Below are 72,089 nucleotides of genomic sequence, written 5' to 3' on the forward strand. Positions count from 1 at the left end.
TAAATCCTCAACTCGGTGCCAAACAACCCAAAACTAGTCAAATGTTGTATAAATTCATCAATACATGTTCAAAAGTTCATAATCTAACTATTAGAGTGATTACCCAATCCCAATTGGAAGATTCCTAAAATTCACCCACGGGGCCACGTGTCCGAATTCCAGAAATATTTAAAGATAATTGTTACCCATAACCTTATGAACTCAAATATATAATTTCCATCCCATCCCATAATCATTTTCGTGGTTAAATTCCATTTTTCTCAAAACCTAGGTTTGTTCATCTAAACCCATAATTTTCACAATTTTACATGTTATAATCTACCCATAATCTATGTATTTAACTTAAATTTGATAGAAATTACTTACCTCCAATAGCTAGGTAAAAAACCCCTCTCTAAGAAGCTCCAAAATCTCCCAAGAAGTGACAGAAATGAGTCAAAAATGGCCTATGTCCCGTATTAAATTAACCTCCCTGCCTCCAGCACTTCTGATTTTGCAGCTCCATGGCCGCATATGCGGCTCTGCTTCTGCGGACAAAGCCTCGCAGATGCGGCCCTTCCCGCTTCTGTGGGCAAAGTCTCGCATCTGCGAGCCCACTTTTGCGGCACGAGCGCCGCACCTGCGCACCAACCCGTTTCTGCGATCCCTTCCTCATATTTGGCCTTCCCAGATGCGGCCCCTCTCCTCGCTTCTGCGACCACAGGGAAGCCTACACGTCCTTGCTGCTTCTGCGGTCATTAGCTCACTTCTGTAAGCTCGCACATGCGACTAGCCCTCTGCAGGTGCGATTGCACCAAAACTCTGATGCTTCAGCTATTCTTACCAAGTCCAAATGAGTTTCGTGCCTCGTCCGAATGGCATCCAGGGGACCTCGCCCAAACATACCAACAAGTTTAAAATTATAAAATGGACCTGCTCGACCTCACAAAACATAGAAACAACACCAAAACTAAGAATCACACTCCAAACCAAATCGAATCAACTTATGAACTTCAAGTTATTCCAATTTGCTCCGAACGCGCCGAATCATACTTCAACTACTTGGAATGACACCAAATTTTGCATGTAAGTCGTAAATCACCTTATAGAGCTATTCTCAGACTCAGAATTCCAATCGGACCTCGAGAATACCAAAACCTACTCCAACCCAAATTTAAAGAACTTTAAAACCTTCAATAGACCAACTTTCAACTCTACGTGCCGAAACACTCCTAGGTCATCTAAAAACCCGATCCGAATGTACGCTCAAGTCCAAAATCATCATACAAACCTATTGGGACCGTCAAATTCCGATTCCAAGATCATTTACTAGAAATGTTGACCCAAGTGAAACTTAGCCCTTTAAAGCCAATATTAAGGAACTGAGTGTTCCGATTCCAACCCGAACCCTTCCAAAACCCGAACTAACCATCCCCTCAAGTCATAAAATAGTAAAAGCACATACAGGGAGTCTTATTTAGGGGAACAAGGATCTAGAAAGAAAAATGACCGGTCGGGTCATTACATTCTCCACCTCTTAAACAAACGTTCATCCTCGAACGGGTCTAGGATCATACCTGGGGTGCTGAATAGGTGTGGATATCTGCTTCGCATGTCCTCTTCGGCCTCCCAAGTCACCTCCTCGACTGGTTGTCCCCTCCACTAAATGTTTACCGAAGAAATCTTCTTGGACCTCAGCTGGCGAACTTGTCTGTCTATAATGGCAGTTGGCTCATCCTCATAACCCAGGCTCTCATCTAGCTAAACCATGCTGAAGTTTAACACATGCGACCTATCGGCATGATACCTCCAAAGCATAGACACGTGGAAAATCGGATGAACTACTGATAGACTAGGAGGCAAAGCAAGCTCATAAGCAACCTCCACAACTCATCTCAACACCTCAAATGGACTATAAACCTTGGGCTAAACTTGCCCTTCTTTCCAAAACTCATGATTCCCTTCATTGGCGAGACCTTCAAGAGAACCTTCTCGCCTACCATAAATGATAAATCATGTGCCTTATGATCCGTGTAACTCTTTTGTCTGGACTGTGTTGTGCGAAGTCGCTCCTGAATCAACTTTACCTTTTCCCAGGCATCTTTCACTAAATCAGTACCATATAACTTAGCCTCGCCGGGCTCAAACCATCTAATGGGCGAACGACATCGCTGACCATATAAAGCCTCAAATGGAGCTATCTCAATGTTAGACTGATGACTGTTGTTGTAAGCAAACTCGGCCAAAGGCAAGAATCGATCCCACTGCCCTTCGATGTCAATCACACATGCTCTGAGCATATCCTCCAAGATCTGAACTGTCCGCTCCGACTGCCCGTCGGTCTGCAGATGAAAGGTTGTGCTGAGCTCTACCCGGGTCCCCAACTCACTTTGTACTGCCCTCTAGAAATGTGAAGTAAACTGAGGGCCTCTATCTAATATAATAGAGACAGGCACACCATGCAACCGAACAATCTCCTGAATGTAAATCTGGGCCAACCTCTCTAAAGAATACGTGGTCATAATCGGAATGAAGTGCACCGACTTGGTCAACCTATCGACAATGACCCAAACTGCATCAAACATCCACAAGGTCTGCGGCAACCCAACTACGAAATCCATAGTAATGCGCTCCCATTTCTACTCAGGTATAACCATCAGCTGAAGTAGGCCTCCTGGCCTATGATGCCCGTACATAACCTGTTGCCAATTAAGGCACCTCGCTACATACTCAACTATGTCCTTCTTCATCTGCTGCCACCAATAGTGTTGCCTCAGGTTGCGATACATCTTTGTAGCACTTAGATGAATAGAATACTGAGAACTGTATGCCTCCTCTAGAATTGTTTCCCTCAATCCATCAACATTAGGTACACATAGGCAACCCTGGAGTTGTAGAACACCATCCGAACTGATAGTGACCTCCTTGGTACCACCCTACAGTACCGTCTACCTAAGAACCAACAAGTGTGGATCATCAAACTGACGAGCCTTGATCTTCTCGAATAATGAAGACTGAGCGACGACGGATGCAAGAACTCGGCTAGGCTCTGAAATATCCAACCTCACAAGTATGTTAACCAAGGACTGAATGTCCAAAGATAATGGCCCCTCCTCTGCTGAAATGAATGCCAAACTACCCATACTCTACACCTTTTTGCTCAAGGCATCCACAAGTACATTCGCCTTGCCCGGATGATAAAGGATGGTAATATCATAATCCTTTAGTAACTCAAGCCACCTGCGCTGCCTCAAGTTGAGATCTCTCTGCTTGAACAAATGCTGCAAGCTGCGATGATCGGTGTAAACCTCCCAAGACACCCTATAAATATAATGTCTCTAGATCTTAAGAGTATGAACAATCGCGGCCAACTCCAAATCGTGTACAGGGTAATTCTTCTCTTGAGGATTCAGCTGTCATGAAGCATATGCAATAACTCGCCCCTCGTGCATCAATACACAACCCAAACCAACGCGTGAAGTGTCACAATACACAGTATACATCCCTGAACCGGAAGGCAACACTAACACCAGTGCTGAAGTCAATGCGGTCTTGAGCTTCTAAAAGCTCACCTCACAATCATCGGACCATCGGAGCTGAGCACCCTTCTGGGTCAATCTAGTCAAAGGTGATGCTATAGATGAGAAGCCCTCCACAAACCAATGGTAATAACCTGCTAACCCCAAGAAGCTCTTGAACTCGGTCGTTGGGGTAGGATGGGGCCAACTCTAAACTACCTCGATCTTTTTAGGATCTACCTTAATACCCTCGCATGATACAACATGTCCCAAGAATGCCACAGAATCTAACCAGAACTCACACTTGGAGAACTTAGCATATAGCTTATGTTCCCGCAAGGTCTGAAGCACCAATCTCAAATGTTGCTCGTGCTCCTCCATGCTACGCGAGTAGATAAAAATGCCATCAATGAAGACAATGACAAATGAATCAATATATGGCCTGAACACCCGATTCATCAAATCCATAAATGCCATCGGGGCGTTAGTCAAACCGAAGGACATCACTAGAAACTCATAATGGCCATATCTAGTCTAGAAAGCCATCTTCGGAACGTCCAAATCCCAAATCTTCAACTGATGGTACCCTGATCTCAAGTCGATCTTAGACAACACCATATCACCCTGCAACTGGTCAAATAAATCATCAATACGCGATAACGAGTACTTGTTCTTAATGGTAACTTTGTTCAACTGGCGGTAATCAATGCACATCTGCATAGTCCCATCTTTCTTCTTCACAAATAACATCGGTGCACCCCAAGGCGATATATTTGGTCTGACGAACCTCTTTTCTAGCAACTCCTTAAGTTGTTCCTTCAACTCCTTTAACTCTTTTGGCGCCATGCGGTACGGTGAAATAGAGATAGGTTGTGTACCTGGAGCCAAGTCGATATAGAAATCGATATCACAATGTGGTGGCATTCCTAGAAGATCAGAAGGAAACACATCAAAAAACTCTCGGACCATGGGCACTGAATCAATCATCGGTGTCTCTGTAGTAGTATCTCGAACATAAGCTAGATAAGCCAAGGAACCCTTCTCGACCATATGTCAAGCCTTCAGAAAAGAGATAACTCGGCTAGATGTAGTGACAGACAAACCTTTCCACTCCAATCTAGGAAGCTCTAGCATCGCCAAGGTAACAGTCTTGGCATGGCAATCAAGGATGGAGTGATATGGGGACAACCAATCCATGCCCAGGATGACCTCAAAGTCGGTCATATCAAGCAACAGAAGATCCGCTCTAGTCTCATAACCATAGAAAGTCATGATACAGGACCGATATACTCGATCCACATCAACAGAATCGCGCACTAGCGTGGACACATAAACAGGAGTACCCAGGGACTCACGAGGAACACCAAAGAAATGAGCAAACAGAGATGAAACATATGAATATGTGGACCCTAGATCAAATAGTACTGAAGCATCCCTACAGCGCACAAAAATAATACATGTGATCACGGTATCTGAGGCCACTACATCTGGTTTGGCCGGAAAAGCATAGAACCTAGCTGGAGTGCCACCTAACTGGCCACCACCTCTAGGATGGCCCCTGCCCGCTTGCCCTCCACCTCTGGGCGACCGGACAACTGGTGTGGCAGCTGGTGCTATAATCATAGGTTGTTGACCTTGTTGCAATGCCTTGCCCGGAAGCCTAGGGCAGAACCTCAGCACATAACTAAGATCCCCCTACTCGAAACAACCTCTCGGTACCGTGGACTACTGACCTCAAGTCTTACCTTGATGGCCTGAATACCCACTGGAGGAACCCTGAATAGCTGGTGGGTGGTAGGAACTCTCCGGCATGGCGCTGAAATAAGATTGCACTAGAGCACCCCAAGAAGGCGGTGGTGCTGGATAGGTGACCCCGCTAGATTGACCCCTCACGAACTAACCCCTGCCCCCAGCCGGGGCACCACTATACTCTCCAGAATATTGAAACTGCATATCCCTCCTTGCCTGCTCTCGTCTCCGTTGATGGACACCCTCGATCCTCTGAGCTATCTCCACAACTAGCCCATAAGAAGTCCTCATCTCAACCTCTCGGGCCATAGTGGTCTGAATACCAGAGTGCAAACCTGCAACAAACCTCCACACTCTCTCTGCATCAGTAGGAAGTATCATAAGTGCATGGCGAGAAAACTTAGAGAATCTTACCTCATAGTCAGTCACCGATATCTGATTCTGCAGGAGCTGCTCGAACTTAAACCATAACTCTTCTCTCTGAGAGGGTGGAATATATCTGTCCAAGAAGAGGCGTGTGAATTGATCCCAAGTCATGGGAGGAGAACCTGCTGGTCTGCCAAGAAGGTAGGACTGCCACCATCTACGGGCCCTGCCCTCCAGCTGAAAGGTGGTAAAGTCCACCCTGTGGGACTCCAATATCCTCATGTTGTGCAGTTTGTCCCTGCACCAATCATTAAAGTCCTGTGGGTCCTCATGTCGTTCACCCCCAAAGGCAGGAGGATGTATCATGGTCCATCTGTCTAATAGCTTCTGTTGATCGCCGGTCGTAGCTGGTCTAGGCTCAGGTACAGCTACTGTAACTGGCTGAGCTCCACCTACGGGTAGTGCGTACGGGGTCTGATATACGGCAGCTGCATGTACTAGAGCCTGAGCAGTTGGGGTCTGTGCTGCCCCTCCCGCCTGAGATGTGGTTGGGTCCACTGGAAATAAACCAGCCTAAGTCATAGAATCCATGAACCGCAACATACGGCCCATGACCTCCTGGAATCCCGGTGCGGACATGAAATCCACTGGGACTGGCTCTGTTGTAGGCAACTCTCCTTGCTCCTCAATAATATGATCCTCTACTGGATCCACCGGTGGCACAACTGGGGCAACTTTGGGATGTCATCGTCCTCTACCACGGGCTGGAGCCCTCCCTCGGTCTCTAGCAGCTGGGGGAGCAGCTCCTCCATGATCAGGTAACTCCGTCGCGCGCGTTCTTACCATCTGTTAGAGAATAAGAGAAAGATACTTAGAACAACATCAGTTGCACTATAGGAGATGAAGAAAGAGTAGTTTCCTAACACCATATAGCCTCTCGAAGATAAGCATGGACGTCTACGCACCGATCCACAAGACTCTATTAGGCATTCTCATAACTTGTGAGACCAACATGAACCTAGTGCTCTAATACCATGTTATCACGACCCAATTTCTCCTATAGGCCGTGATGGCGCCGAACATCGCCGCTAGGCAAGTCAACAGTGAACTAACCATGTGATTGCTCCTTTTAATAAGTTTTCGAGTAATTAAATTCCATTTATTAAAACAATTAAGGAGTAGAAAATTTAGTAAATAAAACAAAGGCAACTGAGTGGCAATCATAGTGATATAAATACTCCTAAACCACAAAGTCTACTAGTATGTGTGCCAAGACTTAGTGTCACAAGTGTATGAGCAACTTGTAGAATATGCAAAACTCTAACTACTGTCTGAAATAAAAATAGACAGAAATTAAGTGCAAAAGAGAGACTCTAGGTGTTGCAGGACGGCTCAGGAAGCAGCTCACAACTTGGCCTCAGGGTAACGGGGGTGCGTGCCTGTATGACTGCCAGATGCACTTGCCTCAGATCCTGCACGGGTAGTGCAGAAGTATAGCGTGAGTACATAAATAACATTTACCTAGTAAGTATCTAGTCTAACCTCGAAGAAGTAGTGACGAGAGGTCGACATCGATACTCACTATGGGATAATAATAAAATACAGAAATTCTAAATAAGCGTGATTATGTAAATAATGAATATAACTCAATAACAAGCAGTGAGCATTAATTCTTTCACTAATAATAAATTCCAAGTCAATTTCTATCATTAAATAATTATAACCGCTCAAGCCATAAAATAATATCAAATATAATTAAGCTCCGAGTATTATTCACGCACGATTATGCTGAGGTCATATGGCTCGATCCAGAATAATGTATGCACTGCCTAGGATTGAGCGGCACGAACCATAGATGCATCTATTCTACTGTCGATGCATTCGGCCCATTCCACAAGAAGAGAGGATACTTTATAAACATTCGATTTAAATCTATTACAAAGCTATACACTAAGAAGCACAATTTCTATTAACGGTCAAGTATCCCGCCAAAACTCAAGTAAGTGGGAGTCGGTCTTTTACAATTCTTCTATCAAGTTCCAATATAATTTAGGCACTTTAAATCGACAAATAGGGTGCAAACATTACAAGTATCTCATGATTCGGGTCCTAAGCTACCAGGACATAAAAATAATTAGTAGCTATGCACGAACTCTCGTCACCTCGTGCGTAGGTAGCCCCCACAATTAGGAGTAAATAGTAATCTAATCACCTATGGGGTAAATTCCCTCTTACAAGGTTAGACAAGAGACTTACCTTGTCTCAAAGCTCGCGTCCGATCCACAAATATGCTCTAAATCCTCAACTCGGTGCCAAACAACCCGAAACTAGTCAAATGTTGTATAATTTAATCAATACATGTTCAAAAGTTCATAATCTAACTATTAGAGTGATTACCCAACCCCAATTGGAAGATTCCTAAAATTTACCCCCTGGCCCACGTGCTTGGATTCCAGAAATATTCGAAGATAATTGTTATCCATAACCTTACGAACTAAAATATATAATTTTCATCCCATCCCATAATCATTTTCATGGTTAAATTCCATTTTTTCTCAAAACCTAGGTTTGTTCATCTACACCCATATTTTCACAATTTAGATGTTAAAATCTACCCATAATCTATGTATTTAACTTACATTGGATAGAAACTACTTACTTCCAATAGCTAGGTAAAAACCCCTCTCTAAGAAGCTCCAAAATCGCCCAAGAAGTGAAAGAAATGAGTCAAAAATGGCCTAAGTCTCATATTAAATTAACCTCCCTGCCTCCAACACTTCTGCTTCTGTGGCTCCATGGCTGCATTTGCGGCTCCACTTCTGCGGACAAAGCCTCGCAAATGAGGATCATGCCCAAGTTTGCCCTTCCCACTTCTGCGGGCAAAGTCTCGCTTCTACGAGCCTGCTTTTGCGGCACGAGCGTCTCACCTGCGCACCAGCCCGCTTCTGTGATCCCTTCCTTGCATCTGAGCCTTTGCAGATGCGACCTTCTCCTCGCTTCTGTGGTCATTGGCTTGCTTGTGCTAGCTTGCACCTGTGGCTAGCCATCCGCAGGTGTGATTTTAACAGAACTCTGATGCTTTAACTATTCTTTCCAAGTCCAAATGATTTTCGTACCTCGTCCGAATGGCATCTGGGGCCCTCGGGGCCCCGCCCAAACATACCAACAAGTTCGAAATAATAAAACATACCTGCTTGACCTCACGAAACATGAAAAATAACACCAAAACTAAGAATCATACTCCAAACCAAATCGAATCAACTTATGAACTTCAAGTTCTTCCAATTTGCTCCGAACGCGTCGAATCATACTTAAACTACTCGGAATGATACCAAATTTTGTGTGCAAGTCTTAAATCACCTTACGAAGCTATTCCCATACTCGTAATTCCAAACGGAATTCGATAACACCAAAACCTACTCCAACCAAAATTTAAAGAACTTTAAAACCTTCAATAGACCAACTTTCAACTCTAGGTGCCAAAACGCTCCCGGGTCATCCAAAAACCTGATCCCGACGTACGCCCAAGTCCAAAATCATCATACAAACCTATTGGGACCGTCAAATCTCAATTCCGATGTCATTTACTAGAAATGTTGACCCAAGTCAAACTTAGCCCTTTAAAGCCAATATTAAGGAACTCAGTGTTCCGATTCCAACCCGAATCCTTCCAAAACCCGAACAAACCATCTCCAAAAGTCATAAAAAATTAAAATAACATACTGGAGTCTTATTTAGGGGAACAAGGAGTCTTATTTAGGGGAACGGGGATCTATATAGCAAAACGACCGGTCGGGTCATTACATTATCAATGGGAGAAAATAGGGGTTGATAGGATTGATGCAACATAATTGTTTGGGATCTAACTCTAGATAATTTACTTCTAATGTTCAAGTGAGTCTCTCGAATTCACTCAATTATTAGTTCCAATGTTCATCAAAAACTTCTCTCTCAATTAAGTCTTAACCTCACAAGATGAACCAATATAAGAACATGAAGATATGCAAGAATGCATAGTGGATTGGTCTTTAGGAGAACTTCTCTCGATTATCCTCCTAATTAGGCTTAATCAATGATTCAACTAGCTTCTTTCGATTACTAAGAAGAATTAATGAACTCGACCAATAATATAATGCAAAGTTATGGCTCTCTCGATTACATGAACTAGTGAAGATAGATGCAACAATTAAATCATCCAAAAAATACTTTAATACATAAAACTAGAGTTATAATCCACAAACAATCATCAATACACCAAATCCATTAAACCCTAAAGAGAACACTCCATAGATATGGAGCAATTCATCACAAATATAATTAAAGTATAGGAAAACATAAATTCGATTCAAACTCGGGTCTTGAATGAGGAAGGAAATGAAATCCTTGTGCTTTTGCTCCTCCAACTCCTCCTTCGGTCGAATATGTGTCAAAAGTCCAGAAAATAATATTTTTTTCATTTATACCAAGTAGGATTGGGCCCAAATGAAATCACCCTTTCCTAGCCGAAATAGGAAAAGTTGCAAACTTAATGCTTTTCATGCGTCGCACTATGCTACGCCCAGTGCAGCGCATTATTGCAATTTTCTCGGTCGTAAACTCTATCAACTTAGCATGTCTGAAAGAATTTTGTACTGATGTTACGCACTATGCCTAGCATTAGTGTATTTTTCTATTAGACCCAAAAATTACAAGTCTCTGAACTTCTCAAATTTCTGACGCACATTTGCACTGATGCGTCGCACAGTGCTACGCATGGTGTGCCGCATTAGTGCATTTACTCAGAGTGTTGCTTCTTCCTTGATTTTTGACGTCGAGAAGTGATCCTTGATCCTCGAACATGATCACGACTTAATCCCTTGGGATTTTACTCAGACTTCAAAGCTCCAATTATTTGATTTAGCTCCACAACATCTACATAACTCGGAATCATTCCTACAAGGCATAAAACACACAATAAGTATAAAATGCTAGCAATTAAAGCTCAACACTGGTAAAGTGCAGTGAATTAGAGTGTAATAAGCGACTAAAACATGTAATTATAGCCTACCATCATGTAGTAGCCGTTAATCGAAGTTCGTAGAGTATCATCTCTTCCTGTGGATCGGGTCGAACGTCTCGGCAGTATAAATAGATGCATCTATGGTTCGCATTGGTTGACCCCCGACAGTGTACATACTATTCTGGATTGGGCCATACGACCACGGCATAAATTGTGCGTGATATTGCTCTGAGTCCGATTATACTTAATATTTCTTCCATCAGTTGAGAAATTACAATTACTTGATGGCTCTTATTTGTTGAAATTAGAATGTGATAGTTGGAGATTTTTAATTAATATTTAGTTAAAAACCACTTACTTATTGTTCACTATTTCGTTATTACTGATGTATTCCATGCCTATGTATAATTTTTGTACATTATTTATTGACCCTTAGTAAGTGTCAATGTCGACTCCTCGTCACTACTTCTTCGAGGTTAGACTAGATACGTACTGGGTACATGTTGTTTATGTACTCATGCAATACTTCTGCACTAATCATGCAGGATCTAAGGAATGGGCATTTGGCGGCCATACATGCGCGTACCCTTACTAGCCGGAGACTTAGTGGTGAGCTGTTCTCTATGCCCGTTCTGCAGCGCCCGGAGTCTCTTCTTGTTGCATTTAATTTTCTATCTACAGACAATAGTATAGGAGGTTTTGTATATTCTACTAGTTTGCTCGTGCACTTGTGACACCAGGTTTTGAGGAGATTGTAGTAGATATTTTATGGTTTTCATTATTAAATTCACTACTTCACCCTTTCGTTTATTTTATACTTTACATTACTACAATCACTTATCAATCGTTCTCTTATTAAATAAAATCAATGACTTTAAAAATATTAAAATGAACAATTATATAGATAGTTCACTGTTTGCTTTCCTAGCGACAATGTTGGGCGCTATTACGGCCTATAGTAGGAATTGGGTCGTGAAAACTTGGTATCAGAGCTCTAGGTTCACATTGACGAGCTCGAAAGACATACTTAAATTATGCTTGGTAGTCAAAGATATTATAGTATAATATTGTATCCACAGGGATTGGAGTTAAACAGTATTTTTGTAGTTTCTAGCTTGATTGCTATCCATGAGAATTAACAATTGAGAAATATATGATTAATAACTAAAATTAACTAAGAATCTAAAGCTATTGACTAATGACTATCGCAACAAAAGTAACCAAGGAAGCTATCAGTGGGAGAAAATAGGTGTTGATAGGATAGGTGCAAGATAATAGTTTGGGATCTAACTCTAGGTAATTCACTTCTAATGTTTAAGTGAGTCTCTCGAATTCACTCAATTATTAGTTCAAACGTTCATCAAAAACTCCTTTCTCGATTAAGTCTTAACCTCACAAGATGAACCAATTTAAGCACGTGAAGATATGCAAGAATGTGTAGTGATTGGTTTTTAGGAGAACCTCTCTCGATTATTCTCCTAACTAGGTTTAATCAATGATTCAAGTAGCCTCTTTCGATTACTAAGAAGAATAAATGAACTCAACCAACAATATAATGTAAAGATATCACAAGTTATGCCTCTCTCGATTACATGAACTAGTGAGTATAAATGCAACAATTAAATCATCCAAAAATGCTTCAATACAAAAGGCTAGAGTTATAATCCACAAACAATCATCAATACACCAAATCCATCAAACCCTAAAGAGAACTACTCCATAGATATGGAGCAATTCATCCCAAATATAATTAAAAGATAGGAAAACATAAATTCAATCCAAACTCGTGTCTTGAGTGAGGAAGGAATAATGAAATCCTTGTGCTCGTATTCTTCCAACTCCTCCTTAGCCTCCTTCGTTCGAATATGTGTCAAAAGTCCAAAAAATAATATTTTTCTATGTATTTATACCAAGTAGGGTCGGGTCTAGACGAAATCACCTTCTCCTAGCCGAATTAGAATTTTCACAGTGTAAATATTGCACAGGCACACCGCATGGGGCACCGTGCCACGCGGGGAATTAGTGGAAAAATCTAGAGAGTTGGTTCTGACAGGTAGCACGAAATTATAAAGTCGCGGCGCGCCACGCGCCACAGTAGTGGACTTTTCTAAGAGTACGGATTTTTCGTGCGTTTTGATGTCCAGGCTTGGTCCTCGACCCCTGAACATGATTCCAGCATAATCCCTTGGGCCTTTACTCAGACTTTAAAGCTCCAAAACACTTGAATTCATTCCATAATATCTACATCACTCGGAATCACTCATACAAGGCATAAAACACACAAAACGTGCAAAACACTATCAATTAAAGCTCAAATATGAATAAAGTACAGTAAATTAGAATGCAACAAGCGACTAAAATACGTAATTATAGCCTACCATCAAAACCCCACACTTAAACCATTGCTCGTCCTCGAGCAATTCAACTACACTTTACATAGAACATGACCTTTTTCAACAACTCTCATAACTCATAGCACCAACAGTTTTTAAAACAGATTAAGCATAATATTGTAACATCCTCGCCTCAAGATTTGACTCACAAGCACCACGCATTATTTATAACCCGCTCACTTACTCTTACACAGAGGTCAAGCATTACCTTTCCTTCATGAATTAAGTGCCCTCACACAACAATAGAGAGTAGTTCCACACACAATAAAATTTAAAAACAATAGGAACTCAAGATAAAAAGAATTCACTTACTCTCTGAAACAACATTCATATGCCACAAAAGTCATACCACAGGCTTGCCCGTAGTGCACTATTCTACTAATTGAGCTCATTCAGTCAAGGATCAAGTATTTCTTTAATGGGTTGTAATGTAAGCTACGGGACAGGCAGGATATATTTAGATATAAGAGTGACTACACCTCCCTAAGCACTTTAATACATATACATTTAACCGTTCAAAACCCCACACTTATGTCAAACCAAAACTCCACCTTCACATCAATATAAATTAACTCCCAACTTCATTAGGCACAAATACATCAAGAGTCACCACTATCAACGAATATTTTGCACAACAATACACTATTTCTTTTCTTTTCTTTTTCAATTCAAGTGGCTCTTACTTTTTCAATACAATGCACCTTTCTCCTTATTTCAATAGTTTCACTCAAAAGCCAAACCAACCACCCCACACTTTACCTTTTACAAAGTTCATAACAAATTTAAGTGCTCACGAGAGGTAAAAGTTCAAATAGATGGTCAATTCAAACAAATGGGTAAGGCTCATACTGTGGTTGCCAAAGAAACATGCTTACAGGCTCAGCGGGGTTAACTACAATACATAACAATTAGATGGGTAAAAGCATATAACTGGCTTAACAAAGAAATGCTTATATCACTTCCAAGACTGAATAAAACTACTATTTCGCTTTGTAAACACACAGGGCAAGTTCTAGACATCAAATACAATGCACAGAATACACAAAACCTCACACACACATGGCACATAACTCACTCAGGATCGGACTCATCAAGACACTATAGTCAAAGCAGTTAAGCAAAGTTAAAATTATACAGTTTAAGGTACTTATACAAGAGTCAAAACCTGAGCCTAAGCGACAAAACTAAAGCACTCACTATTCTCAAGATATAATAAAGTCAAGAGACATTGCTTTCAATTCAAATCATAGCACAAGGTTTCCTACTCCTAAAAAAATAAAAACTAACTACACCTTGTTCAAATAAAACCCTTAGAAAAGAACCGCGGCACAAAGAAAAACCAAGGGGGGTTATTACACTATCTACAAAAGAAAATCTTTTTGTCTTTTTCTTTCAAATTTACTCCCTCAAGAAACCCGTCGAATGATATCCACCGTCGGAAAAAATCGAATGTTTTTCAATTTTTATGATTTTTTCATTTTTCCAAATACAACAACTTACAAAACTAACACATATACATGTAACATACAATTATCCTCCACCACACACTTTATGTTATGGCATGTCCCCATAATACATAATTAAAACGCATAAGATAAAGGAAACTTCCCTGAATATCCAGTCGGGTCTGAGTCGAAGTCGGGCTCCATTCCTTGCCTTCGGACTAGTGTGCACATCCATGCCGACAGCTTCTTCTCAGCTTTTTTGGGGTACACCCCACACTTATCTTTCTCACTCGGTGCGACCTTCTCTTTTGAGCCCTTCACTTTCCACTTAACACTCGCAACTAGTTTTTCTTTTTGTGCCCCCTTTTCTACATTCATATCAAAAGTCACTATCTCCTCACCTACTCTAAGCATGAGTTTCCTCTCGTGTATATCCAATATTGCTCTACCCGTTGCTAAGAATGGTTTTCCTAGGATGAGGAGGATCTCCTTATTCTACTCCATATTCACCATTGTAAAGTTTACAGGAAATACGAACTTATCCACCCGAACTAACACATCTTTCACTATCCCCTTGGGTATTAAAGTCCTTTGGTCTGCCAGCTGCAAAGATATTAGTACCGACTTTATCTCTCCAATCTCCTTCTCCACTTTCCTGTAAATAGATAGAGGCATTAAATTAATTGAGGCACCAGAATCACATAATAATTTATTAAAATGAATAGTTCCTACAGAGCAAGTTATAGTAAAACTCCCTGGATCTCCATACTTTTGTGGGAGTTTGTTTTATAAGATCGCACTGCAATGCTCTGTGAGCTTGACCACTGAGGTCTCCTCGATTTTTCTTTTCTTTGTAAGGATCTCCTTCAAGAATTTGGCGTAAGTAGGTATTTGTGAGAGCACTTTTGTGAATGGTAAGTTCACATGAACTTGTTTCAGCACATCCAGAAATTTCTCAAACTGCTTCTCCAGCTTTTCTCTACATAGCTTTTGCGGGAAAGGTAGAACATGCATATGTTCTCTCTCATCAGGTTCTTCCCTTATTAATTTTTCTTTCTTCTTCTTCTTCTCAGTTTTCATCGGACCTTTCTTATTTTTATCAACATCATTCTCCAGTTGCTCCCCACTTTCTTTTTCAAGTATCACCTCTTTTTTGGATCGGAGTGGGATCTTTCAACACTTGCCCCTTCTCAGAGTTACAATATTCACTGTTTCTTTGGGATTCTTTTCTGTGTCAGCGGGGAGAGTGCCTGAAACCTCTCAGATAATATTGTTGTAGTCTTTCCCACTTGTATCTCCAGGTTTCGAATACCAGTGCCCAATTCTTTGATAGTTGCTCCATGAGCGTCCAGCCTCTCATCTGTCTTGACAATGAAAGCCTTCATTAGATCCTCTAGACCACGCCGAATGGGCTATTGAGGCAGAAATTGCTGCCTCTATTGATTTTGGTATGCTGGAGCTCCTTGTCCATGTGGTCTAGAGTTATTTTGCTGCCAAGCATTCGCAGTACCTCCAGGTGAACTCTTTGAAAAATCGGGGTGCCTCTGACCTATTGTATTGAAATTGTAGTTTCCTACAGTATTTACTTCCTCAATTGAGGCTTCACACGCATGAGTAAGGTGTCCTCTTCTACATATATCACAAGTTGCGTGAGGCTCACTTTGTATCAAGGCTAAAGTCAGCTTCCTTATCTCTTTGGCCATAGCATCAAGATGTACCTGTACAAATCTGTTAGCATCAACCTGGTGAATACCAGTGGATCTTCTTCTTTCCGCACTCTTAGAGGGCCATTGATTAGCATCTTCAGACAACTCATCAAGAATTGTAACTATCTCCTCTGGAGTCTTCTTCATCAACGGGCCTCCAACTACATTGCTCAATGTTCTACGTGAGGCCGGTGTCAATCCATCCCAAAAGTCCTGGAGTTGCATCCAGAGTTCAATTCCACTATGCTGGCACTTTCTAACAATCTCCTAAAACCTCTCCCATTCTTCAAAAATAGTTTCCGAATCTTTCTGGCAGAAGCTATGGATTTCTCTTCTAAAGTTTCCCATTTTAGCTAAGGAGAAATATTTATCAAGGAATTTTCTGGTCATCTCCCCCCACGTTCTAATTGATCCAATAGGAAAACTTAGAAGCCAATGTTTTGCATCATCTTTAAGATAAAGGGGGAATGCCCTTAAGTACACTTCATCTTATGACACACCATTATATTGAAAATGTTCATAATCTCCTCAAAGTCTATTAGATGTGTGTTTGGATCTTTGTTTGGATTCCCTCTGAAGACACATCAATTCTGAAGAGTTTGAAGCAACCCTTGCTTCAATTCGAAATTGTTAGATGCAATTGGAGATGGTCTCACACTTGATAATCCTTGATTGTAAACCGGTCTAAGCATAATAGCCAAGTGGTCTCCCAGACATGGGAGCTATATTTCTGAACTTGTCTGAACCCAAGGGTTGATTTTGAGCAATTCTCCGACCCCTATCTTCTTCGTAGATAATTTGTGCATCTCTGATAGCTGCTTCCTCAGCATCCCGTGCAGCTTGATCTCTTCGTTGGGCTACTTCTCTCGCAGCCAAATCTACATTATCATCACCGTTTCCAGCCATATCTTATTTGGTTGAGGATTGCCCAACCTTTTCTAATGTCTCAGTGAGATTTCTTTCCTTCCTCAGCTGTCGCAATTGTTTTTCAATTTCTGGCTCGTATGGTAGCACTTCTTTAGCAGAAGCTCGAGTCATGCACCAATCTTAACCTGTAACCTGCGCGCACTCAAAGAACACCAACCGTAAAAAGAGAAATTAAAATTAAATAAAGGAATTCCTGAATTAGCACTACAAACTATTTCAAACACTATTGATTGCCAATCCCCGACAACGACGCCAAAATTTGATGAGCTCGAAACACACACTTAAATTATGCTCGCTAGTCAAAGATAGTATAGTATAATATTGTATCTACATGGATTGGAGTTAAACAATATTTTTGTAGTTTCTAGCGTAATTGCTATCCAGGAGAATCAACAATTGAGATTTATATAATTAATAACTAAAATTAACTAAGAATATAAAGCAATTGACTAATGACTATCGCAACAAACGTAACCAAGGGAGCTATCAGTGGGAGAAAATAGGTGTTGATAGGATAGGTGCAAGATAATTGTTTGGGATCTAACTCTAGGTAATTCACTTTTGATGTTTAAGTGAGTCTCTCGAATTCACTCAATTATTAGTTCAAATGTTCATCAAAAACTTCTCTCTCAATTAAGTCTTAACCTCACAAGATGAACCAATTTAAGAACGTGAAGATATGCAAGAATACGTAGTGGATTGGTCTTTATGAGAACCTCTCTCGATTATTCTCCTAAGTAGGTTTGATCAATGATTCAACTAGCCTCTTTAGATTACTAAGAAGAATAAATGAACTCAACCAACAATATAATGTAAAGATATCACAAGTTATGCCTCTCTCGATTACATGAACTAGTGAATATAAATGCAACAATTAAATCATCCAAAAATGCTTCAATACAAAAGGCTAGAGTTATAATCCACAAACAATCATCAATACACCAAATCCATCAAACCCTAAAGAGAACTACTCCATAGATATGGAGCAATTTATTCCAAATATAATTAAAAGATAGGAAAACATAAATTCAATCGAAACTCGTGTCTTGAGTGAGGAAGGAATGATGAAATCCTTGTGCTCGTGTTCTTCCAACTCCTCCTTAGCCTCCTTCGGTCGAATATGTGTCAAAAGTCCAGAAAATAATGTTTTCCCGTGTATTTATACCAAGTAAGGTTGGACCCAGACAAAATCACCTTCTCCTAACCGAATTAGGATTTTCACTCTGTAAATATTGCACAGGCGCGCCGCGTGGGGCGACGCGCCATGCAAGGCATTAGTGAGGAAATCTAGAGTGTTGGTTCTGACAGGTAGCAGGAAATTGTACAGCCGCGGCGTGCCACGTGCCGCCCCATGCTCTACGGCAGTGGACTTTTCTCAGAGTACGGATTTTTCATGCGTTTTGACGTCCAGACTTGGTCCTCAACCCCCGAACACGATCCCGGCTTAATCCCTTGGGCCTTTCTTAGACTTCAAAGCTCCAAAACACTCGAATTCATTCCATAACATCTACATCACTCAAAATCACTCTTACAAGGCATAAAACACACAATAAGTGCAAAACACTATCAATTAAAGTTCGAACATGAATAAAGTACAGTAAATTAGAGTGCAAATACATAATTATAGCCTACCATCACACATATGTCTCACAAGTCATCATCGGTCCTAATAGAGTCTTGCGGATCAATGCGGAAACGTATGTGCTTATCTTCAAGAGGCTATAGAGTGCTAGAAAACTTCTCTTTCTTCATCTCCTATCATGCAGTTGATGTTGTTCTAAGTATCTTTCTCTTATTCTCTTATAGATGGTGAGAACGCACGTGGTAGATATACCCGGCGATGGAGGAGCTGCTCCCTCTATTGCTAGAGGCCGAGGAAGAGACCGAGGAAGGGCTCCAACCCCTACTAGAGGACGAGGACATCCTAAAGTTGCTCCTGTTGTGCCACCAGTGGATACAGTGAAGGATCTTGTTATTGAGGACCATGGCGAGGTACCTGCAGCTGAGACAGCCCCGGCAGATTTCATGTCGGCACAGGGATTTCAGGAGGTCATGGGCCATATGTTGCGGTTCACGAACTCTATGACGCAGGATGGTTTATTTCCAGTGGACCCAGCCATATCTCAGGCGGGTTGGGGGAGCACAGACCCCTACCGCTCAGGCTTCAGGGCATGTTGTTGCCATATATTAGACCCTGGGTGCCCTACCTGCGAGCGGGGCTCAGCCAGTTACAACAGCTATACCAGAGCCCAGACCAGCCGTGATCGGCGAGTCGCAGAAGCTATTGGATAGATGGACTAAGTTACATCCTCCTGACTTTGGTCTCACTGTTGCGGCGTGCAACCCGATCCACACATGATACCATTGCGGCATGCAACCTGATCCAAACACCATACCCGTGGCGGCATGCCACCTGATCGACACATAAAAATCAATAAGGAAATACCCGTCGAACCAAAATGCTCATACCTACGAAATGCTCGAATATCGACCAGAAGCACGTCAAGTGCATAAATATGACCCTGTGGAGACGGATAGCGCCACGCGCTACAAAAACCCAAGCACAACTAAGGTGCAATAACGACAAGCTACAAGGGACCACAACCAAAGGAATAGAGCACCTTTCAGTCATAACCTCCCCCGTTGGCGACATCACCAAAATCTCCATACCTGCTGTCAATCTCTAACAATCAAATGACTAACACATCACACTTATACGATCTTCCCGTGGGATATACTCCTACAACCTTCCGCACCAGGTAGTAAAATCTAAACATTAATGGCCATCGACCATGCTATTTCCATAGTGCTAGTCAAGCATCCGCATTTCAATACCCATCATTCTTCCACAAAACAGACCATACTCAGACTGCCCAAAAATAATGCCAGCGTACTCTGAACATCTTAAATCTTCCCCCGCTCCTCTGAGCTCATGACATTCTTATCAAAACCGAACCGCAGCCTTGATCCTCAACTTCCAATCTCCATACCGCTCACTGCACCCATCCATGCCGCTATGCGAGAGTCCAAGAATTTCATCAAAATCCCCTGAACCACAAGTAGAATAAACACTTCATCAGCTAGAACCCCCTTTCACTCCACTTATTTCAGAAGAACAACTGCAACACGCAACCAAATTCCCATAATCGCAGAAAATCAAACCTCAAGTTGTAGTCTAAACTGCCATAACTCTTCTAGAATCCATTTATACATAACAGAACCATCAGAATCAAATACCTCTAAATCAATCAAATCGCGAAGGTTGCCAATCCCGCACATACAACCACAAATCACCTGTATAGTCTTACCACACTGAAGAAACCGACCATTTCCTTAACCATGCCGATCCAAACCACCACTAGGCCGACTCACCTTCTTTCGGTTTCTCCTTGACTTGCCTTCAGAATAAATACCCCTATTCAATCATATAACGGATCCCAATCAACACTCATCCTGAGTGACACAAATCGTGAGACTTTGTTGTTTTCATACCCACAAGCCATTTCATACCCTCCATAGTATCTCCAACTGATGTACATGCGCTGATTAGATCTTCTGTGAATTTGAAGTTGTTTCTCCCACTTCTCTAACACTGCACCGCAGACCCGATGATAACATAGAATATTCCAAGTACCTTTCACACTCTGCTGCAAAACCCAGTCTTCAGCCACATAACGAACCCAAAAATCCTTAAGCACCACACCTTAAATCTTGAATCCACTAAGACCATTATTGAGAGTCGCCCACTCTAATCCAATCTCGATTATTTAACCAAATAACTAGTGCTCCGTTAGAACATGAGCACTCCCATGAAGCAACCGGATGAATCCTTTTCCTTGCCCATCACATCCACAGAAGCATAACTTCTGAGTCATCCCTAGTACTCGCACACGAATAAATAAGGCAAAATGTAACACATATACATCAAACATCCTTGTCCAAAATTCCTCGTCCTCTTGGTCATAAATAACTACCAATGCACCGATAACCAGAATTACACATGCACATGACCACATGACTCAATTGTAGATGGTGGGCTCCCCTACTTAGCTTTACGCTACAACCACGTAGATCCAGACCCTGCGACGACCTCTTCTTCCTGGTTACCATGCCCCCACACCGTTGCTCAACCAAACTTCTCATAAGTTCTTGTTGGACTAATCATAACACATTTTGAATTATCTGCCACAATCATACACTCGACCTCCTAATCGTCATACCACTTTCTTCAAGCGATACAAGCTCACCTCGCAGTATGTTCATCCCATGTTGGGCAGAAAGTAGAAGTCTATGTAGGGACTTCATCAAAACCACACAAGTGTTAACCTGCTCACAGGAGATAGCCCACCTGTGTAACTTCATATTGACCTCCTCCAACGTCATTGTTATAGTTACATCCATCATGAAATAAACTGACTTCCCTGGGTCCATACTGATTCGCCATCTGTAGAGAGGTAAGTGCATTAAAATAAATCATAGTTACGTACAATTTAATTGAAATAGTGAGTAAAAGTGTAACAATGTAAACAATCCATAAATAAATTCTGGAACACCCCCAAAACCCAGTGTCACAAGTGCATGAGCATATACTAGAAGGTACAATAATAATACAACATCTGTTTGGAATACAAGTTAGAAAGAAAAAATGTAAATAATTTTGATGGAGACTCTGTATGTTGCGGATCGTAATATGGGATGTAGCTCACCGTAAAGTCCCTGCAATAGCTGTGCCTTTGTGCCAAAAGACCACCAGGAATATATATGCCTGCACAATAAGTGCAGAAATGTAGCATGAGTACGTAAATCAATGCGTACCTAGAAAGTATCTAGCCTACCCTCGAAGAAGTAGTGATGAGGAGTCGACGTCGACACTTACTAGTGGTCCAATAAATCAGGTACAATAGAAAGTAAACAAGTATGAGACATGGTAAATAAAGAGTGTAAACAAGTATAGGTACGTGGTACGATCCTCCTCTGAACAGTAAACTCAAGCTCTCCATTTATCGGTTACCTCCTCAACCGGAGTATATATATAAAACAGTCCCCACCAGATAGGTCGTCACAATTCAAATTAGGAAAACTCATGGATACACTAGCTTCTTGTCAAATATTACGCACGATTCTGCCGAGACGAACAACCCGATCCCATAAGAGTGTTTCATGAAGTTGCCGAGGCGAACGACCCGATCCCATAAGAATATGATATTGTCAAGGCGAACGGCCCGATCCCATAAGAATATATACATAATACTACTGATGTGAATGACCCGATCCCATAAGAATATGACACTGCTGAGGCGAACGCCCCGATCCCATAAGAATATGATATTGCCGAGGCAAAGGACCCGATCCCATAAGAATGTGGTACATAATCCTGCCGAGGCGAACGGTCCGATCCCATTAGAATATGGTACATAATCCTGCCAAGGCGAACGGCCCGATCCTATTAGAATAAAGAAGCTTTAACGGGTCCTTGACCCCACTCACGAATATATGTGTGAGTTATGAAATTAAAAGAAGCTTTTTGATGAAAACGCACAACACGGGAGAACTTCGTAGGGGAAAGCACAATTATTCCGCAGCTAATCAAGTAGCTCGTCAAACCTCTATGAGTCCATCACTCTACGTAAGCCTAGTCTTAGGTCGTAACGCGAAATAAAGGAATTAAACAAGCAAGGATAACTCAAATAGTACAATTAAAGCATGGCGTGAACCTAAGCCTACCGGGACATAACTAGGAATTCTAGCATACACACGTACATTCGTCACCTCATACGTACGCAGCTCCCATAACATGTAGCATATAACAAGAATAACACCTACGGGGTAAATTCCCCCCTCACAAGGTTAGACATGAGACTTACCTCACTCTGAAGTTCTATAACCGACTCCAACGCCTCTCTAGCATCTCAAACCGATGCCCATCGATCCGAAACTGGTCAAACACCATGCAAACCAATAAAAATATACTATAATACTCATAATTAATCAATTTATAACAATTCGTAACTCCGTTTGAAAAGTCAACCCTCGGGCCCATGTGCCCGAATTCTGAAAAATTTCAAAGATAAACATCACCCATAACACCACGAACTCAAATATATAATTTATTCCTAATTCCATGTCAAATTTTGTGGTCAAAATAAAAAAAAATACGATTTCTAGGTTTTTCTTCAAAAATGCCACATTTTCTATGTTAAATCCTTATAGAATCCATGTAATTAACTTACAATATGTGGGAATTACTTACCTTGCAATAGATGATGAAAATCTTGCCTCCAAGAGCTCTAAAAATCGCCCAACCAAATGAAAATGTGAGAGGTATGGGCTAAGTCCCGAAATGAAGTCTTAATAACAGCCTCAGATATCGCATTTGCTACAAGAGGCTCGCAAATACGAAATTAGCATCGCAAATGCGAAGCCCGACCAACACTGTCTGCGTCGCAAATGTGACCAAAGTCTCGCAAATGCGAGTTCAGTGACTTCGCAAAAGTGATAATTTTTTCGCAAATGCGAACTCCCCTGCCCCAGCCCATCTTCTCAAAAGCGAGAATGATCTCGCAAATGCGAGAACAGTGCACTAGAACCAGCTGAACCTCTACCAACTCATCCGGAACGCAAAACTCATTCGAGCCCTCGGGGCTCCAAACCAAACATCCACACAAGTTTAAAAATATAACGCGAACTTGCTCGCACGATCAAAATACCAAAATAACCTCTAGAATCACGAATCGGACTTCAAAACGCATAAAAATTACGATGAACTTCAAGAACTTCTAGATTTGCAACCAATCATCTGAACCATATCAAATCAACTATGAATGACACCAAATTTTGCAGGTAAGTTCCAAATGACGAAACTAACCTATTCTAAGTCACTAACCCAAAATTTGAACTCGATAGCCTTAGAGTCAAACCATGGTCAAACTTAGGAAAAATTCCAAACTTTCAAACATTCAAACTTCGACGAACGTGTCCAATTCATACTTAAACATCCCGGAATGACGCCAAACTTTACACACAAGTCACAAATCACGATATGAAACTATTCCAAGGCTCGAAACCCCAAACGGATATTGATAACACCAAAGTCCATTTCAAACTAAACTTATGAAATTCTAAAACCTTCAAAATGCTAACTTTCCATATTAAGTGCTGAAATGCTCACGGACCACTCGATACTCAACCCGAATATATGCTCAAGTCTGAAATCATCATACGAACATATTGGAACCTTCAAATCTCGATTCTGAGGTCGTTTACTCAAAAGTCAAACCTTAGTCAACTCTTCCAACTTAAAGCTTCCGAATTGAGAATTTTCCTTCCGAAATAACTCTGAACTTTTCGAAATTTAATTTCGACCACACATACAATTCATAATGCATAAAGTGAGGCTACTCAAGGAATCAAACTGTCGGGTCATTACAGGAAACAGTAACAGTCTGATTGCTTTGGGTGTCACACCCGGCTGTCGTTGAGTGACACAAATTGATAGAAAATTCTTCAGATATTGATGTGGGTCTTCGGTGTAAGACCCGGAGAGCAACCCTTTGTTCTGCAGCAAGTGCAACATGTTATTTGTAATTTGAAAATTTTCTGCTTGTATCTGAGGGACTGCAATTGCAGTTGCCAGATTGTCAGCTATTGGTTACACCCAATCATATAGAGCAGCCTCCAGCACAAGGGGTGCAACCACTCTGATGTTTGGGTCAACTTGATTATTTCTATTGTTCCCGTTGATGTTCTCAACATCGCCCATTTTAATTTCGATTTCTTCGTTCTGTTTTAGCTGTTGCCCTTCTTGTTAGCCCGATTCAATGTCCTGAATACTTTCTTGGGATCTAAGAGACCTTCAAATAGTTCACCAGTTCTCAAGGAGCTTCTAGGCATGCACCTGAGGCACAGAAGAATTCAAACATGAGAATTTCAATAGAAATATTTTTAGCACCACGGAAAATTGATCTTAACTAAAAATCCTGGCAATTCTTTCAAGTTGTAATAAATAACACCATTAGTTCCCCAGCAACGATGCTAAAATTTGATCACGCCCAACTATACCTTATAAAAAGGACTAAGCGGTTGCTGCAAAAATAATCTGGTTCAAGAGTCCGAAGTCGAATCCCACATAGAACTAACCTATTTTCTACAACTTTTTAGTATTGCTAATAATAAGCTCAATCAATTTTCAGAGTTCAAGAATTAAGTTATGAATTAACTAAAACTACTTAACTAAGAAAAAAATGGCAATAAAAATTATCAACTAGCAAGAATGAGGTTAAATCAAGGATAAAAAGGTCTAGGGTGTATGATTTCCCCAATTGCCGAATTAATTCCTAACATGTTAGCTATAATCTCGTTATGCCACTCTCTAAAGGTGATGAGTTCTTGTTTATCGCAACTATCTTGCGATCAATTACGATAAATTTAGTAGAAGTATTCTCTCGAATTACTCTAGCTGATAATTTCTACAACTCATAAAGATCACACCAAAGCTTTGTTATCTCTAATCCCGCTTTTAAATCCAAGTAATTAATCTCTAAACTTACTCGAAAGTGGAATTGTTCAACAACAATCTAATCAAGTATTTTCTCTCAAGCAACACAATATAACTAGACACGATTAATCAAGGGCCCTTCAATTAACCACAACAAGCACGTAGTTGAAAAATTAAAGAGTAAAACAACTCAATTATACCAATAAGCAATCAAGAATTCATTCAACAATTGGTTCCATCAAACCCTAGATGACGAGTTTAGCTACTCATAATATTATGCAAGATTACAATATAAAAAGTCATAACCAACAATGGAAATATGAAGAAGAAAGTGAAAAACTCATAGACGAATTCTCCGCCTTACTATTTTTGTGTTCTTGCCTCCTTTTGTTCGAATCCCCTCAAAAAGTGAGTTTAGCGACTATTTATATGGGATAGGGTTAGCATAGGGAGAAATAATACAAGCCAACTTTGGAACAGACGTTTCAGGTTAGCTCGTTCACTCTCTCGTGCGCACGTGAGAGTAAACGAGCGAAGTACTTCTCTTTTTTCTTTTCTTCCCCATTCTCGTGTGCACTTCCACACCCTTTTAGCTTAGTTCACTCTTATTTTCAAGCTTTCCTCAACTAGCTCATTCACTCTCTCGTGTGCACGCGAGAGTGAACGAGCAAAGTTCTTTTGTTTTTTGGTCTCGAATCAACTTCTTTTGCTCACCTTTCGTCCAACTTGCTCATACGCATAAGAATGCACGTAATGAGCATAATTACTACAAAAAATCATGTAATCTCCTGCATTAACACAAGTTATAAGATAAAAGTACACCCAAAAATATGCGTTTTCCACCGTTTATCAGTTGTACTTAGAAATTTTCTAGGAAACTCAGTAGAGCTTATGACTTGTACTACCGATTTTGGGATATTGTATCATCTTGGAATTGTTGGCTTTATATAAAAATATATGGTTTATGTTTAATAGTTATTTTGATTAAATTCTGCCATTTAATTCAGTAAGTGTTAGGCTTACCTAGTCTTAGAGACTATGTACTATCACAACATTCTACGGAGGGAAATTGGGGTCGTGACATATGTATTTGAAACAAAATAGTCCTAAATATTTTAAAAAGAAAAAATGATTGTAAAAGTAGACATTCCAACATAAAAAGAAGAGCCAATACCCTAAAACCCACCTAAACTATACAACCCTTGTCAGTTGCCTATCTAAACTATCACATGTCCCCGAAACCTCCCTGAACTATATCACCCTTCATAATAAAACTCCCTCGTCGCATTCTTACTAGTGCATATAATACACTCTCCAAATTATTTTTAAAATCTGCCACGTGGCAATCTACGCGAATATTTGTTTATTTTAATCTAAAAAATAGACTTAATTAAAATTTTAATACTCTTTATTATATCATTGTAAAAAAATATATGGTAAAAATAAAAAGGGGGTCATGGTTAAAACTATTTGGTCAATTGTAAAAAACTTATTTTCTCTTTGTTCTCATCAGAGACTTTGCTCTCACCGGAGAATGGTTACACTAATCTCTCAGTAGCGATTTTCTCTATTAATCTTAGTTCTAACCTCGATTGCTTTGTCTATTATTGCTTCTGTTCAAATCGGGATAAAAAATAGGATTTCTGCTCCTAAATCGATATAGAAGATTATGATTTTGATAGACCTAAATTCTAAAAATTGTTGAAAGGAGATACCTAAATTATCAATGAAGATAGCTACACACAGGTCATATTTCTTTATTGCCTAATTTCTTGAAAGACATTAAACCTCAAGCTCAACAAATACTTGAAAATGTGTTCCTGCTTTTAAATAATTTTAGTTTAGAAATGAAGGACGGATAAAACGAGAAAGATAAGAAATAAAATCAAAAAATAACAAGAGAGAACTTCAGATGGATTCAAATGATGAAATGGAGAAGTAAGGTGAAAAATGGTGAAAGAGGTAAAAAAAAAATGAGGAATGGATATAGAGAAAAGAGAAGAAAATAAAAAGAAATATAAAATTTGAAAAAGAAGGGCTAATTAGGTGTTAGACACGCCATTTATTACACAAGTTATTGCCACGTAAGCACGAGCGATTTTATTATGAATATAGTACATGGTTTTAGTTTAGGCGTGTTTTAGGTTATTAATAAGTATTGAGTCGGAGAAATTGTGAAAGCAGACAGTGCAAAATAAATAGCAGTCGTTCACCTAAAACCCTAAACCCTCTCCTAAATCGCGAGTGCAGCAGAAATGGGGAAGAAGAAGAAGAGAGCCGAACGAGAAGCTGAATCGGAACCTCTAAATACAGAAAACATCAAAGAGCAAAATGATGCCCAGCTCGCGAATGGGGGTTCGCTGGAGGAGCAGAGGAAGAAAAAGAAGAAGAAATCGAAAGAAAGCGTGTTTAAGAAAGAAATAACCACAGTTTCCATAGCATTACCTGGCTCTATCATTGACAACACTCAATCACTCGAACTCGCCACACGGGTAACTTCCTAATCTTCATTATAATCTTCTCTTTCTCATCGAGTTTCTTTTACATAAGAAAATGAACGACTATGCCTCAATCTCAAACTAGTTATGCTCCGTTGTATAAATCATAATTATCCACTATACTACATTTGAACCGGTTTCATACCCAATTTAGTGTCAAGCGTGTGTTTATTAGAATATGTCTATGTGGATTTAACTTAATTAGCAGCTACTCCATTCCATATGGACCGGTTTCGGTTGTTGTGTTAGCAGGGGCGTAACTAGCCCTTTGGTATGAACCTAGTATTTTTGTACGTGGAGCAAAATATATATGTGAAACCCCACTTAAATTTAATTATTGTTAGATTTAAACCCATAATTTTGAAGATAAATGAGTTCAGTGCTAAGAATCTTAAAGGCCTAGCCTATCAAGTTAAAATCATTGCTTTGCCTCTTGTTGTGTGTGCCTAGAAAACGTCCCTACACATTGGTTATCAACTAATACTACTAGTTTTGGTACTGCATCCCACCTCCTTTATCAGGGTTTGGCACTGGCAATGCGAAGCTCGTAGGGATGGAGTTAGATGAAATAATGTTTGAGAGGAAACAAAAAGTTGGAAGTGATAAATGCATACAATACTTGATTTTTTATGCAACTTATGAAGTGTTTACGGTTTACCATCCAAGTGTTCTAGTAGTTTTTAATTCTGTTACTTATCTTCTAATTATTTGTTATTTTTCTATCTTATATGGGCAGTTGGCCGGCCAGATTGCTCGTGCTTCCACCATTTTTCGGATAGATGAGGTGCTCATATTTGGCAAGTTATTGATTTGATCATGTGTAGATTTTGTTGAGAGAATTGGTATCGCTTTCAGTATGTGGACGTCATGTCTATATGTTTGAACATATGCATACAATACAAAATCTCTAACAGGGTTACGTGTGGTTAAAAAGTGAAATAACTTGCAACTTTGAGTGCTGAAATGAGTTGTAAGGTTTTTTCTTGAACAGGTTGTTGTATTTGACAACAAAGGCAGTTCTGTGGACGGTTCAGATCCAACTATGGAGGACGAGTCACATGATGATGAAAGTGGTGCTGCATTTCTTCTAAGGATTTTGAAGTATATGGAGACACCTCAATATCTTCGGAAGAGTCTTTTCCCTATGCATAACAATCTAAGATTTGTGGTGAGGATCGCCTCTTGAAATTATAAGAAAAATGTTAAAAATAGTGTGGTTTGCTTGAATTATGAAAACTAGTTTTATTATTTAAATAAATTACTATTGTGTAATTGAATAAATATAATTCAGTACTAGATGGTGCTATTATTAGCTTTGAGAATTGATTTTGATATATTTACTTTTTGTATGGTGAGCGAACAAAAGTTGTGATTGACACTACTATTTTAATGATTTAAAAATAATACAATTTTGATGAGGTTTACTAATTAAGTGCAATGAAATGTCCAAACCAAACAGGCTTAAATTGAATCAATTTCGTGATTCTTAATCTTAAATTCACTATTTGTATTCAGGGTTCATTGCCGCCACTTGATGCCCCACACCATTTGCGGAAGCATGAATGGGCTCCCTATCGAGAAGGTAGCATCCTAAAGAATACTCCTATCATTTGCATGTTTGTTACGACTTGCACACTAGCAGAAGATCAAAGAACTAAAAGGACCTTGCGCTCAGTCACTTATTAATTGTTAATTTTCTTCCTTGCTAAACTCTCGTATAATGAATGTGTTTCAATATTATGCTTACAAGCACATTCTCAATTCCATATCTTGCAACAACTTCGAAATGTTGATTTTTAGAAGAGAATAGCAAAATAAATCTTATATGTAAATGTTGCTCTCCATATAAAAGCTCAGACTATCTTGATTTCCATTTCCCAGTATCCTCCATTGGGGAGGTCTGGCACACATAGTTTTGGCCCCTTGGATCAGCAAGGGTGTGATTGAGATGGTATTTGATATAAGTTTTTTTTTTTTTAATTTTTAAGTTGCTCTCCCCAATAGTACGATCATACATGAAAGTGATGAACAGTGTGATCATACACAAAAATGATGGCCTTTTCTTTGGCATATATGTAATTAATTACGTGTGCATGGCTGTGTGCATGCACTTGTCTCTGTCTATTGCATTGGCATTTGATGGGGTTATTGGTGGATAAGGATTCTGGCCGCTTGAACAGTCTATATGGTGTAGGTGTATAATTAAAAAATATCTATATCTCTATTTATAAATGATATATGGTGTGATGGTGCAAAGTTTGTTGCATATGATGGCTTACACTTGATCTCTGAACTTCAGGTAGGTCCTGTTGAAAAATTCACTTTACTGATGCTACAACTTTGCACCTATCTATTGTCTTTAGCTAATATATTTTGACCAAAAATAGTTATTCTGTTTGGCATTGAGGCACAATTTTTGTTGCGTATCGTTACCTAAGTACAAGAGTTGGAATATAAAAATTCTAGAAGACTATATAATGTAATGGTCTGTTTTGTTTTCAAACCAATCATGTTCCTGGTCAGTTTTCAAAGATATGATAAATGGATTATGGTGCAAAGTTTGGTGCATATGATGGCTTACACTTGATCGCTGAACTTCAGGTAGGTCCTGTTGCAAAGTCCACTTTACTGATGCTATAACTTTGCACCTATCTATTGTCTTTAGTTGATGTATTTTGACCAAAAAATAGTTATCTAGTTATGGATCTAGGCATAGCTATTGTGTATAGCTACCTAAAAACAAGATTTGAAATACAAAAATTCTAGAAGATTATCAAAATTTAAGGGCCTGTTTGGTTGTCAAAGCAAACATGTTTCTTCTTTGTTTTCAAATATATGGTAAATGGGATATGGTGCAAAGTTTGATGCATATGATGGCTTACACTTGATCGCTGAACTTCAGGTAAGTTCTGTTGAAAAATTCGGTTTACTGATGCTATAACTTTGCACCTATCTGTCTTGATTAAAGAAAAAAGACTTTTGTACCTATTTAATTGACATATAAAGTTCTAGATGGAAATATAGTAAATAGAAAAACTAAGGGGCCTATTTTGACTCAATACGAATCTTACATTAGATGTTTAAATTACCTAATTTTCCCTATCTATCAAGTAAATTTCTTTCTTCTCCTTGTAACATCTCTTCAGAATAATTTCTCAAGTACTTTTGTGATCTGGTTATCCCTTTTGTTTATCGTGTTGTGTTGTGATCTAAATATCATCTTGACACACTTGCTGGATAGGTAACACCCCGAGACATCTTTTTCTGTTTCTAGGTGTCACATTGAAGGATCGAAATTTAAAATCTGGAAGCACACTTGTTGACATCGGGCTTAGCAAGGTACTTCATGCTGCAATTTCGACGTGTTGTCTTACTTTGTGTACAGGCATGTGGTTGCTACTTTTTTCCTTGTAGTGTAGCTGTTGTCATCATGACTCATACCGTTTCTGTAGCTGATAGGCAGATTCACTTTGAATGTTAAGAAGCGTACGTATGCAAATGAAAGAAGAATCTACTCACTAGCAGAGTTTGTAACAGTAATACAATTGGAGCTACTCTCATATCTCATTTCTATTTCATATTCTTCAGATTGACTGTTACAGTTATCATTGTTTTGATGAAATATTGTTAAGATGGGCTTAGATATGAAGGAGAACAACTTAACCTGGAATGTGGTTTCAAGATATTGGTAAAATGGTATTAAATATGGGCTATGAGAAAAAAACCACATAGAAGCTGTATGTAAATTAGGCAATGTTGTTATTCTTTTTTGATTTATTGATCTTTATTTGCTTTCAAAAGCTAGAACTTTGCCATTTCCTAGGGTCCTTTTTTTCTTCAAAATATGAAGTTGGTCAGAAAGAATAGGATACATGGAGATGGAGTACCTATGTGGATTTGGTCACCAGTTTAATGTGAAGCTAAGTGTAGATTCTTTATCAGACTTTGAGGACTGTGAAGCTGAGTGTAGATTTTTTTCATTCTATGAGGATTATTTGGCTTGATGTTCAATCATGAGGTTGGAACGCTGAATGACCGAATCGGGGCCTTTGTATGCAGTGCTTTGCCATTGCTTCCTTTACCCCTTGTTTTCCAATGGTGTGGCTGCTTGAAAAGCAAAAGTTCTATTTGTCATTAATAGGATGTTTGGGATTTTATTTCCCCCCTTGTCTTCAAATAAATTACTATTGCTGCATCCCGGAACAAGAAATCACAGTGTTGGCATTTTTTATTAAATTTTTTGGTTTTTTTGTGTTGGCCATCAGTTTATATTGCTAGTTTTACGCAGCCTGTCGCAATTGATCAAGTCATTGACCCAGGAAAAAGGGTGACAGTGTCCATGGGAACAGAGAGAAACTTGAATGCAGGTCTGTACCAGAACTATACGACTTACATGGCTGTATATCTTGCTTTCCTTTCAATATTTGTTGTGCTTATTTGACCGTTACATTAATTTCCAATTTTAACACTGTTATGGCTACTCAGGAGGTGTTGATGAAGTAATCTGATTGAATAAAATTGTTGGAATCTTTTCATTGTTGGAATCTTTTCTGCAGACAAGTTTGCTGCCCCCCCCCCCCCCTCTTTTAATTTGGATATATTTCTCTCTTTTTCCAACATGTATGTGGTGGTTTTGAGAGGGCATCTTTGCAAACCTTGTTGATGTTTGTAGACTTCAATATAGTTTGTAGCTAACCCCGGCACAATGCGCTGTAACGTTAAAACATTCCTAATTTCTCAAACTTATCGAACTTGCTTACATGATGTTTTAGTAAAACAACCAAGGAAGCAAATGCTTCCAGAAAACTGTCTGCAAACCTGAAGTACTGCCACTGGAACTGCTCTATTCAATTAATATTGTTGTTGGCTACTTGAGTTCACAATTCCGAATTTCAATTCTCAGACATACCGCATCAGGTCGTCTCTTCTTCAACACCTAGGGAAGATGCAGGGATGTATTGGGGATATAAAGTACGATATGCTCCAAACATCAGTTCGGTATTTAAGAATTGCCCATACGAGGTATTTGTGGTTTAGTGTGCTCAACCCCTGCTTCAGAAGCAATGTATAGATGATAAATGTGTAACACCTCTTGTTTGATTAGGGAGGGTATGATCACTTGATTGGTACCTCAGAGCATGGTCTTGTTATGAAGTCCTCGGATCTTATTCTCCCATCATTCAGGTATATTGTCTACAGTTGGTGGCGAAATTTTTGTGTGTGGGTAGCCATCTTTCTTGTCTTGTAATACTTGTAGCTTAATATGTTCCTAGGCTGAATGATTTTGGAAAGCACTTCTTTTTCATCTTTATCGAGTAATGCTATATAAAATGCGTGCTGACCATGTGGAAAGCCATTTCACAGCAAAGGCTTCAAGGGAAAGAAAAGTGAGGACAAATAACATCTCCACCTTTGGGACTTGTTAGCAGAGAAAGCTTCTTATTTCTTTATGTCTTTTCATTTTTTGTTGGCTGAATTCCTTGCTATTGTGTTGTATTTGACTGAAGGACATCTACTACCCAAATATTTTCTGCTTATAAACCCTAACCTTTATCCTCTTCCATTTCTCTATTTATATGTTCCCCCTTTTTGGGCTACCAATTCACAACTTAAAAAGCTGGTGAGCTCTGTAACAGGTACCCGTTTCTTGAATCTTGGCTAATTGTCCATGTTGTCCATCGTTGTTTGAGGGTATGGGTTGTTGTCTTCTTATAGGGTCTTGTGCAATTCACCTCATGACCTAACTCTTAGGGTTGAGTTAGATCTAATTTCCATATTCTTAATTTGGTAACAGAGAGAGACATACCATCCTTGACCTTGGTTTACTCAATGTTATGCTCTCAAGTTATGTTGTCCACGCTCTAGATGTCTAGTCCTAAGCATACGGTATGGGTTGTTGTCTTCTTACAGGGTTTTGTGCAATTATCATCTCATGACCTAATTCTTAGGGTTCAGTTAGGTCTAATTTTCATATTCTTAATATGGTATCAGAGACAGATCATCCTAGATCTTGGTTTACCCAATGATGCGCTCTCATGTTATGTTATCTATGCTCCAGATATCCATTTCTGAGCATAGAAGAGGGGTGTGTGTTAAGAGTCCCATATTTTTTGAGTGTACGTGTTGTTGTCTCCTTGTATGGGCTTAGACAATCCTCACCTCATGAACTAGTCGGCCTAATGTTCAAACTGTTAATAGGTCATATTTGCTCTATCTTCATATCAAACATTAAATAGAAGTGCAGAAGTCTTTTCTTGCTTTCTTTTCTGAACGATTTTGCATTACGTTGAAAATTTTATTCTCGTATGACGGCTTTGGGCTACCTTTTCATGGAACTGGCTTATCCTTGAAGTGAGCATTGGGCTCAAAATATTGTGTATTTATCTGTTAATGCAGTTGGATTTTGTCTTGTTTTGTCTTAATCTTTAGGCACCTCCTAATTGCTTTTGGTGGACTTGCGGGGTTGGAAGAGTGTATAGAAGAAGACAAGAGCCTAAAGGTACTATTTATGGAAAGTTATTTAATTGAATATGCTAGGTCTCCAAAGTTAGAATCTTTATTTAATGAAATGAAGTATGTAGGTATTCCTTTATTCAAATATAGGTATTCTTAATGTTTGAATCTTTATTTTTAAATGATCACCTTTCACGTCTTGCCCATGAAATTAGAAGCAATTTTTCTGTGGCAAGTTGTAGTTTCTGTGACCATCTCCTAAGGCACACGTTCTCTTATTTAGTGTTTGATCAACTTTGAGCATATAGGGACAATATTTAATCATTCTGATGTTCCAGAACATTAACTGCTAGAGTTCTAATAGATTTACAAGTGTTTAGTGAGGGAAGAAGCAGATGAGCTGTCATTGAATTGATCTTTCACCATTCAGGGGAAAAGTGCAAAGGAGGTATTTGATTTATATTTGAATACATGTCCACATCAAGGAAGCAGGACAATTCGGACAGAGGTACTTCTTCAGGCCTTTTTTAATGTGTGTGTGTTTGTCTCAAGTTTCTAAGTCAGAGCAACTCTTTTGCCACCAGTGAGGTGTCCACTAATAGTACTTCCGACCTTTTCTGCAAACAGGAAGCCATCTTCATTTCTCTCCAGTACTTACAAGAGCCAGTCGACCGTGTTTTGCAGAAGATTTAGTACCTTGGAAATTACCGACCACCTCAAGAACCTAGAATAATATGTCAGAAGCTTCTGTATGAGACCTCTTCTAAGCTCAGATATTGAAAAATCTGTCAAGAGGAGGAAATCACGAGTTTATGGCAGTTGGTGGAGGTTCCTCCTGATTTGGGGATTCGAGATGGTTGGATTATGAGTGGGTTTTGATTGCTCAGAGAATTCACTTGGCTGTACTCTTCCGCTACTCTGCCGCTATAAGTTTTCTACCAATGGCAGCTGAATCAAAAATATATTCCTGCTCAAACTTCCAACTTCAAACCCCTGTTTGCGTACATCAAGTTGGGGAGCCCTCAAATTTTGTGACCATTGTTCGTATTCATTTGATAGTCTTCTTCTACTCTCTCTTTTTGTACTCTCTTTTTAACATAAAACTAACTAGGTGAAAGTGAGTTTAAAAGTTGACTTTAGAGTTTGGTAGACTGGGTGTCAATTGATCTTCAGGTTAAGTTGAGCTGATTGGTCAACTATTTTTATTGTGTACCTCTAGTTCTATAAACTTCATGGGAGCTTCCATTCTATAATTCTTGTAATTTATAAAATGATGGAGGCTTGATTCAACGCAAATTTTCAAGTGTCACATTGACAACACCAACAATTCTGTCTCAACCCCAAGGTAAAGTGGGTGGGTTGGCCATATGCATGTTGCTTTATTTAAGCTTTTCTTGTTCTAATATTATAAAAAACTAGTAGTTTTAAGCACTAGAAATTCTCTCAATTTTCTATTGGCATGTCTTTGTTCAGACCACGGACTCATTGACAAAATATTTGAAACAACTGAGTAGTAGGTTTCCTTACTTTTGCATATAGATCTTGTATGCGGCCTTTTACTTCATAATTCATAATCTAAACAAAAATGACAATAATGGCTTAGAACTTCAAATTAATGTGCAGATTTATAGCCTGTTTGGCCAAGCTTCTAATATCAGCTTATTTTGAATTTTTTTTTTTCAGAAGTGCTTTTCAAAAAATTCCTTTTGGTGAGAAGTAATTTGTGTTTGGTTAATTAATTTGAAAAATATTTTTGAGCAGCAATTAGTGTTTGACTAATTATTTAAAAAGTGCTTCTAAGTGTATTTTCTTAGAAGTGTTTTTTCTTTTCGGGCCAAATAAGTGAAAAAATTGGCTGGAACTTCATCAATTTAGCCAAATAAAAATATTATATCTAAAATAATGGAGTACCAAATATGTATTTTTTGTTATTTTTACTTTAAATATAATGGCTATTTATTTTAACTTTGCATTTTTATTTTTGAGTCAAATCAGTAAAAACAATTGGCTACAACTCCATAATTTTTTACCAAATAAAAAAGTATAGCCAAAATAATGAACTTGTAATTGTGTACTTCTTTATTATTTCTTCTTTAGATGCAACAATTATGTATCTTAACTGAATTTTTTTCGGGCAAAATATGTAAATAAAAGTACTTGCTTAGAGCTCCATAATTTTTAGCTAAATATATTTTTTAGCCTAAATAATAAAGTTGAAACTATGTTATAAAATTTAGATCTTTTTTTAGATGTTATAAAAAATTTATTTTTACGGTGTATTTTTACTTTTTAGGCTAAAATTTTAAAACAATTAGCTGAAACTTTATCATTTTTAGTCAAATAAAAGAATTAGCCAAAATGATGGAGTTATACCCTAGTTGTATTACAAATTTTATCCGGAAAAGATGATCTAATAACGGCAAAGGTCCAAATATACCCCTCTATTTTCAAAAATGGTATGAGAATACCCCTCGTTATACTATTGAGCTATCTATACCTCTATTGTCATACTTTGAGTTTAAATATACCTCTCATTTAAACGGAAGGACACGTGTCATCGTCATGTTGGCCAATTCTAAATATCTCCTAATTAATTAAAAAGACCCATTATTTGGTACCCAAAAAGTAATTTTCTAAAGCAATTTTTTTTACTAAAAACTGAAAAAAAATAAAAATATTTTTTTTCCAGTTTTTACAAAAAAAACTGCTTTAAAAAAACTGAAAAATATTTTTTAAAATAATATTTTTGTAAAAACTGAAAAAAATGAATGTTTTTTTACTAAAAAATCAAAAAATCAAAAATAGTTTTTTGTAGTAAAAACTGAAATAATCGAAAATATTTTTTTCCAGTTTTTAGAAAAATATTGCTTTAAAAAAAACTGAAAAATAATTTCTAAAGCAATTATTTTTCTAAAAACTAAAAAAAAAATTGAAAAGTTATTTTTTAAAGCAATGTTTTTTTAAAAACTAAAAAAACAATTTCTTTTTAAGTTTTTAGTTAAAAAAATTCAGTTTTTTCTAGTTTTTAATTGCTTTAGAAAATTATTTTTCAGTTTTTTTCCAGTTTTTATAAAAATATTGTTTTAGAAAATATTTTTCAGTTTTTTTGTAAAAACTTTAAAAAAAAATATTTTCGTTTTTTTCATTTTTTAATAAAAATAAATTCAGTTTTTTTAGTTTTTACAAAAAAAAAATTGCTTTAGAAAATTACTTTTCGGGTATCAAATAATGAGTCTTTTTACTTAATTAAGAGATATTTAGAATTGGCCAATAAGACGATAACACACGTCCCTCCGTTTAAATGAGGGGTATATTTGAACCCAAAGTATGACTGTAGGGGTATAGATAACCCAATAGTATAATGGAGGGTATTATTAGACCATTTTCGAAAGTACAAGGGTATACGTGGACCTTTGCCGATCTAAAAATCTAATACATTTGAAAAGGTAAAATATATATTTTATTATTAAAAAATATCACGTGGACAAAAAAACTACGTCGCAGGTGCGTACATGCCACTTTCCTGAGATGAGATTATTCAAGGAGGTAACAATTATAAATAGTTTAAGGACGTAACCAATAATCCGTACCAAATTTTAGAGGCGGTGGGTTTACGGTATTCTACCAAAATAAAAAAGCGACCGGGGAGAGAAAAGACATCATCATTCTCATTCCAAAATTGATTAAAATTGAGAGGTTTATCGTCTATATCAATTTTTTTGTTTTAATGAGCTTCTTCTTCGATAGTATATGATCTTTTGGTTCCCGGTGATGCCATTGCATAGTAACGAGAATTGATTCTAAGTAAAAAGTTGATTTATATAAGATTTTCTTTTAGAAACACTTGATGAAGTCATATTATGAAAGAGCTTATCCATTAACATTATTTTTTGAGCACCTGTAATTGTTAAATGTTTTATGTTATAATATTTGAATTCTGAAGTATAGAAAGGAAACAAGAGAGTAGAATATAACAGTTTTTATAAATAAATAAGGTTATGAAAACAGGCGAATAAGATAATTTACTGAGTGCAACTAAATCAAATCCGTAAAAAAATTACTCATATTTTATGGAGTGCAATTAAATCAAGTTTGTAAAAGATATTATATTATTTTCACGTAGATTCTCCACATCATTTCAATTTTACGGAATGTTCCCGTAAGGACATATTATTTTCACCTAAATAAATATTCAGATATCGGTAATTGGTGATTACAAAAATTTACCTTAAATTAATAAACTAAGTAATCAGCGCCGAATATATGATTTTCTTTTCAAGAAAAATGAAAATGAAATAATAATAATAATAATACAAACCAAAATTAAGAAGGGGGTAATATAGTCATTACGTAACAAAGGAGCTCACCGTCATTAAAAATTGGACAGGGGGTTTTCAGTAAATTTAGTACCTGATCGATTTACAAAACGAGAAGCCCAATCCGAGTCGAATAGAAAGGGTTTGGGAGAAAGAGAGATAAGGAGGAGAGAAAAGGCTCGTTTTAAGTTTTTCGTTTTATAGTTTTAAGAACTTTTAACAAAAATTCAAAATCTCAAAAAATTAAATACAAAAACAGTCCTCTTCGCGCGCAGTTGTTAAGCCTCACTGGAGCCAGCCATGGTGGCTCAGGTAGTAGAGACCACCGCCGCTGCCGCCGACGATGGCGGAGGAATTGGAGGAATTAGAGGTTCTCCAATCGCCGTTGATGAATCTCAGGAGGAGCAGTTAGAGAAAACGAAGACGTTGATTTGCGCTCTCAATTTCCTCTCACGCAATCTCCCGATACCTCCTGACGTCTTCGATGCCGTCTCTTCAATTTACCACGGCGGCGCTGATGATATAGATGTCGGTGACGATGATGCCTCCGCCGCTGCTGACGTGGACAGCCGCGACAGTGTGTCTATGCGAGTGAGTAGTTAGAAATTCTTATTGAGATTAATCTCTCTCTTCTTTTTTTTTTTTTGAATATTTCACATTATAGTAATTGTGCTAGAATACTGTTACATTTCGCTATACTTTTATGTGATAGATGTTGATACATATAGGCACTGAGTATATGATCTTCTCAGCTTTAGAGGGAAAAAAAGCAATACTAGGGCTTGATACGTTATTTGCTTTTCATTACATACATATGTGCATTAGAACCGCACATACTTATGTTATACACACATATATACATAATGTATATGTATTCTATACTTTTAGATGTACTACATATAGGCACAATGCACTATATGTTTAGATGCAGATCCTAAAGGCAGTGATGGAGCTAGGAATTTCAGCAAGGGGATTCAAAAAATGCGAACTTGCAATCTAAAACAATTTTTGAACTACCTTTGCCACTGCATAATAACTTCCTTTATGTCAAGGGGATTCAAAAGTTCTTATATATACGAAAAAAGTTTGTTTTTGCCCTATTTACACAGTAGAATTTTCTAACAAAGGGGATTAAATTGAATCCTCTTCATTGGCTAGGGTTCCGCCACTGCCTACATAGTATACTTTTCTCAAGGTTATAAAGAAGTTAAAACAAGACTAGGGCTTAATACGTTATTTGCTATTCAATTTACTTTTTTTCTTCGTATTAAAGTTAATCCTTTTTCCCAAGATTTTTCGCTTTTGTAAATACTCTATGCTGCTGTTGTTTTAGTAGAGGTTTCAGTAGATGCCATTTGGACAAATGTTAACAAATTGAGTTGTGAAGTATAGCAGTATGCAGTTTGTGTTGATTGGTATGTAGTTTTTGTATGTTTAAGCATGAAGAAATAGGTATCTTTTTTTAAGACACTTTTTTCCTAGAGGATGAGTTCTTAAAATTTGTGTAATTTGAAGTTGTTGATGAAGCATATCTGAGTAGTCAAGCTATCATTTGTTTATTTGCTTAATTTGGGATCTGAACCACGATTGAGTTGGATCAAGAAAGTAGTCATTTTCAAATATTATGCCTCTTAGTTTAGTCTTTAATGCTACCAATATGTTTTTCCTTATATGCAGAGTGGTTCAGGTATGGGAAGTTACGGAGACCTGATGGCAGATTTTGAGGATTCGTTGTTGAGGCAACGGTCAAGTTGTACATCAGGTTCTGGTTTGACAAAGTTAAAGGAAGATCGTTTTCAAAGCCATATCCAGCATCGCCTAACTGAACTTGAAGGTAAGTGTAGCTCAGAAATAATGGATATCCGTGGAATCGTTTGACATGGTTCTGCATATACTTAGGGCTGTTTTGAACATGATGTGGAGATTTTTACATAGCGTCATTAGTTTTTTTTGCGTTAATATGTTTTTAGAATGGTTTTTGCCTTTCACTTTTGAGGTTATAGAATTTGAGGTGCTAAATCCTCTTGCTAGTGACATAATTAGGTTTATTGAAATGCTTAGTAGGTATCCTCCCTAGCAGACATGTCGTTCGACGAATTTGATTTTGTCATAGTATTCATCAGAGTGAATCTATTTAGATTATGAGAAAAAGGCCTATATATATTGGCCAATTCATTAGTTCTTAGAAATGCTCTATTTGAACATGCCCAACCATGCAGCTCCTGATACCAAAGCCTCATTATCTTCATCATTATCTTTTGTCTTTTTCTTTTTGGGAGAGAACAGCATGCATCGTTATCTTTTCTGTTTGACAATGGATAATCAAGTTCGAGCATAATCTGTTGACGCATGTTATGCGTGTGCTGGGGCTTAATGTAGGTTTTGGTTGTTGCGAGTCTAGCTGTTTGCTGAATTTTGGCTTTCAATGTTACTATCATCTCTCTTTGTTCTTACTATATCATTGCACCTCTCTACTGGTTTTGTCAAGTTATAAGTAACCCCCCACCCAAGCCCAACCCAAAGTGTTCTGTTAGCACAGAACTTGGATAATAAGATTATCTTGTTCACTATAGAGGGTAATCACTCAACATGTTGCGATATATTTATATTCAGCAATGCTGTATGCCCTTTATGCCAGCCCTTCTTATACATGTGGCAAATAGCTTATACTTTCATCTATTACCAGACTTGCCAACCAGCAGAGGCGAGGACTTGCAATCGAAGTGCTTGCTGGAGCTTTATAAACTAAAGGTAAAGGAACATGTGGCATGTTGTTGTTTAATAAGACATATGACTGCTATTCATGATCTGTCCATTTCAAAGGTTTATCAGGGTTTTCTTTTGTGATATTCTTTTTCGTCTAAGTTGTATTCAACCACGCCAGTTATCTTGCAAATCAATTGTAAGATGTCCTCCCCGCTTTAAGGTACGGTGAAATAAACAGGAGTATTTCTGACCTTTCTGTGTTACATTTTTAAAAAAGCATAAAGGTATGCTTCTGACTATGACTTAGTGGAACTATGTCGACGGTGAAACAATAGTATTACAATTTTTTGTAGTAAAGCCCTTATCTTATGTAGCATGGGTACGGATACGAGTGTTATACTCTGCATGACCTATGAGTACAATATGAAGGTACAGAAATTTTGATTATGGGATATGATGCACCAATTTGGGGGCAATATTATGTCCACATTTTTTATATATTTCATCATGTTCTACAATCTTATGAATTTTTCCAGAAGCATTGATATCTATTCAAAATCAAAGAAAGAAGCAAATATACACATGCTACTTAAACCTATCAATATAATGATAAAATGTTTCTGAAACATTAAATACAATAGGAATCTATCAAAATATTAAGCTTAAGCAACAAAGTTTGTTATTATGATAATAATAATCCCAAATCTTCCTTTTATAATTGCTTTTTGGCCCATAATTATCCAATAGACTCGAAATTTGGGATATCCTAAAATAAGAATAACTTGTCTCCCAGAAAACAATATAACTTTTTTCTTTTGATACAGAAGTGGTTCCCAGTTCAGAATTTAGTTAATGTGCTTCATTGCCCTAATCCCCATTAGTACCTGCCATACTCCCAAGCATCTGTAGCTCAACAAATTGTGAAACTAATCCATCTCCATTATGCTTAACCTGGGAGGAATTCTTTGTTTTCTGCATCATATGCGCTAGTGGACAGACTAACCACCTATTTGAGCTTCTATTTTTTGGCTATAGAAGTGGTGTAGGTGGTTGGCAATGGTTTTACTTCTCATTGTTATTTCTACTTTGCAGTTAGCAGATTTACAATGCAAAGTTCGATCTGAGCTGAGTTCTGAATACTGGCTTCGCCTGCATTGCGCTAATCCTGACAAGCAATTGTTTGACTGGGGGATGACGCGATTGCGACGCCCTTTATATGGTATAGGAGATGCCTTTGCTGTCGAATCTGATGATCCTTTGAGGAAGAAGCGTGATGCGCAGGTAAAGTGATATATGCCTTGGAGCCTGTCAATTGTGCCATATATGTGATAGCGACAGTTGCAAGACTCAAGTTAATGTTTTTAAGCACAAAGAATGTAGATGCTTTCTTTTTTCCTCTCAATTTCAAAGATGGGTGTTTGGTCTTGATATAGGAAAGTACAGATAGTCTTAGCCATCTCTGCTATCTATTGGTAAAGCTGAGAAGAGAGCTAAGCTGAGAATTTGAGATTTTAAGAATCAGTCCACTGTCTTTAATTCTTGTGACTTCATGATAGGAAGCTTTTATATGCTAATTTTACAGAATTTGATGTCAGAAGCCTGTTGGTAACAACAATAATTTTTTCACAGAGGTTGTCAAGATTAGAAGAAGAGGAAAGAAACCGTGTGGAAACTACGAAAAGAAAGTTCTTTGCGGATGTACTCAATGCAGCACGTGAACTCCAATTACAAGTACAGGCTGTTCAGAAACGGCGGAAACAAAGGAATGATGGTGTTCAGGCATGATATTGTTTACTCTCTCCTATTTATTCTACTGTCTATTCATTTATTCAACTCCATGTGCATAATTGAAAATACCATGAACCAAAATTGAGTTGTGACCTAGAGAGCGGATGCAGTCTTCACCTGTTATACTCTTAGAATGTGGCGGATTTTATCTTGGCTAAATGAAGCAATCTCTGTTTCATAGGCTTGGCATGGAAGGCAAAGGCAACGGGCTACTCGTGCTGAGAAATTGAGGTTACAAGCTCTGAAAGCTGATGATCAAGAAGCTTACATGAAGATGGTGGAGGAAAGCAAGAATGAAAGACTAACAATGCTTCTAGGGAAAACAAATGAGCTCCTTGGTCGTCTGGGAGCTGCTGTTCAACGGCAAAAAGATGCTGATCATGATGGTATTGAACCTATGGAAGGCTCAGATGCTGAAATGGCCCCTTCTAAGACTGGAACTCCTGGGCAGTCGTTTCCTGAGGAAGAAGAGGATGTTCTTGATGATGAGCCCACGCGTAATGTAAAGACTAGTGACTTACTTGAAGGTCAGAGAAAGTACAATTCAGCTGTACATTCAATCCAGGAGAAGGTAAAGGGACATGCCTCTTCTCTGTTATCTTTTACTTTAAATATTCCAGGGAGTCTTGTTGGAAGTTGTGCCTAAGTTTCAGATATTGAATGCATGGTTGGTAGCAAAAGTTGAACCTTCCAGAGGTTTTCTAGATTTAGAATCTCATCCTTTCTTCTAGTTCTTTGGTCGATGTGCTTGAGTTTCGTATTGGTTGTGACTGAGTGTCTTCTCATTTCATAGCAGGGTTTCCATATTCAGAAACTATTGCTGTTGATTATTTCAGATGATCTCGTCAGCGTTTTGTTACTCATGACTGGTGTTTCGTTCTTACAAAAGAAAATCCATCTTTTATCTAATCATGAAGTTTAATTAAGTGCAAGTATTTAGATTCTGATCAGTTGTATTCTATAACGTGAATATGTGGTTAAACTGATTCGCTCCTTAAGTTTCTGTTCTTACTTCCTTTGTTTTATGGAAATATTAGACCTAGCATGTTGCCATATTATCTGAATTGAATGACTATTCGGATATGTTGTTGTGAGACTCTTTTAAATCTCCACTACTTTATAATGTGGAACTGAGCTAACTAAACCATAGAATGTGTTACCTCTTTTTAGTTATGCACTTTGTGTTGGTGTCATCGTCCTGTTTTGCCTCCAGACCAGCTTCACCATTCAGGCTTTATGATATATTTTCTTTTAAGTCGTAAGAAGTCAATAATCTTAACTAATTTTATACCACATCCAATCTTGATTTCTATTCTCCAGTCCCAAAATATCATGTTACGTCCATTATTTGTTTCTAATCTCAGCCGAATGGCTTCAAGCTGATGTACAAGGATCTTACCATTTATGACTAACTCCATGACGATTGCAATATAGCTGTTTTCCCTTTTACAACTGAAATCTTATTAGTATTTCCATCCCTTTTTTTGTGTTAGTGCTTTTGCAAATCTAATGCAGTATTCATATTTGTAGGTTACGGAGCAACCAGCTATGCTTCAGGGTGGAGAATTAAGACCATACCAGCTGGAGGGGCTCCAGTGGATGTTGTCTTTGTTTAATAACAATTTAAATGGAATTTTAGCGGATGAAATGGGACTCGGCAAAACGATCCAGACAATTTCTTTAATTGCTTATCTTATTGAAAACAACTCTCTCTCTCTCTCTCTCTCTCTCTCTCTCTCTCTCTCTCTCTCTCTCTCTCTCTCTCTCTCTCTCTCTCTCTCTCTCTCTCTCTCTCTCTCTCTCTCTCTCTCTCTCTCTCTCTCTCTCTCTCTCTCTCTCTCTCTCTCTCTCTCTCTCTCTCTCTCTCTCTCTCTCTCTCTCTCTCTCTCTCTCTCTCTCTCTCTCTCTCTCTCTCTCTCTCTCTCTCTCTCTCTCTCTCTCTCTCTCTCTCTCTCTCTCTCTCTCTCTCTCTCTCTCTCTCTCTCTCTCTCTCTCTCTCTTTTTTTCGCTTGCAGCATTGATGCTGTTCTTTATGATGGTCGTCTGGAAGAAAGGAAGGCACTGAGGGAGGAGTTAACAGGAGAGGGGAGGTTCAGTGTGCTGATCACGCATTATGATCTTATTATGAGAGACAAAGCATTTCTGAAAAAAATTCATTGGCACTATCTGATTATTGACGAAGGGCACCGATTGAAAAATCACGAATGTGCTCTTGCACGGACTCTCGTGTCAGGGTATGTGAAATGTAGTTTTTTGTTAAGTTGCTAATGTATAAGAATGTTAACCAAAAAGGGGTAGGAATAAGAGCTTATGATAATCTTCTTATTTATGAGTTATGGATTTGCTCCTCTCAGTTAAATTTTAGCACTCACCTTTGCTGATAAAGGTATAATCTGATGCACTGGCACACAATCGAATGAGTAATGAGTTTTATCTTAAAAAAATAATTATGGGGATGTGCCAAGCATCGGGAAGTCATTTCTTGGCAGTTCAATTTTCAAGGATAAAAGTTCAGATGTGGGAAGCGTTCCTCTAATAAGGTGTGTAATATTTGCAGCTATCGGATTCGTCGGAGACTTCTGTTGACTGGTACCCCGATCCAAAACAGCTTACAGGAGTTGTGGTCTCTTCTCAATTTTCTTCTTCCGAACATCTTTAATTCAGTGGAGAATTTCGAGGAGTGGTTTAATGCCCCCTTTGCTGATAAGTGCGACGTCTCTCTAACTGATGAAGAGGAGTTATTGGTTATTCGCCGGTTGCACCATGTACGTCTTGGTTCATTATTCGCTGATATACACTTCTTTCCTGCCTATTTAGATTTTATTGCACCGTTTCAAATGCACTTTATGCTTTCTTGATCTAATGTTTTTGACTACTTTTAGGTAATAAGGCCGTTTATATTGAGGAGGAAGAAAGATGAAGTGGAGAAATTTCTTCCTGGGAAAACACAAGTTGTTCTTAAATGTGATATGTCTGCATGGCAGAAAGTATACTACCAGCAGGTCACGGATGTCGGGAGGGTTGGATTGGATTCTGGTGAGTAGTAGCTGCCGTCCAGAAAGGATTGTCTTTAATGCATTCCTTTTAGACATGGTTGAACTTAAAGATTGTATTTTTATTTTTTCTATTTTTTTGGCATTGGGTGGGGCGGGATATGAATTCCTGGAGAGGGGAGGGGAAAACAACTGTGCTTTGAATACTCTCTCTCTCCCTCTCTTCCTCTATTTCTCTTGGGCCCCTACAGATCCATTGCTCTGAAATCAACATCCTTAATGATGCCTTATACAGCTCCTGTGCTCTGTTTTTTTTCCTTCCCCTTTTTTGTTCCCCTGATAGAACTTTTTGCAAAAGCAGCAATCTATAGGTTCTGATAATTTATCATTAATGGCTAGAATCTAAAAACATTGGTAGGATATTGCTTTAGTAAAATTATTGCTGAGGCTATAATTAATCTGTAGCCAAATAGAATAAATTTGCTGACAATGTGACTTCGCAGGAACTGGGAAGTCTAAGAGCCTACAGAATCTCACCATGCAGCTAAGGAAATGTTGTAATCACCCATATCTATTTGTGGGCGATACTTCTTCGTATTATCGGAAGGAGGAGATAGTCAGAGCATCTGGAAAATTTGAGCTTCTTGATCGTTTACTACCCAAACTCCGCAGAGCAGGGCACAGGGTACTCCTCTTCTCACAAATGACCCGCCTCATGGACATTCTTGAGGTCTATCTGCAGCTTCATGACTTTAAGTATCTGAGACTTGATGGCTCAACCAAAACAGAGGAAAGAGGGACTTTGCTAAAGCAATTTAATGCTCCTGACTCTCCTTACTTTATGTTTCTTTTGAGTACTCGTGCCGGAGGACTCGGTCTGAATTTGCAAACAGCAGATACTGTGATAATTTTTGACAGTGACTGGAACCCTCAAATGGACCAGCAAGCAGAAGATAGGGCACATCGGATTGGGCAAAAGAAAGAAGTTAGGGTTTTTGTGTTAATCAGTGTAGGATCAATTGAAGAGGTCATATTGGAACGTGCAAAACAGAAGATGGGCATTGATGCTAAGGTCATCCAGGCTGGATTGTTCAATACAACATCTACAGGTTTGTCTTGTACACAGTAGTTTTGGAGAACCCTCCACACCCCAAGCCCCTGCCTTCTTTACTTTTCTTATGGGGAAGAAGCAAATCAGGTTGAATTATAAGAAGACATTGCATTTTCTTTTCTGTAGAAGTATGGAAACTAGATTCTGAAAATTGTACTAATACTTTAGTTTACTTGCAATAAGTGTGCTTTTACCAAGAATCGCCTGTGTACTTTCAACATGTTAGTCTCAGGGACTGAAGCTTTTATTCATGGTCTTGCTTCTTGATCCTCTTCATAATCCATTCCGGCTGACTGTCTTTGTTCTTCATGCAGCTCAAGAGAGGAGGGAGATGCTAGAAGAGATCATGCGTAAAGGTACAAGCACCCTTGGAACAGATGTGCCAAGCGAAAGAGAGATTAATCGTCTTGCAGCCCGCTCTGATGAGGAGTTTTGGCTGTTTGAGAAAATGGATGAGGAGAGAAGGCAAAAAGAACGTTACAGATCTCGTCTCATGGAAGATCACGAGGTGCCGGATTGGGCGTATGCTACACCTGAGGCTAAGGAAAGGGGAAAAGGGTTTCTATATGAAAGTGCTAATCTTACTGGAAAGCGGCGTAGAAAAGAAGTGGTTTATGCCGATACTTTAAGTGACTTACAGTGGATGAAAGCTGTGGAGAATGGATATGATTTCTTTAAGCAGTCAGGTAAAGGTAGGAACAGGGACCATCACTCAGTCTCAAATGGTGAATTGCCGAGTGACAATGCTGAAGTGGAGAAGAAAGAACAGGACTTGAAGACTGAAACTGCGTCTGTGGGCGAGGCAACAAGTGAAGATACCTTTGGAATAACTCCTATAAGGTTCAAATCCGAGAGTGCTAGTTCCATGAGAAACGATTATCACGACTTGACTGGTGGCAGTTTGGACGGATTATCGTGGAAGGCACACAAGAGGAAGAGATCAAGCTTAGTATCTTGAGATTGCCCCTTTAAAAATTAGGAATTATTTTCGCCAGTGAAGCCATTGGGGGACGTAGGGGACACTCTGAAAGACAATAGAATTGGCTACAGGCATTTCAGAGCTAACTATGGGTTAAGTTGTCCGGTGTCTTACATGTAAATTAGCAGCTCATAGTTCTTAGCTTATTATTTACTATTAGTTGATTGTACAGTAGTGAGAAAATTGGAGACATCAACTGGTGTGCCATTATCTTTTTTGCCACAATTCCCAATTATTCTTGTTTGGAGTTACTACTGGATCAAGTTTCAGCGACTTGGCAACGATGTACAGTATATTTTCAAGTTGATGTTACGATCTAGTTTACATTTTTGAAGGACCAGAGTCCCTGTATTTACTGTTGAGTTTTAACCGACCCAGTGCATGGCATTGTAGTGCCTACCAATTGAATACAGCAAGGAGCATGAGATGGTCGTAATATTGATCTTTTGATTGGTCCTGGGGCAAAAACTAAGGCCTTCAATAACATTTGTAGAATTTCAGTGAGAATGTGGATTCAGGGGGAAGCTGGGATTGCTTCCAACACAATTGTTTTTCCTGTTAGGTTGAGAAATGGTAACTTTACTTCTGACACAATTCCTTGACCACAAAAGGGAAGAATAACAATCAGACATAAACAATGAAAATAAGCGTGGTTTAGGAAAATTTAGTACTTCCAAAATTCAAATGAAAGTAGTTTTTGAAAAATGTCACAAGCAATCTACAGACTCCAGCAATAACGTGCTTGCTTGTCTGATAAAATCATAACTCATAAGGGAGGAAAACTAGCACACGTATTCAGTTCGCTTATAAAACCAAACAAGTCAAATGCAATAGAGGAATAAAAAAGGGTGAGATTATCCGTCTACATAACCCCAAAAAGTTCAACATAAATAATTGTTTTCTCCAGTAGCCTACATAATTTAGCTAGACCTAAGTTGACCAATAAAGCAACAGTTCATCCCACCAAATTTAAATGACTGATGGAATTATATGTTAGCACCTGCTGGAGGAACATAATATGGCCAGCTTGGCATAAACAAAAGATGGCAAAACCAAAACTGCAACATGCAGAAGTCAACAAATACCGGATTCTAATTGCTATCTGGTGCGCCGAGACTCTCATCTCACTTGACGTCCAGGTTTTTGAGTTTTGATTCCAGTTCATCCTCACCGTCTTTGCCTTCACCTCCAGATTCCTTCTCCTCTTCCTCGTCCTCGTCATCGTCATCTTCTCCCAGCGGGTCATTATCTTCCAAGGATGCAAGCAGTTCAGGAGATTTCTTAAAGATGTCTTTCAACTCATCAACACCTTCTTCTGAGATGAAATTCCCATTAACATTTAGTAATTTAAACTGATCTTTGTGCAGCACGGTTTGAGCCAGCACTCTAGCCCCAGCCCTTCTTAGTGCGTTCGTGTTCATATCAACTTCCTCCAGATGGTTGTGTCCTCGAAGAGCCTTAGCAATCTCAATTGCACCTTCATCCATAAGTTCATTCTCACCCAAGCTTAGCTTTGAAAGAAATTGCTTTGCAGCTATACAAGAGGCTATTGCTGGAGCAGCTTCCCCAGTTATATCATTACCTGCCATCTCCAAGACACCAAGTGAAGGGGCTGAATCTTTGAGAGCGTTAGCTATTGCAATTGCTCCTTCATCCTCTAAATTAAGGTAGCTCAGGTAAACTTCTGTAAGATTTTCATGTTTGCTGAGTGCCTTACTTAGCACAAGACCAGCTTCTGGACCAAACATATTGTCCCGCAAATCAAGCTTCTTCAAATGGGAGCACATCCCAAGTGCTTCACACAAGGCACTCCCTCCTTCAGAGCCTACCCTTGTAGAAGAGCACCTGAAATCTTCCAATAAAGGGGAGCGCTTCACAATTTCAGCAATGGCAACAGCCCCTTCATCACCTGTCATATTATTATGAAAATGAAGAATCTTAAGCTTCCCGGTGGAAGGAACTAGCTCGCTAACAGCCCTTGCAGCTTCCTGTGAGATCCCATCGTTGATCAAAAATAGTTCCTCCAAGTTGGTTTGAGACTGAAGGAGCTTTCCAAATGCTCTAACTCCCTTCTCGCCCAGAGCATTGTCAGAGAGATTCAGAAACTTCAAGTTAGAACCTTCTAGAGCTTCTGAGAACATATTCATGACATCAAGTGCTTCTGCCTCAACTCTTCCAGCAACAAAATCTGACAAATCAACTTCTGTCAATTGATCCTTCAAGGATGCCAAGATAGGGCCCGCAACACATGCCGCGCCTCGACCGAAACTTCTATTACTGAAACAAATTTTGCTGTAAGGGTTTCCAGGCTCTTTTAATGGCTTCAAAAGTTCTTCAGCCTCTTCAGCTTCAATAAATGCTCTTTGACCTTTCGAGATATCGAAAAGATTCTGCTGAACAGCAGGAACCACCTCAGAAATTGAAATCTCCTTTTCCTCTGTTTTGGGGCTCTTTTTTAAAATCTCCAGGATAAGCTTGCTGCACTCCTTGGCATAAAGCTGCACAGCGGAACTCCCATCACCATCAGGCTCCTTCTCATAATGTTGACTTGCAATGGTAAAAGCTGCATCTTCAATTTGCTCAGCATTTTTGGCAGCATCTTCCTTGGATAGACTGCGGTACTTGCGAGTGAAAATGGTTGGACTAGAAAGATTATTCGTCATTCTTTCCACCAGCATTCTTCTTGTGTTCTCACTTGGAGGCCACAGCTTAATTGAAAATGGTCTGCGCTGAGAATTCGGCATTGTGGCATCCATTGGAAGAAAACCTAGAATCAAGGACAGCATAAGTTTATATACGGGAAAGCATGCCTTAATTTCTATATAAAATAACGTCATTATCTTTCAAGAAATACTAACTACTACAAAACTCGGAAATTATCTCTTGCAGTTAAGAGACAGAACAATCAAAACATAGTAACAGGCCAAGAACAAGTTTTTGCCTACCTACTCCACATAATACAAACTAGTATAAATCAGAAGGAAACAAAAGTTCAAGAGTTCAAATTCTTCCTCATAGGAAACGGGATATATTACAACAATAACAACAACAACCCAGTGTATTCCCACAAGTAGGGTCTAGGGAGGGTAGGATGTACGCAGCCTTATAGACTGTTTCCGATAAACCCTCAGCTAAAGAAAAGATGGAAGAAGCACTGATATCAAGTAATAACCATACAAGATATTTAGAAAACTAAATCCAAGATAGCAAAAGAAAAAATGAAAGAAATACTGATAGCAAGTAATAACAGTACAAGATATGTGATAATAACAGACTAAGGCTAAAAGGGAGGAAACAGGATATATTATAGGCCAAAATTATGATGATGATGTTTATACGACTGAATCCAATAATCCACAGTCATCCATCAAGAAAAATGAGATTAAGTTACATATTCAACAATGTAATAACATTCAAAACAAAAAATGTTACACTCCAGGTGCATTCAATTTAACCACACTAAAAACACTTTCTTGGATATAAGTATAACGATGCTACACAACTACAAACTTGTAGTAATAAGCAAAAAATCTTTATAGCCAACAATTGCAGATGTAGCTTTCCACAGTAAAACTAATAACATGTAAAAACTACAATAAACCACACATGAACGCACATTAAAAAATATAAATTTAAAACCCAACATAGATCTATGAAAAAAATGAACTTAAGCAATGAACAGAAAAAAAAAGTAGATACATGTAAAGCATATGTGCAGAAACCCTAGGAATGAGAAAAAAAACAAAACCCTTTTTGTCCTTTTGTGTTTCTCTTTTGTGTGAGTTTATGTTCTGACTTACCGGGGAACTACGAGAGAGAAGGCGTGAATTGAACGCGCCGGCGAAGAGGGTGTGAGGGGAACTGCAGAGGAACTGAAGAAAATTAGGGGAGTGAGACCAATGTGTGAGTGGGAACAGGGTTTTATTCTGTTCTCTTGGTTTCTTTTTGTAATAATAATTTGCTTGTGGAAAACGCTGTTTGGGGCGACGAAGGATATGGTGATAATTTGATGTTCGGTGAAACTTTAAAAAAAAAAAAATTAATCTCTTTCAAAAAATGTTTTCGGAAAAAGTATTTTAACTTGTAATAATTTGTATTTAGCCAATGACGTGAGAAGCGTTTAACAATTATTTTTTAAAAAGTATCTTTAAATGACAAATTACCAAAGGACATCTTTACAATTAAAATAAAAGTAAAATTATTTTTGAAGCAATTATAATTATTTTTATTAGCGACTTTAATGAAATTAATTTAATAAAGTATTTCTTCTTTATATGAGATTTCATAAGATTTGCAGAAATAAAGAGTTGAGAAGACAATAAAAAAAAGTCATGGAGAAAAAGGAGAAGAAGCAACTTTCTAATGGTTAAGTTCTCTTTTGAAATTAATAATAGTTTTCTAATTAATTTCTCCTACCTACCCACAATGTTTGAAACCCAATCTCTTCTTCTCCGCATTAATTAACAATTAAAAAAATTCACAATATACGGTGATTCTGGGTGATAATTTGAGCCCAAACCCATTTAACCTGCCTAACACGTCCAAGATTAGGCTGCTCATTGACCCGCCCATTTGTTGAACTCAGTCCATCTTGTTTCAACTTATTTTAGCCCATTTAAAATTGGGCTAATTTTTAGCCAAATTGCTCAATGAGTAACTTTTGGTAAAATATCTTTAAAATAAACTTTTTTGTTTGATATGTCGTATAGGACTATAACAAAAGGAAAAAACTCTTATTTGATAATTAAACAATTTATAAAAAAATAATACATATTAATTAAAGCTTGTTTAAAATTGGGCGGGTTGGGTTATGACCCAAAATTTAGCCCATCTTAACTCAACTCATCTCAGCCCAAGTAATTTTGGGCGGGTCATTGACTTAGCCCATTTTGACATACCCAAAATCAGCCCAACCTGCCCATTTGATACCCTAGGCACGACCAACACTCTGAAAGTTCTTTTGGCCACCACAAGTGCACTATCAGTGTAGCACCCCGAAATATTTTAAAGTATTTAAAGGTCATTAAGAAGATTGGTGTGTGCTAATTATATTAATTTGTATATTAACGAGGGTTAATGATATGGAGTATATCACTTGAAAATGATAATAGATGTACGAGGTGTATTAAAAGTGATTTAGGGTTCAGGAAGAGTCTTAAGACCAAGCCAAGTTGGAAAGTCTATGATGGACTAAAGTTTCAAATAAATTTGCTCAAGATTCTATCTTAAATGAGCACAACTCCCAAGATATAAAATGTTATTTCGGTGAATGACCTATCAAATGAATTGTCTATGTGTCTAGTTTCTAATGATTTAAACCGTTTGTCATTTGGATATTTCTACTAGGAGTTATGATCTTTTTATTGAAGGGTAACACAACAGCTACACAACTACGTGAGTCCTGCATAGCCTACACAGCATGCGTAGCATGTGTAGGCAGATCCAGAAGCTGCCAATTGAAGAGAAATAGAAGGCCAGCATGCGTAACCTTTGTGTGTAGCCTATGCAGGGGGCTACGCACCTATCATACCTTTTTTTAAAGTGTTGAAACAAGGAGTTTATAGAGAGAAAGAGTTAGTGCTTCAACTTGGAATTGATTTCTAGAGAAAGCTCTTCCACCATGAATACACTTTAAAGTAAGTTTCTTTGGTACAAGAATAATTATATAACATCATTTGATGTTAACACTAACCTTATTATGGACCAAATTCAAAGGAAATTTGTTGAATCTTCAAGAACACTTAAAAGAGAAATAGTGAGATTCTTCCACCAAGAGGTAATTCCTTTACTTGAGCTTCATATATAATGACATATTGGAGTATGGGAGCATATTTATGAAGTTTATTTGAAGTAATAATGAAGTACTTCAAGAACCTTAAGAGTAGGTCTTGAAAATGATATTTTGGACAAAGAAGAAGATAAATAGTGATGAATTGATATAAATGGAATTGTTTTGAGTTTCTAATAATTCCAAATAGACTTGATAACTTAATTGATGAACGAATTGAAGTGGGAATCACCATTTGGATAAGAAACAACACTTGTTCTTGAATTGGATATTTTTGGACCTAGGGTTTTGTTGGATAAGACAATGAATATTGACTTGATAATGTTGAGTAATTAACATAGTATCGTTAGCGACTCCAAATGAGTATTAAATGATAAAAATAAAATTGTATAGACTAATGGATGAAGATATCGGATAATTTGAGCCGGTTGAAAGTTTGTAGTGGACTTGTGGAGCCTAAATGATTATTTATGAATCTTTTTATTTTTTTTATGTAGTTGGATATCTAATGGTAGATATTGAATTATTGGTGATATTTGAACATTTTAATCAATCGGAGCGTTATAGTATTATTTGGGGCTTGAAGTTTGAGATAAGTTGATTAAGACTTACTCTTTTTGAGGGATTCTCTCTACAAACATGTTTTGAGTTAATACGTGATCTTATTTATAAATGTGTATCCGTACTTGCGGGGACAAGCGGGGAGTATGTCACCATATGTTTCTATGTTTGTTACTTATGAAGTGTCATGTAATTTTTGTAAATAATTTATTTTCTGAACTTGTTGGCAAAATGACACTCAAGGAAAACGTTATAAATTTTATTAAAACTTATGTGTTGATAAAAGTATAAAATGTTGAGTGCTAAAGATATGTTTTCATGAAAAAGTATGTCTTTTGAAATTTGAACAAATGAGTAGCACTTGTTGTATCTTTAAAAGATTGATGTTAAATTATTAAAAGCTTTAACATGAAAAAAGGTTATTCATTTGATTTTGTTCAAATGGTTTGGATTGACTATTAAAATCATGATTTAATAAAAATAGATCTTTTGAGGATAATATACTATGAATCTATTTTTGATATGCCAAATATTTTGGGAGTTACTATTGGAGACCACCGAGATTGGTTCGAATATCGAGTTCGTTACTATGGAACTACACGTGCCGGTGTAGGGACACATTCTAAGGCTAACCCGACATTTGTGGGATAAATTCCCTCATTGTGAGGGTAAATGATCATTACTTAAAATAATAAGGTTAAGTCGAATCGTACGACACTATGGGAAGCCAACCAGACAAGTAGGGTCAAACTACTTGTTGCTAAATTGATCACGTAGTAGTTGTTTATCATGTCGATATCAGTATAGTTCTCCGAGTGAAAGGTAAAAGAAAACTTTCTTATATTTAGGACCAAGTAACTTAATGTAATTGAATGGTTTTATATGATTCATATTATAATTTTGGATAGATATAAATATTCTAAAAAAACTTATATCATGACTTACATTTCACTTGTCTTTTCATTTAAAATGATAAAGAGCATGATTTAAAGAGCATGATTTATATAACTCTTTATCACTTTAATATCAAATATTGGTTGTATAGTATTTTTATAAAATTTTGTCCTAGGAACTTGAGTTAGAGAAAGTCTATGACACTTATTGAGTACTGTGGTGGTATACTCCGCCCTCAGGGGCTCCTCTCCAGGGCTCCGCTTACTTTATATGTTTCAGAATGAGGTATGATATGTGACATGCGGACAGGGTTAGGATGACTCTCTTCCCGAGGTATATAGTGAGTCACCACTCCTATCCTGTGGTAGCTATTATGTTATTTTTCTTATTTTTTTTTTAGCCAGAAATTGTCCCAAGCGTTTAGTTTTATTCTTTAATAGATGCTCATAGATAATTATGATGATTTATAGTAATGGGATAGTACATGTCATACATGAAAAGATATTTATTGTATTTGATCTCATTATTATTATGAAAGGCTTCATGTATGATTTTGATTTGAATTTTTTTTCCATCATGTAACTTGAAAATATATATGATTTTGACAAAGCTTCCTTAGTTAAATTAATTTTCTTGCATATGATTTGGGTACATTATATGGTTTAGTTCGCTCGAGTCAACTAATATATCAGGTGCTGATCACGTAATTTTGGATCGTAACAATCATTTCCACAAAAGAGTTTCGTCAATTTCACAAACATCCTCTCCACCAATTTCACATATATTGTATAGCTCCTTTTCTGAAGGGCTTTTAAGAAAAGCTAAGAGATGGAGGAAAAAGAAGTCATTGTCGAGAGGAGATTTTTTTTGACAAGGCTCGCCATTATATAATTTATATATAATCAGGATATAATAAATATATAATAATATATAATAATATATAATATATATACACTGATTATAAGCAGATTATACATCAACTATATTCTGCATGTTCAGTGTATAATGGTTAAGAAATAGAGGAGGTCGCTGGAGTTAAGATTTTTCGGTCGGTGAACGATTATTTGGTGAAGGTTAGTAGCAAATTAATATTGCTTTAACCTCTTCCCAAACTCGCTCGGACATATTAGCACATAATTTGCACAAAATCCACCTTTGATGTGTAGTGCTGAAGTCAGGAATTTTTTCAAGGGTGTTCAAACTTAAAATAAATGAAAAAAATTTCCGATAAAGAGTGTTCAATATATGTTATATAATATTTTATCTGCATAACATAATTTTTCGACAAAGGATGATCAATTAACCAACCTTAGGACAATGTAGCTTCACCCCGTCATGTGTGTGCAACTAATTTGGGTCATGGAGATAATAACTTTCTTGGTTGCTGCTGTAAATCCTGGGACAATATAAAGTCTCCTAATCCAGCTTTCAAAAGTAGGCTTTTGGGATTAATTTCCTTCTTTTTAGCATTCCATATTACTTTTATATGAAAGATGTAATAAATAAAAGGTCAAATAAGAATCGAATTATTATATTTAAACGTCTACATTTTAAAAATTAACAAATGCATTTATCTTGCCTAACTGTAAATTTTGAAAGATACTACCACATTTGTTTTATTGATAGTAAAGATTAAACGGGCAAGAAATTTTAGAAGCTAGTGAACAAGATCCGAGGATAACAAGAATAATTCAGTAAATTACTAAGTTTTAGTTATTTACATGAATCAATAAAAACTAAATATTATTTTTAGGAGATTCAATTTCATACAAATGTAGTCACATTCTATGTTCCAATAAAACACTCACATTTTCTTAATATTCTCAAAGAATATGAATATTATTTGTTAAAGTTTATACGAGACCGCTCACCTTGCTACCGCTCACCTTGCTGGAGTAGATCAATTTGTTAGAGCGTGTGACAACCCTTCCTCTCGCGCTCCCCGTTCCCTAATAAAACTTTTAAAAGATTTTTCAATTTTTCAATTTTATTACATATGAAGTCAAAAGCAACGATTCTATATGTTAATGTTAATGACAAGATCACGTTAGTTCTATTTTCAAATTTCTTAGTCACAAGTTATTCACAACTCTTTTTGATCAGTGCGTTGCTTCTCTAGCATTAGATTAGAAAATCAAAATTGTAATAAATAACCTCCACATGTTATTAGATTACTCTACGTAATTCACATATTGAACTCAATGTCCCTGAGAATTGAATATATATAAGTCTTCATTACAGCATTTGAAATGAATTACTTCAGGAAAAATGTAACAAAGTCATCTGAAAATTGCTATATTAATGTTCAAACCGGGGGTTTTCAATTTTTACAGATTGAAAACACAGAAGTGAATTAAGTGATTTAATCTATATCTTTTCATTTAACATTTTGACGTGCAGTGTGTTGATTTTTATAAATAAAACAGGACTTGAAGTAGTTGAGATACAGGTTACTCAAGTGAGCTTTCTTATAGAACTCCTAACAACCTATGCATATTATAAATTGGAAACAACTTGCAATGTGTGATTCCGTATCTCGAGATAACGAGTCTTGGAAAATTGCTTTGACTGGATAGGACTCAAAAGCATAGGTATGGTTTTAGTTAGTAGAAAAAGCAAGAACACGACAAAGTCCTCGTTTCCCTAATAATAGCAGACCGTGTTTGTGTGTGTTTTCAAAAGGACGGCTTTCCAGCCGTATCCCATGACCCTTGGACACGTATCATCGCATTTTGGCAAGCCTCCCATCGCCTAGCATCATGGACGGACCCGTGATCTTGGTCGCGTCAAGTGACAAGCACGCTTGTGCCTATGTTGCCCCATCGATAGCCCTCGCCAGCACCCAGCCGCAGGCAAATGCCAACAACACCGCACGCGCATACTCTTATGCTAAAAACCAGGTTGATGCCAACATACCTGTTTCTACCTTGTAGGAATCTAAGTCCTTTTTATTGTAAATATAGAGTAGCTTTACTTCATGTATTTCCATTGTGTCTCTCTAGCTTAGTTATGTCAAGTCCTGTAACTTTGGTTTATTTTTTTAAAGCATTATTAGGGGGGGATTAAGTAATCAAACTTTGAAGCAAGCAAGCAATTCTCTATATTGGCGTCTCTCCCCCTCGGCAGTGTGTTGCCTTTCTGTAATAGTTTTCATTAATGCAACTAAGCTTTCTTTCATTCTCATTCTCTTTTCTGTTCTCTCAATTGCTTTCGACATTGATTTTTTTCCGTACGATACTGACAGTCTCGTCTAGCGTACGGACGGGACCCCGGTTGGTAGATAGTAATCGCACGGATATCGGTTGCTTAGCCTTACGTCGCCCTTCCAAGAAATCTCAGGAAAGCGCCGCATAACAGTTGGTATCAGAGCTTGGACTTGACATCGGACGAGGGAACACATTTCCATTACTCTTATTTCCGACCATGGTGAATCACGGGGACCGCATTGCGGTCCTTGAAAAGACAGTTAACGTATTACAACCCATCATGAATACGATACCTGATCTAAGAACCAACCTAGTGCAAAAGTTGGATGACCTGGACCACAGGATTCGGAAGGCCGAAGGTGATATGGCAAACATCAGCCGCGACTCTGAAGGAGACTGGCAAATGGTAGCCATAGAGGCAGCCAAAAATTTTAGTAAATTCGAGGGCCTCCAACAGGAGCGGACCGGGGATTTAGCTTATAGGGAACAAGAGGCAGACAGGGTGATTGCCATGCAACAAACCATAGACAACTTGACGGGCTATCTCAATGTTGTCAACTCTGCATTGCAAGGCCTACTTAGAGGAGTCGGAAACCAGATCGGGAGTGCTGTGAACCTCTCTCCTATGCCACAAAAGCTAAAGATTCCTGAGCTAAAGCCCTACAATGGGGCTCAACAATGCCAATGAAGTGGAGAACTTCATCTTCAACATCGAACAATACTTCAATGTCGTGGGGGAGTTAGAAGAAGTAAAAAAGGTAGAAACTGCTGCCATGTATCTGCAGGATGATGTTAAACTCTGGCGTCAGGTGAAATACGAAGCCATCAGGGTAGGTGAAGATACTCTTGAGACATGGGGAGACCTAAAGGCAGCCATACGCCTACAGTTCTTCCCCGAAAATGTTGAGTACAATGCATGGAGAAAGCTCCGGGAACTTTGCCAAACCAAGTCAGGACTACGTGTGGGAATTCTTTGCACTAATGCTGAACATACGAGATACGGGGGACAAAGACAAACTCTTCACATTCCTGGAAGTTTTGAAACCTTATGCCCATATGGAGCTGCAAAGACAAAGGGTAGAGACTTTACCCAAGGCGATCCAAGCAGCGGAATGCCTTGGGGACTACCAAGTGGAAGCTCGGAAGAATAGGCCTCAATCGCATATCCAAGGAGTATACAAAGGGGGGCAGCCTAGCAATGGTGGCCGTAGAAAAAATAGGAGAGATCATAGTGCAACCAAATCTAAGACTCCTTCCTCAGGCAATAATAATGTTGCGTCTCACAACAACGATCGGGGGAGGAAGCCCCCTTCAGGATATCTCCATTGTGGTGGGCCACATTGGAACAATGAATGCCCACAGGCACAAATGAATGCCCATCAAACTTTAGATGATGGGGCGGATGACGATACAGATAATGCTGACCAGACAGAACCAATAGGTGCCTTCAACGCACTTGTTTGTTCTATTTCTGAGGCCTTGGCGGGAACCTGTTCCGACATCCGTAAGAAGAAGGACCCATTCCCAACCATCAAGAAAGGGGAAAAGAAGGAGGATGAGGGGCCTCCTCTTAACCAAGAGAAGACCCTGATGTTCGTCGAAATAAAAGTTAATGGCAAGCCCATTCGGGTGATGATATACACGGGTGCTACTCACAACTACTTAGCCTCAACTCAGGTAGAGTGCCTTGGTCTAGTTGTGGGAAAGGGAATAGGTCGTGTCAAGGCTATCAACTCACCGCCTCAACCAGTGGGTGGAATAGCCAAAGGATTGCCAGTGAAGCATGGTCCTCATGAAGGAAATTCAATTTGCGCGTGGTGATCATAGATGAATGCGAGCTGATATTTGGATTGGAATTCATGAGGCAAACCAACACCATTCTTGTACCTTATGCCGACATGCTAGTGATGAGAGAAAATGGGGCCAAGCCCTGCATTATCCCATGCACAACCATAAAGATGGCCGTAGAGAATATCTCAGCCTTGCATTTGAAGAAGGGAGTCAAAATACATGAGCTTACGTTCCTAGATACCCTTCGTATTGAAGATATTGGACGCTCTTTGGTTCCCATTCATGCACCCGTGACGGAGCTGCTAAAGGAGTTTGAAGATGTCATGCCACATGACATGCCAAAGCGACTCCTACCTAGGTGCACTATGGACCATGAGATTGAGTTGGTGCCGGGTGCAAAGCCACATAATATCACAACCCGAACTCACCTAGCTTCGGAGACAGTTGACGAAAATGTTGGACACGGGGACCATTGTGCCCTCCAACTCCCCTTATGTGTCCCCTGTGCTATTCCAAAAGAAATAGGATGGCACCTTACGACTCTGTGTGGATTATCGGGACCTAAGCAAAATCACCGTGAAGAACAAGTATCCTATCCCGCTAATGGCAGACTTGTTCGATAGACTAGGTGGTGTTACAATGTTCACCAAAATAGACCTAAAGACTGGTTACTGGCAAGTCCGAATTGCTGAGGGAGAAGAACACAAGACGACCTGTGTGACAAGATATGGGTCGTACGACTTCCTGGTCATGCCATTCGGCTTGACTAATGCTCCAGCCACATTTTACACCTTGATGAACCAAGTATTCCGAGAGTATATTGACGAATTAGTAGTGGTCTACTTAGACAATATTGTGGTATATAAAAAAATATTGGAGGAACACCTGGAGCACCCGTGGAAGGTACTAGCCCTACTGCGGAACACGAATTATATGTGAAGCTATCCAAGTGCTCCTTCGCCGAAAAACATATTGACTTCCTCATACATGTCATTGAGGACGGGCGGATCAAGATAGACCAACAGAAGATTCAGGCTATCACAGATTGGCCGTCGCCTAAGGATATCCACGCCTTGAGGGCGTTCCTTGTCCTATGCAACTTTTATCGGCAGTTTGTGAAAAATTACTCTCTCATTGCAGTGCCATTGATAGAACTCCTAAATAAAGTCACGCCTTGAGATTGGGGTCCCAGGCGAGAGGAGGCCTTCAACGCATTGAAAACGGTTATGTCTAGTAGCCCCGTCTTGGTCCTTCCTGATTTGGCCAAGTCGTTTGAAGTACAAAGGGATGCCTCTGACTATGCTCTGGGTGGAGTCTTGCTACAAGAGGGGCATCCAGTTGCGTACGAGAGCCAAAAATTGAAGGATGCAGTACAACGCTACTCTACCCACGAAAAAGAATTATTGAATGTCATCCACTTCTTACGCCTTTGGAGACACTATCTGCTGGGAACCACATTCGTGGTTAAGACGGATAACATGGCTATTAGTCATTTCATGACCCAACCAAAGCTGAATGGCTGACAGGCTAGGTAGTAGGAACTCCTAGCGGAATTTCACTTCAACCTGGAGTACCGAAGTGGAAAGACCAACAAAGTTGCTGATGCGCTTAGTTGAAGGGCCGACCTAGCATCGGTGTGCCTACTTGCCACCCTAAAGGGGAGCGAAGTGGCCACCACTATAAGAGACCAGGTCGAGGATCTACTCCCAAAAGATCTTGCTGCACAGTATTTGGTGGATTTGGTAGGACATGGCAAGACTCGCCAGTTCTACATGGAAGATGGGTTCCTGAAGGTAAAAGAGAACTGTCTTTATGTTCCTAAAGGAGGAGATCTGTGAAAGACTCTTTTGATGGAATGCCATGATACTTTGTGGGCCGGCCACCCAGGTGAAGAACGCATCATGGCGTTGTTGCACCATGCTTATTATTGGCCTCAAATGGCTAATGATGTTGCTCAGTATGTTAAGACTTGCCTAGTATGCCAGAAAGACAAGTCAAACCACTTGACATAAGCAGGACTTTTGGAGACATTGCCTGTTCCAAAGAAACCTTGGGAAAGTATGTCACTGGATTTCATCATTAGATTGCCCAAGTCGGAGATCTTATAACTATCTTGGTTGTGGTAGATCAGTTTTCCAAATACGCAACATTTATAGCAGTGCCAAAATATATATCAACAGAAGATACAACTCAACTCTTCTTCTCTCATGATGTCAAATATTCGGGCTTGCCTAAAGACATCGTTAGTTATCATGACTCTCGCTTCACTAGCAACTTTTGGACTCAGTTGTTTAAGTGCCTCGGGTCCAAATTGAGCCACAGTTCAAGTTTTCATCCGCAATCTAATGGCCAGACAGAGCGGTTCAATGGTATGCTAGGGAATACCTCCGCCATTTTGTTATCGGATCACAGAAGAATTGGGTGAAGCTTCTGGATGATGCTCAACCGTGTTTCAATTCATAAAAGAGCTCTAGTATAAATAGAAACACTTTTGAAATTGTTACCAAATAATAACCGCTACTCCCACACACTGTGAATGCCCCAAATATGCCGAAATCTCCTCGAGCTGATAGCTTCTCGAAGGAATGGAAGTGAAACTTGGAGATAGTGCGGAGCTATCTTCTCAAAACCCAAAAGCGGATGAAAAAGCATGCTAATTAAAATCATCACTGTGTTGAATACCAAGTAGGAGACAAAGTGATGGTGAAATCCCAAACCCTCGCCTATTGCAAAAGTACATTGGACCCTTGTCCATTAAGAAATGCATTGGGAAAGTTGTATACCAGGTGGATACCCCATCCTGGTGGAAGATTCATCTAGTCTTCTATATTAGCCTTCTGAAACCTTTTCGAGAAGACATAGAGGATCCTTTGCGGAGCCAACTCACAATACCTAGTATTCTAGGCCCTAATTCAACCGAAAAAAGGTGTGCAGAAGCTATTCTCGATGATCGAGTGATTCATGCTTCAAGAAAAGATCACCAAGAGTTCCTGGTGAAATGCCAGGGCTGTGATACAGAGGAGAATACTTGGGAGAGGGGAACAAACCTCAAATCCTAAAAGAGTCTGATCGATGATTATCTTGCAAGTAAGGCACCGAGGACGTCGCCAACTCAAGTGGGGAGAATGCCATGGGCGACTTTCCAGCCATGCCCCATGACCCCTTGGACGTGCCCCATGGCGTCTTGGCAAGCCTCCCAATGCCTAGTACCATGGACGACCCCGTGGTCTTGGCCGCACCAAGTGATAAGCGCGCTTGTGTCTATGTCGCCCCATCGATAGCACTTACCAGTGCCCAGCCGCAGGCAGATGCCAACAGCGATGTATGTGCAGACTTTTATGCTAAAGATAAGGTTGTTGCCAACGGACCTGCTTCTACCTTGTAGGAATCTAAGTACTTTTTATTATAAATATAGAGTAGCTTTACTTCCTGTATTTCCATTATGTCTCTCTAACTTAGTTATGTCAAGTCCTGTAACTTTGGTTTATTTTTTTAAGCATTATCAGGGGATCAAGTAATCAAACTTTTAAGCAAGCAAACAATTCTATATATTGGTGTCTCTCCCCCTTGACACTATGTTGCCTTTCCGTAATAGATTTCATTAATTCAATCAAGCTTTCTTTCATTCTCATTCTCTTTTCTGTTCTCTCAATTGCTCTCGACATTGGTTTTTCTGTACGACATTGATAGTCTCGTATAGCGTACGGAGGGACCCAGTTGGTGGATAATAACCGCATGGACATTGATTGATTAGGCTTACGTCGTCCTTCCAAGAAATCTCAGGAAGGCGCCGCGTAACAGTATGTATTTTCATCTCCACAGGCGGCTGATCTATTTCACTAAGCAAAAAAGCAAAACATAGAAAATATAGAAGACTAGACCAAAAGTGTTACTTACAAATCAAAGTTTGGGAGAAAATAAAAATATTAAGGTGTACTAGATCTAACAACCTAATTATATTAGATATACCAGCATGTATTTAAACATCTAGTAAAAGATTATTCTTTATCACAAGGTTATGATGGGATGGATAAGATTCTTTAAAAAAAATTCTAGTAAAAATCGTTTAGTCCTCTAATATGTCTTACACCATATCAATATGAATTAATCGAGCTACCATGCAGATATACCGGGTGAAAATAAAACAAAATTATTTCTATAATTTGTTTTTACTCGAGGACCAAAAATAATACTCTAGTATTTCCTATAAATGAGAGGAAGAAGTATAACTCCTTGACCATAACTGATAATTAATTAATGCCTAGATTTCACGGATGAAAAAGCCAAATCCCATGACATCCTCCATTAAAACTAGCTAATTAATAACGTGGACACCCTTCTCTTGTAGTAAAAAATTCACGAGCTCATATTGAGGGTCATCCAACCAGCTCTAAAGAAAAACGGATATGAGTTGTTGTACTTGTGAGAGGTAGACGCTGCAACCGTTGGATTTGGGTCATGTGTTATGTATTTGCCTTAAAAGGACATATTAGGTCCTTGATCACTATTTTTTGGTTATAGAAATATCTCCTTTCTTAAAGGGATTAGTTTTAAGTCAAGACAAATACATCCGAGATTTTCTCTTACGGGCAAAAATGGAAGGGGATAAACCTTTTTTCTCATTAACTAGACAAATCGATCCACCAACTAAGAAACAAGGGGATAAATATACTTCTATTCCAATGCTGTGAGGACTTCAATTGTCACAACATGGTAGTGTCCATCCTTTGGTGATGGTAGATTGTTTCGCAGCCTAGACGGAGTCCTTCAATATATCTCACTATTACTCAGTCAGACTTTTCCTTCGCAAGGAATGTTTTATAGTATCAATTTATGCATGACCCCAGGGAGTCACTACGCGGCCATGAGAAGATTGATAGGATATTTGAACGACACAGTAGACTTGGGAATATCATACATTCAACCTCGCAAAAATTTCATCACCTCCGAAGTTTCAATTCTTGTAATTCTAATATCACTTGAGATACAGGTTCTTATAGCTCAAATATCGGTTGAGAGAGATAACTAGAATTCCTTCTCTCATGTACAACTTGTACCTATAAGTATAAGACTAATGTATTCGATACTGATTTTATCATTCAGTATCAAATTCTTATGGTCACCACAAGAGAATACTTTTTATAATGTTGAGTTCATCACTCAAATGATCACTCAACTATCTAAAATTAACTAATAAAGTCATGTCTATGTTTATAATAGATAAGTCACTTAACTATACCTGCGTATAGCACTAAGAAGACCATTCAATGAGATTTCTCGAACTTTCAAATACCTATTTTACCATCTAAATTATCAACTTTTGTCTACTTTTTTTAATATTATGAAAATATTTTCTCTTTTTAATCTATATAATGGACTATCTATAGAAAAAATAAATTTTATTTATAAAGTAAAAACTGCAAAATAGCTTTCAACCATATATAATGTTGTGAACCAGGATAACTCAAATGATGTGTATGAACCAGTTATTTGGATAGAGGTTGTTGGGCCAGGGGCTAAACTGCAAAGAGGCCCAAGAATTAGAAAGCCCAACAAGAGATTTTTCTGGGATCTAGGTCAAGGAAGCACGTGACAAAGTGAATAAAAGGGGTTATCGTCTGGGTTTTGAGGATTAGAAAAATATTATGTGAAAAGCTCTGTACTTCTCATCTCTTGCTGTCTAAGCTTCTCATCTCCTTCTTCTGGTATATTTCTAGCTTCTCACCCCTTCTGTTATCCTGCAACTATCCTTTTTACTATTTCATGGCAAATTCCAGTTGATTGTAATTCAATTTAGTGAATCAATATAGCCAGTTGGTTTGGTTATTATTTGGTTTATTACATTGGTGCTTTCATCCAGAGGTCTTCAATGGAGGACCAAATATTTCGAACCATCGATGATTCAATTAAGGTCGTGAAGGATTCGTGGTCGAAGAATATCGCTGAAATTCGTTCATTGTTACATGAGTTGGATGAAAACCTTGCAACGAGTAAGCCTACTCCGGTGCTATTCTGACGATTTAGTGGTGAAGATCCAGAGTTATGGATTTCTCATGTTGTTGTTGGAGCTGAAGTCAAATGGGCCAAGCCACCTTAGTTTAGTTTTAGCTTTAGTTAGTTTTATTGTTGGGCCCATTTGTGCAGCTAATAATTATTTTCATGTACCCGAACCATTTATTTATATAAGAGACTTGTACAGTGAATCAAAACAACACAATTCACATAATAAAGAGTACCCGGTATTTCTTTTTCTAGAAAGGATATTATGCCATTTTCAATCTTATTGCATTGATCATGAATTCGATAGTTAATATGGTATCAGAGCTCGGAATTGATTAATCCAGTACCGGAGTTTACTTTGTAGTTAGTTTCTGATTGTTTTTCTTCGTTTATCAAGTCATTTCATGGTGGTAATCTATTCTGTCCGACGAGATATTCTACGACGAGATATAATTAGAGGTTTAATTTTGATTCTTCCAAGAAAACTAATCTGGTGTGTCTGTATTGCAGGAAGCCTGGTCACTCAGTGGACAAGTGTTTCAAGCTACACAGTTATCCAACTATTTTTCAGTCTAGGTTTAAGAGGAGTGTAGCTTTTGCTCAAGTTTCATATTCTCAGCTCATAACACATCCTGAGACTCCTATTTGTGAGAACAAACAACTTCATTTTGAAGGAGGGGTTACCAGTATTACCAAGGAGCAGTTTGATCAGCTTTTGACTCTTCTTCAACAGTCCAAAATCTCACCTGGACCTCAGGAGATTTTTGTTGGATCTGCCAATTTTGCAGGTCTGATAGGTAACCCTGACTTTGTGGATTCTGGCTTACTTGCTTGCAATTTTTCTAGGGTAAAGAATAGTCATTGGATAATAGATTCAGGAGAAACTAATCACATGACCCCAAACTCTTCCTTTTTGACAAACATTAAACGACTCACTTTGCCTTATCTTGTGACTTTACCAAATGGATAAAAGGTAAAGGTAACTTGCACTGGCACTCTCACCCTGTATCCAGATATTTCTCTTTTCAATGCCATTCTTTGTAACGACTCAGCCGGTTGTTTTGAGTGTATTAGCCCCGATCCCCTATTTACTATTTTTCCATATCTGGTTTTGCTTAAGTGACTTGTCGAGAGGTCTTGTTTTTGGTTTCGGAGTGTTTCGGTATACTTAGTCCCTAAAACGGAAGCTTAAATCTCAGGATTTTGACCGTAGTCGGACGTGTGTGAAAATGACTCTGGAATGGAGTTCTGTTAGCCCCGTTAGGTAATTTTGGACTTAGGAGCATGTCCGAACTGTGAATTTGAGGTCTGTAGCTAATTTAGGCTTGAAATGATGAAAGTCGAGTTTTGGGAAGTTTGACACCGGGGGGTTGACTTTTGGATACCGGGGTCGGATTCCAATTCCAGAAGTTGAAATAGGTCCGTAATATTGAATATGACTTATGTGTAAAATTTGAGGTCAATCGGACGTGGTTTGGTAGGTTTCGGCGTCGTTTGTGGAATTTGAAAGTTTAGAAGTTCTTTAGGCATGAATCCGGGTGTAATTGGTGTTTTGATGTTGTTTTGAGTGATTCGAAGGCTCGACTAAGTTTGTATGGTATTTTAGGATTGGTTGGTATGTTTGGTTGAGGTCCCGGGGACCTCGGGTGAGTTTCGGATGCTTAACGGATTATTTTTGGACTTGGCTTGATAGCTGATGTTCTAGTTTCAGCAGGTTCTAGTTTCCTTGTACGCGATCGCAGAGTTAGAAACGCGATCGCGTATGTGCGCGAAGATGTGCTTTGCGAATGTGTGGCTAAGGTCGCGTTCGCTTAGAAGGATTTGAGCAGGAGGGGAGGCGTGGCCAATGCTCTATGCAATCGTGTGAGGCATGGTGCGACCACGTAGGTATGAGAGGCAGTGATCCGCGATCGCGTGGGTGATTCCGCATTCGCGTAGGGTAAAAATGTGGGGCAGCATAGTTGTGCTTCACGATCGCGAGGAATGTTCCGCGATCGCGATGAAGGATATCTGGGCAGGCAATATTAATTTCAAAAACGAAGGTTTGAACCCATTTTGCATATTTTGAGCTAGAGAACACAGAATTGGGCGATTCTTGAAGGGATTTTCGTGGAGTTGATTGGGGTAAGTGATTCTTACTTGGTTTTGGTTAAATCCCATGATTTCATCTTTAATTTTATCATCTAATTTGTGATTTGGGGGTGTGAAATTGGGGGAAAAAAAGGAAGAACTCTTGAGTTGGGATTTTGAGGTTTTGAATGGGATTTTGTTATCCGATTTGAGTAAATTTGGTATGGTTAGACTCGTGAGTGAATGTACTTTCAGGTTTTTTGACTTTTGTCGGATTTTGAGACGTGGGCCCGAGGGCTGGGTTCGGGCCAATTTTGGATTTTTGGCTATAATTTAGTACTTTTCTTGTGGAATTGATCCCTTTAGCCTGTATTGATTGTATTGTTCTACTAGTGGCTAGATTCGGGACGTTTGGAGACTGATTTGAGAGGCAAAGGCATTTCGGAGTAGAGATTTGCTTGATTTAAGGTAAGTAACAGTCTTAAATATGGTTTTGAGGAGTATGAAACCCCGAGAATTTGTATAATATGAATATTTGGAGGTGACGCATATGCTAGGTGATGGGATGCGGGTGTGCACCATGAGAGATTGTGACTTGGTCCGTTCCGTGAGACTGTAAAGTCGAATAGCCATTGTTATTACTTGTTTTCCTTGTCTTTGAGCAATTGACTACCTTTCATGTTAGAAACCATGCTTAGGCCATATGATATCACTGTTGGGACCCGCATCGGTCGTATACTTATTGAATTGACTGCTAATTGCTGTCTTGTACTCAGTCAGTCTTACTTGTGTGTTATATCTTTATTTCCTCTCATTTCTTGTTGATACTTGTTGTATTTTCTGCTTGGGCTGGTTATTATGATATTCTGTGAGCCCGAGGGGCTGGAGAGGTTAGTGACTGAGATAGGGCCTGAGTGCCGAGCTGCGAGCTATGAGGTATATTGGATCGAGTTGCACACCGTAATAATATTAGATCGGGTTGCACGCCGTAACAATATTGGATCGGGCTGCGCGCCGCAGTTGCACGCCGCAATAATATTGGATCGGGCTGCGTGCCGCAGCAATATAACGCTTGGGCTGAAGGAGCCCTTCCGGAGTCTGTACACCCCCAGTGAGCGCATGTACCTATTAAAAGTGTGTATTGAGGGCCGAGAGCCGAGAGCCGAGAGCCGAGAGCTGAGGGTATGAGCTGTTGAGATGAGTTGAGTGACTGCTGCCTTGAGAGGCTATACTTGCTTTTATTTATTGTTGCACTTAGTTGTTATCTGTTGTTGTTTTGAAATTTCTGGAAGATTCATATCTGTTTTACTTGAGCTTGAACTGATTTGACTTACACCACCGGATTTGAAAGCATGTTCACTCTTTACTGAAAACCTTTGAAATGAACTGTATTTTTATAGCTCGTCATTGTTTCTCAGTTCCTTATTTCATTCTGTTACTTGTTGAGTTAGTTGTACTCATGCTACACCCTGCACTTCATGTGCAGATCCAAGTGTGTACGTTTCTGGCGGTCGCTGAGTTCATGTGTGAGCTAATTATCAAAGACTTACGGGGCAACTGCCGGCGCCCGTAGTCCTTGTTTCTCCTTTCTTATTATCTTTTCTCTCTTTTATTGGCATTTGGCACAAACTGTAGTAGACTCTGTTTTCTAGATTGGTTGTTAGATGCTCGTGACTTAGTGACACCCTGAAGTCGGGCTATCATTCCGCACTTGTGTTTTGGGTTTTTACCCCGTTATTATGTAAACCTTCAGCTAGTTTAATTGCTTTAGCTCATTTCTGTCATATATTAAAAGCATATTGAGAATGTCGGCTTGCCTAATTCCACGATAGGCGCCATCACGACTTGTTGGGTATTTGGGTCATGACAAGTTGGTATCAGAGCCAGGTTACATAGGTCTCACGAGTCATGAGAAGGTTTAGTAGAGTCTTGCAGATCGGTACAGAGACATCTGTACTTATCTTTGAGAGGCTGCAGAACCCTTAGAAAACTCCACATTCTTGAATTCTTGTCGTGTGCATCTGTTGATTCTAGTAACTAAACATCTATTATTTCATTCTCTCACAGATGGTGGGGACTCATACTACCGAGGTGGCGGTAGAGGACGCGGTAGGGGCAGAGGTGCAGCCCACACAACAACTGGGGCAGTACTTGTAGATCCACCAGTTGCCCCAGATCAGGACCAGATTCCAATTGTTGATGCACCAGCTCAGGCACCACCTGTGCCTATTGTGATTCCAAGCCTTCAGGAGGCCTTAGCTCAGATTTTGACCGTGTGTACCAGTCTTGCTCAGGTGGTCTCTGTTCCGGCCGCAGCAGCCACTTCTCAGGCCGAGGGAGGTGCTCAGGCTCCCGCTGCCTGCACACCAGAGTAGGTGGTACAAGGATTCCAGACACCGGGGGCACCCCCAGCCCAACCGGTTATAGCTGCTCAGGACTATGTGGTTCCTGCTATGCCTGAGGATGAGCAGCATAGATTGGAGCGGTTTGGGAGACTTCAGCCTCCATCTTCCAGTGGTGCAGAGGGAGAGGATGCATAGGGTTTCTTGGACAGGTGTCAGAGGATACTCTGTACGACAGGTATTTTGGAGACCAGTGGGGTCTCGTTCACTACCTTTTAGTTCTCTGAGGCTACATTCAGTAGGTGGGAGGCTTACGAGAGACGTAGGTCAGTCGGCAACCCCCCTTACCTGGCAGCAGTTCTCCGTTATCTTTCTGGAGCGGGCGGCCAAGCCCGTTTCTATGCCCTCCCTGCCTTACCAGATGCCATTGCTTCAGATGCTGTGATTACAGGTATTGTCTCAGTTTTCCACAGAGATGCCTCTGTATTATTTGACCCTGGTTCCACTTATTCATATATTTTCTCGTATTTCGCTCATTTTTTGAATATGCCCCATGAGTTTTTAGTTTCATCTGTTCATGTATCTACTCCTGTGGGTGATATTATTATTGTGGACCGTGTATATCAGTCATCTGTGGTGACTATTGGGGGTCTGGAGACTGGAGTGGATCTTTTGCTGCTCATCATGGTCGATTTTGATGTGATGTTGGGTGTGGATTGGTTGTCTCCATGTCATGCTGTTCTAGATTATCATGCTAAGACTGTGACGTTAGAAATGTTGGGGTTGCCGAGGGTTGAGTGGAGCGGTTCTATATACTATGTTCCCAGTAGAGTGATTTCATACTTGAAAGCTTAGCGGATGGTTGAGAAAGGTTGTCTATCTTATCTGGACTTTGTGAGGGATGTTAGTGCAGAGGCCCCTGCTATTGATTCTGTTCCGGTGGTGCGAGATTTCCCGGATGTGTTTCCAGCAGACTTGCCGGGCATGCCTCCCGACAGGGATATTGATTTCGGTATT

General features: G+C 38.9%; 3 protein-coding genes and 4 non-coding genes across 8 annotated transcripts; 6 read left to right on the top strand and 1 right to left on the bottom strand.

Annotated features, from left to right (window-relative positions):
* Positions 1–16,390: 16,390 nt before the first annotated feature.
* LOC142169241 (small nucleolar RNA R71) lies at positions 16,391–16,497 on the top strand. Its single transcript, XR_012698953.1, has one exon. It is a non-coding gene; the product is annotated as a small nucleolar RNA R71 (small nucleolar RNA).
* An 11,219-nt stretch (positions 16,498–27,716) lies between these two features.
* On the top strand, positions 27,717–35,847 carry LOC107776075 (uncharacterized). Of its 2 annotated transcripts, none has more exons than XR_012698635.1 (11): positions 27,717–28,068; positions 28,811–28,858; positions 29,066–29,242; positions 29,590–29,656; positions 31,349–31,413; positions 32,363–32,441; positions 32,978–33,096; positions 33,179–33,258; positions 34,504–34,573; positions 34,908–35,035; positions 35,155–35,847. XR_012698635.1 is itself a non-coding variant. In XM_016595890.2 (11 exons), the coding sequence occupies exons 1-11, from the start codon at positions 27,832–27,834 to the stop codon at positions 35,218–35,220; spliced, it is 1,086 nt and encodes a 361-aa protein (XP_016451376.1). In that variant the 5' UTR covers positions 27,717–27,831; the 3' UTR covers positions 35,221–35,847. The 2 variants fall into 2 exon arrangements, 1 of the variants encoding a protein (XP_016451376.1); XM_016595890.2 differs by having other exon boundaries at positions 34,958–35,035.
* LOC142169353 (small nucleolar RNA snoR101) lies at positions 30,347–30,408 on the top strand. Its single transcript, XR_012699060.1, has one exon. It is a non-coding gene; the product is annotated as a small nucleolar RNA snoR101 (small nucleolar RNA).
* LOC142169354 (small nucleolar RNA snoR101) lies at positions 30,649–30,710 on the top strand. Its single transcript, XR_012699061.1, has one exon. It is a non-coding gene; the product is annotated as a small nucleolar RNA snoR101 (small nucleolar RNA).
* On the top strand, positions 30,950–31,011 carry LOC142169352 (small nucleolar RNA snoR101). The gene has a single exon (XR_012699059.1). It is a non-coding gene; the product is annotated as a small nucleolar RNA snoR101 (small nucleolar RNA).
* A 3,131-nt stretch (positions 35,848–38,978) lies between the features above and the next one.
* Positions 38,979–48,754, top strand: LOC107776074 (putative ATP-dependent DNA helicase CHR12). The gene is made up of 12 exons (XM_075229529.1): positions 38,979–39,434; positions 40,521–40,677; positions 41,530–41,594; positions 42,642–42,830; positions 43,179–43,328; positions 43,519–43,908; positions 44,868–45,052; positions 45,278–45,571; positions 45,895–46,102; positions 46,220–46,373; positions 46,834–47,439; positions 47,756–48,754. The coding sequence occupies exons 1-12, from the start codon at positions 39,144–39,146 to the stop codon at positions 48,397–48,399; spliced, it is 3,333 nt and encodes a 1,110-aa protein (XP_075085630.1). The 5' UTR covers positions 38,979–39,143; the 3' UTR covers positions 48,400–48,754.
* A 465-nt stretch (positions 48,755–49,219) lies between these two features.
* LOC107776073 (RAN GTPase-activating protein 1-like) lies at positions 49,220–52,415 on the bottom strand. Its single transcript, XM_016595888.2, has 2 exons — positions 52,221–52,415; positions 49,220–51,187 (listed from the first exon to the last, which is right to left on the bottom strand). Exon 2 carries the CDS (start codon positions 51,174–51,176, stop codon positions 49,545–49,547), a length of 1,632 nt encoding a protein of 543 aa, XP_016451374.1. The 5' UTR covers positions 51,177–51,187; positions 52,221–52,415; the 3' UTR covers positions 49,220–49,544.
* Positions 52,416–72,089: the final 19,674 nt, after the last annotated feature.

This window comes from Nicotiana tabacum, chromosome 14 (assembly GCF_000715075.1).
Source record: "Nicotiana tabacum cultivar K326 chromosome 14, ASM71507v2, whole genome shotgun sequence".
Taxonomy (NCBI): Eukaryota; Viridiplantae; Streptophyta; class Magnoliopsida; order Solanales; family Solanaceae; genus Nicotiana; species Nicotiana tabacum.

Excerpts from the sequence above, each read along its gene's own strand:
- LOC107776073 (XM_016595888.2), bottom strand. The coding sequence starts at position 51,176 with ATGGATGCCACAATGCCGAATTCTCAGCGCAGACCATTTTCAATTAAG.
- LOC107776075 (XM_016595890.2), top strand. The coding sequence starts at position 27,832 with ATGGGGAAGAAGAAGAAGAGAGCCGAACGAGAAGCTGAATCGGAACCT. Across the intron at positions 33,259-34,503 it reads CTTATTCTCCCATCATTCAG|GCACCTCCTAATTGCTTTTG; the intron begins GTATATTGTCTA and ends CTTAATCTTTAG. Across the intron at positions 35,036-35,154 it reads GCAGGACAATTCGGACAGAG|GAAGCCATCTTCATTTCTCT; the intron begins GTACTTCTTCAG and ends TTCTGCAAACAG.
- LOC107776074 (XM_075229529.1), top strand. The coding sequence starts at position 39,144 with ATGGTGGCTCAGGTAGTAGAGACCACCGCCGCTGCCGCCGACGATGGC. Across the intron at positions 46,103-46,219 it reads TTATTCGCCGGTTGCACCAT|GTAATAAGGCCGTTTATATT; the intron begins GTACGTCTTGGT and ends GACTACTTTTAG. Across the intron at positions 47,440-47,755 it reads GTTCAATACAACATCTACAG|CTCAAGAGAGGAGGGAGATG; the intron begins GTTTGTCTTGTA and ends TTCTTCATGCAG.